Here is a 72,089-nt window from a genome sequence, read left to right on the forward strand (position 1 = left end):
AGGGTATAATGTCGTCATTTTAGTTAAACAGAGGGTATAATTTCGTCATTTTAGTTAAACAGAGAGTATGAACTCGACATTTTTGAAAACCGAAGGTTAAACTCGACATTTCACTAAAACACAGGGTATAAATGTGTTATTTTCCCATTAATATATTCTAAAGTGAGAAGTGAATAAATATCAAATATGAAATGTATATGTTATTTATTAAACTATCTACAAGATATTTGATTTGTTCAATTAATAGAATAAATATATCACATTAATTAGAATAAGACAAAAGGAAATCAAGAAAGTGCATAATATATTTTGGGTAAACTAGAAAACAATAAATAAAGGGCTTGTGGTAGTGCAAAAATTGCCCAACAAAGTGTCTTCTACTCTTGGAATTCACTCATACCCCATCCTTCTTGGCTTGAACATTTTTTCTTCTCTCCCGGAGTTGGAAAATTTGTTCATACCAATTCCCAAAGAAAGAAAGAATTATTCCGACACCTTGTCAGAGTAATTGGTGATAAAATAGTTGGCCCACACCTTGATCTCTTTCTTTCCGGAGATTGCACATTGGAAGACCACGGTATCGATCAACCCGAGCGTGAAAATCTGAATATCCAAGAAGCAAGGAACTGCCGAGGAATCTGAAGGCTTGAATATCCGAAGATCCAAAGAGCAAGGAGCTGCCTACGAGACAAAGATATTGGAGATCCGAAGATCCAAAGAGCAAGAACCCGCCGAGGAATCCGAGAAGCAAGGAGATCCTAAAGCTAGGAGTGTGGATGATCTGTAGCTGAGTTAAAAGGTATGTATTACTAAATGCTCTTATGGTTTGTGTTGATTGTGCTTTTCTTAAATATTAGATCTGTTATTGTTGAATAAATTTGAGTATCCTAGTAATTATTTTTTACGTTAAAGATTAGCGAACGTTTGCGTTTTCTTCTATTCCGCACTTGTAAACATATTGTAAGGGTTAAAATATTGGCTACCCAATAAGGAGTATTGAAACGATTGTTCATGTTCAATACATGAGAACCGTAATCAACCCTAGGGAAGTATATACTCATCAAATGACAACAGAGTGATCGTTCGTGTTCAATACTAATAACTTTTACTTTCCCAACAATTGATATTAGAGCGATTGTTCGTGTCCGACACCAACTTGTGACTTTCCAGCAACATGTATTAGAGCGATATTCCGTGGTCTGATACCAACACTATTTCCCTACAAATATTGCCCTTCTTTGGCTTCCTACCCCATATGCCCATGGGCCTTTGATTTTTTATTTATTTTCAGCTTCCTTAAAGCCCAATTAAAAAAATCAATTAAATAATTACATCAACCACGAATAATTATTTACACTATAATTAATTCATCCAAAACTATTTTACGGATTAGAAACATTTTTACGATTAAATCGTAACTGTGAGAATGTAATCAACAATCTAATTATTACGGGTATTTGTTGAGGTCGGATTCGGTCCCTCAACAATTACAAAACTATATAATATATTAATATATCATATTTATTTGTATTTGCGCGGATCTCAAGAATTCGTCGTATAAGAATTGAAATAAAACTTGAAATTGAAAATGAAGACTGAAAATAAAGAATAAACGAAATAAAAGACTTTATTGCAAACTGGTCTGACTGATTACAACCGGGGCCAAGCTCAATCACAAACTGAAAGTTGACGAGCTCAACAATTTGAGAATAATACAATAATTTATAAGTAAGATTATGAGGAATCACGCGTGTGTGAAATCCTGTTCCTCGTGAATTTATAGCTGAGATCGTCGAAGCTCTATCGTCGATCTAGGGGACACATGGTCGGCCTGGAGTGAATTAAGATACCACGAGCTTGCTGACTTGTTCATGAATGGCGAAAAAGCTGGTTGAAGACCGCGTCTTCCGGGTTGCGTTAGTGATAAGTCTTGACTCCTTCTTGACAGAAGACTGGAGAGCTTTCTTGTCGGGTTGGGCCTAGGCCGTTTGGCGAAGTGGACGACCTAAGCTCGATTACCTTCTCTTGTCGAGCTCAAATTCGTGGGCTTGGGCCCATCTGAAAAATTTATGTGTTGAGTTTCTTGGAATAGATCTAGGATTATGAAAAGTTTAACGCTTCTTCAAGCGGCAGAATTTAAAAATTTCTTTAAAACAAGTAAAAACGATTTTTACTAACCTAGACAAAGAGCAAGCACATGTTATTTTAAATTAAAACTATCTAAAAGAAATTACTCATTTACTAACCTTTACGTAGTTTGATCGTTGAGAAGCTTGTGGAAGTTGAATCGCTCGTCTCCCCACGCAGCTCGCCTTTCTTCGTTCTTCGGGAATTTGAGTAACCACGAAAGTTTCTATCACATAAATCACTCGAGGTAAGAAGAATTAGTATGTGGGCACTTTTAAACACAACGACTCAAGAACAAGTCTTAGAGTGGAAGAGCTAAAACAAAATGCTAGGTCAAATGTGGACCTAGATGCCAAAACAAAAACGAAAAGGGAAGAGAGAGAGAGAGAGAGAGAGAGAGAGAGAGAGAGAGAGAGAGAGAGAGAGAGAAATGGGCGACCATACTTAGAGAGAGAAGCTCTCAATCTCTAAAAATTTGGGATGCGAAACAATGAGAATGAGGGCTCTATTTCTAGGAGAAGGATTACCTTTGAAAGGTAGTTTTCTCTTTTCCATACAATATTACATATTCATGAGCAAATATTTGCTCTCCTTCCTCATTCTACACGTCCAAGGCAAGCTTCTAGAAGCCCTTGGATTAGTTTCCTCTTTTGCTCTCTCCTTGGTTGGCCGTCCATGTTGACTCCTTGTAGAGGAAATTTGTTTCCTCTTTATCTTTTGGCAAGTATCTTCATACATCAATGCACAAAATAATTCCTCTTTTTCTCTATGGTATGGACGAAATGAGTCTTCTAGAAGGAGCTTCTAGATGTTTCTTCATTTGTTCATGACAACATAAGAAAAGCCCATTAAGAATTTTCAAGTAAAATTCCATGAAATGAAATTAATCCCCAATGCCCAATCAAGACATTATGGCCGAGTGATCCAATCTCATTGTCATCATATGACAATGTTAAAAAACTTATTTATTGACATTCATACCTCCTATGTCTAAAAAGACAAAATTATCCTTTAGACAATTTTCGTAAAACTTGTCTAGTCCCTGTTTTGACTTAGCTTCTAGTTTAACTAATCCTACTCGAAATGACTTGTGACAGTGACCTCATGTATCCAAATGAACAAAGCTTGAGCTAACATACTTGGACTCAAAAGTTCACAAACCTTTTCCAAGTTTAGCTTAATGTCAACTGACTCCACTAAAGAGTTGACACTGAGAATCTCTCGGTTCAAATGAATTTATTTTCTACTCAAGAATTCAATTTAATTGTGATGAGTGGATCCACCAAATATTATCTATGTTTACCCTTCATGAATATCATCAGCTAGATGAGATTTACAAAATTACTATTTTACCCTTCTAGCTGTTACTTTCTCAACTCCTTTGTTGCTTGTGATTAAGTTAGAAACAATGTATTGAAGAGGAGCTAACAAGTCACATTGATTCATCCAAAAGAGTCATGACTCGATTTGGACACTGGCCAGTTCATTTATTCACATTCCAAGGAACAAAGCATGAGGTGATATACATTGCATTTCAACAATCTTGTACATGAATTCCATATCTATGAGATCTTCACAAAGTTGTTCATGACATCTTCATAACTTAGTACTTCATCAATAGGTCTTCTCTATATCACATAGTGAATCTAGAACTCTGACTTTCTCAAATGAGAATACGTAAGCTATGAAATGACATGCCTCAATTCAGGATTGGGGTAAGCATGATGCAATTCATACGTAGTGATTTCGAGACATAAGAGGTTATATGGTTTGTTCTTATTATGTCTCTAGAAGTGGACTAGTCAATTCAGTACCTTCAAAAGATACCTAGAAGAACTATAGAGTTTCCAACTCTTTATACCCCATAACCAGACATCATAGATTCTCCTAACAATCGTACTGAGATCAATAGTCCTTTGATCCTTAGATTACGAATATATTGTTTTAAGTAAACCATGAAGCGTTTGTTCATGCAAATCTACATTTGTCTCTTCATATGTTGTTAGGTTTGTTTAAGGACTAAAGACTATAGTTTATCATAAAGCTTCAAACAGACAAGGAAGAATGAATGAACGTTTAAACTTTTATTAATAATTAAGCAGTTACAAGCAAGAGTGTTCGTGAGACTTTATTACATTAAATGTACATAAGTAAATACTACTACTCTTCTTGTGGGCACCATTGACAACAAACTCCCACTTGACTCAAAGAAGATGTGAGTAATCCTTCATCCCTAATCCCTCCCGATGCTGGTCGAAGACCTTGTTCGCTAGGGCCTTGGTGATTGGATCTGCTAGGTTGTCCACCCTTGAGATCTTCTTCACCTCCACGTCTCCGCGCTGCACGATCTCTCGAATCAAATGGTATTTCCTCTCAATATGTTTAGAGCGCTTATGGCTTCGAGGTTCCTTTGAGTTACCGACAGCCCCACTGTTATCACAATAAAGGGTCATGGGCTCGTCGACGTTTGGAACGACTTCCAAATACTTAAGGAATTTTCTAAGCCACACAGCCTCTTTGGATGCTTCACAAGCAGCCACTTATTCTGCTTCCATTGTGGAGTTAACAATGTAAGATTCCTTAATGCTCCTCCACACAACAGCTCCACCATTAAGGATGAACACAGATCTCGAAGTGGATTTCTGGAATCCTTATCCGCTTGAAAATCGATGTCGGTATATCCCATCATAGTCAGGTCAGTACCTGAATATGTAAGCATCGAGTTCCTAGTTCTCCGAAGATACTTAAGAACATGCTTAACAGCAATCCAGTGCTCGGGTACAGGGTTGGATTGAAAACAGCTAACTACGCCAACTGCGAAGCAGATATCCGGCCTAGTGCAAAGCATAGCATACATGAGACTTCCTACGACTGAGGCGTAAGGAATGTTTCTCATGTCCTCAATCTCTTGTGCAGTCTTGGGAGACTGGTCCTTAGAGAGTGAGACTCCATGCCTAAAGGGTGTTTGGCCCTTCTTGGAGTCTTGCATCGAGAAGTGATCCATCACCTTATCAATATAAGATGCTTGAGAGAACGACAAAGTTCGGTTCTTCCGATTTCGAAAGATTTGGATCCCCAGAATGTACGCGGCTTCTCCTAGATCCTTCATATCAAATTGCTTTGCTAGCCAGATCTTAACCTCAAATAACTTACCCACATCATTATCTATGAGTAATATATCATCGATGTACAGTACAAAAAACACAACTTTGCCTTCGTGTATTAACTTGTAAACACATGGCTCATCTATTGACTTCTCAAAACCGAAGCTCTTCACAGTTTCATCGAATCTAATATTCCATGACCTAGATGCTTGCTTTAATCCATAAATGAACTTAAGCAACTCATAATCCTTGGTCTCTTGACCTTCTTCCACGAAACCGTCTGGTTGAGCCATATAAATGCGCTCGTCAAGATTGTCATTCAGGAAGGTAGTCTTGACATCCATTTGCCAGATCTTGTTGTCAATGGTGCCCACAAGAAGAGTAGTAGTGTCTATTTATGTACATTTGATGTCATATAGTCTTACGAAGACTCTTGCTTGTAATTGCTTATTCATTAATAAAAAGTTGAAACGTTCATTCAATCTTCCTTGTCTGAAGCTTTATGATAAAACCCTGGTCTTTTAGTCCATAAACAAACCTAACAACTTACGAAGAGACAAATGTAGATTTGCATGAACAAACTCTTCGTAGTTTGCTTAAAACGATATATTCGCAATCTTAGGGTCAAAGGACTATTGACCTCAGTATGATTGTTAGAAGAATCTATGATGTCTGATTATGAGGCATTGAGAGTTGGGGACTCTATAGTTCTTCTAGGTATCTTCCGAAGGTACTGAATTGACCAGTGCACTTCTAGAGACAATATAAGAACAAACCATTTAACCTCTTATGTCTCGAAGTCACTATGTATGAATTGCATCATGCTTACCTTAATCCTGAAATGAGACATGCCATTTCACACCTTAGTATTCTCATTTGAGAAAGTCAGAGTTCGGACTCACTATGTCATTCCGAACAGGGCCTATTGGTGAAATACTAAGTTGTGAGTATGTCATGAGTAACTTTGTGAAGTTCTCATAGATATGGAATTCATGTACAAGATTGCTGAAATGCAATGTATGTCACCTCATGCTTTGTTCCTTGGAGTGTGAATAAATGAACTGGCCAGTGTCCAAATTGAGTCCTGACTCTTTTGGATGAAACAATGTGACTTGTTAGCTCCTCGTCAATACATTGTTTCTAACTTATTCACAAGCGACAAAGGAGTTGAGGAAATAACAGCTAGAAGGGTAAAATGGTAATTTAGTAAATCCCGACTAGCTGATGACATTCATGAAGGGTAGCATAGATAATATTCAGTGGATCCGCTCATCATAATTAGGTCGAATTCTTGAGTAGAAAATAAATTCATTTGAACCGAGAGATTTTCAGTGTCAGCTCTTTAGTGGAGTCAGTTGGCATTAAGCTAAACTTGGAAAAGGTTTGTGAACTTTTGAGTCCAAGTGTTTAGCTCAAGCTTTGTTCATTTGGGTCCATGAGGTCACTGTCACGAATCACATCGATAGGATGAAATGAATGTCAATAAATTTTTTGACAAGTTCATTTGATGACTTAATGTCTCTCGGCCATGACTTGATCATTGGGCCTTGTGAATTAATTTCATTTCATAAGAATTTTATTAAAAATTCTTAATGGGCCTTTTTCATGTTGTCATGAACAAATGGAAAAGCTTCTAGAAGGCCTTTCTAAAGCATAATAGGCGCCCACTACCCAAAGAGAAAGAGAGTTCCTTTTGTGCATTAATGTATGAAGATACTTGCCAAAAGAAAAAGAGGAAACAAATTTCCTATTCAAGGCAATGGGAATTTCGACCAAGACAAGTCAAGGGAGAAGAAAAATAAAAGAGGAAACACATCCAAGGTGTCATGAAGGCTTATGTGGCCGTGTGACTTGGATAGGAATGGGAAATAAAGGGTTGCTCATAAAGGCTTGGAAAATAAGAGGAAACTACTTCTTTCCAAGGCCAACCCTTCTCCTATAAATAGGACCCTCATTCCCCTCATTTTATTCATTCCACATAAGTTAGAGATTGAGAGCTTCTCTCTCTAGACCTTGTGGTGGCCGAAATCCTTTCTCTCTCTCTTTCTATTTTATTTTCGATTTTTCTTGTTTTGGCACCTAGGTCCTCACTCGACCTAGCGTTTAGCTCTGCGACTTCGAGACTCGTTCTTAAGTCGTAGTGTTTAAAAGTGCCCACTCACTGATTCCTTCTTTTCGAGTGATTTAGTGATAGAAACTTTCGTGGTTGCTCGAGGTGCCGAGGAAAGAAAGAGAGACGTGCTGCGAGGGGAGACGAGCGTTGCAACTTTCCAAAAGCTTCTACAAGGTTCAAGCTTCAAGAAAGGTTAGTAACTTTAATAGCTCATATTAGTTTTTATTTACATGCACATGCTCTTGTCTAGGTTAGTAAAAACTAGTTTTACTTTAAAAGAAAATTTTTAAAATTCCGCCGCTTAACGAAGCGTTAAACTTTTTCTCAAACCCTAGATCGATTCGAACAGATCTCATAATCGAGAGCTACAGCTACGGATAGAAGTATGCGGATGGATTTAAGTATCGCACTGGCGAGAAGGTTTCTTCATAGTCAATCCCTTCTTTTTGGGTATAACCCTTAGCCACTAGTCGTGCTTTGAACATCTCGACGTTCCCATCCGGACCCCTTTTCTTCTTGTATATCTACTTACACCATACGGGTTTGATTCCTTCGGGAAGGTCTACAAGTTTCCAGACTTTGTTGAGATACATCGAGTGCATTTCAACTTTCATGGCGTCAAGCCAAAGGTTTGATTCAGAATTAGCCATTGCATGGCTATAGGAAGCAGGGTCATCTATGTCAGAGACGGCTATGAGAGTATCTCCGTAAGACATGTACCTGTCAGGCTTTTGAGTAGCCCTCCCACTACGTCGAAGTACTACTTGACGAGGTTCTGATGAGTTAGGTTATGTTTTAGTTGGGGTCAGAACAGTTCTTACAAATGAGGTAGAAGCATCCTCACCCAACTTTTCTTCAAGCACAATTTTGCTTCTAGGTTTTACATCTTTCATGAAGTCCTCCTCAAGGAAACGAGCGTTCGTGCTAACAAAAGTCTTGTCGTCATCAGGAATGTAGAATGTGAAACATTTGGTTTCCTTTGGATATCCAACGAACAGACACAATTCTGACCTACTAGCCAACTTACTAGTCTTTTGCCTTAGCACATGTGCAGGGCAACCCCAAATTCGGATGTGGCCTAGATTTACTTTACAGCCAGTCCATCGTTCATAAGGAGTACCAGGAACCGATTTAGATGGAACTTGGTTTAGAATGTAGGCTACTGTTTCGAGGGCATATCCCCAAAAGGAAAAAGGAGTGATGAGTAACTCATCATTGATCTAACCATCTCCCTTAGAGTTGGGTTCCTTCTCTCTGACACTCCGTTTTGTTGAAGTATGCCAGGTGCTGTAAGATGAGAAGCGATACCTTCTTCTTTAAGAAAGTCATCGAACTCTCCAGACATATACTCACCACCTCGATCAGATCGAAGGGTTTTGATCTGTTTGCGAGTTTGCTTTTCCACTAAAGCCTGAAAGACCTTAAATACGTTAAAGGTCTCAGATTTGTGTTTGAGCAAATAGACAAAACCGTATCTTGAGTAATCATCGGTGAAGGTAACGAAGTATTCGTATCCTCCCCGTGCCTATGTACTGAGCGGACAACATACATCAGAATGTACTAGTTCTGGCAACTTAGTGGCTCTTCGACCTTTAGCTGAGAAAGGTCACTTAGTCATTTTTCCTTCTATGCAAGATTCACAAGTAGGTAGTGAACCTATTGCAGAGGCGTGGAGTAGACCGTCCCTCACAAGTTTCTTAATCTTGTCTAGACTGATATGACCAAGTCTTAAGTGCCAGAGATATGTTGATTTTATTAGATCGGAGGATTCAGAAAGTTTGATCCTCTTTGGCTCCCTAACTAGATCATTATCTATTTCAGTGTCTAAAAGAGAAGGTTGCGTGGGATAAATGTAGAAAAGAGCATTCTTCATACATGCATTAGTGACAAAAGAATTTGAAAAACAAATACGAATTCCGTTCTTTATAAACTTTAAACAATAATCTTGCTCAAAATGTCGAGCAATAGATATTAATTTTTTCCCAAAGGAAGGAACATAATAAAATTATTCAAATTTAAAGTGTGGTCTTCAAAAGACAGCGTCACGGATCCCACACCCTTCGCAGACACTAAGCTCCCATCACCCCACTTGAAGCAGAATTCGCCTTCCTTTAAGCTTTTCCTTTTCCTAAAACCAGTCAAGGAGCAGCAAATATGGTTAGTAGCAGCGGAGTCAAGAATCCACGTTGATACATTATCAGCTACTAAGCAAGCCTCAGTAATAAGTACAATATATTTTTCCTTAGTCTTGAGGTAGGCATGACAGTTCCTACGTCAGTGATCAGGTTCGTTGCAATGGTGACAGTTGTCTTTCGACTTGTCTACCCTTGGCGTCTTCTTCTTCTTTTGAACCTTAGGTTGGTTCTTCTTCTCGGCCTTACGAGGTCTCTTCTTTGATCCAGAGGTGGAGGCAGTAGCATGTACCTCTCCTCGAGTCCTCTTTTTCTTAGTGAGACCCTCGGCGGTGTGAAGCTCTTTCATAAGCTCGGTAACAGTGTACTCTAGCTTGTTCATGGAGTAGTTCAGCTTGAAGGTATCAAAAGACTCGGGGAGAGTTTCCAAGATCATATCTATTTTGGTCTCCCCATCAATCTCAGATCCAAAGATCTCCATCTCGTTTAGATAACTAATGATCGGCATCATATGGTCTCTAACGGGAAACCCAGCCTTCATGCGACAGTTCCTAAACTGTTGGATCGCTTGTTGCCTTGCTTGATGCCCTTGCCCTCCAAACATCTCATGGAGATTGTACAACATGTCGGCGGCAGTCTCGATGTCACGATGTTGTTGTTGCAACACATTGTTCATTGATGCCAAGACATAGCACCTCGCAATCTCATCGGATCGGAGCCAAGCCGTCAAGGCGTCTTTTTCCTCTTGTGTCGAATCATCATTCGTTTGAGGACAGGGGGTGGTGAGTACCCATTTGTGCTTGTCCACGGTAAGGACTATGTCGAGGTTACGTTTCCAGTCAACGTAATTTTCCCCTTCGAGTTTGTTCAAGGAAAGGATGATTGAAAGAGGGTTGAGAGACATTATGTTGAAAAGTTGAAACAAGTTTATGATTAGTATTTTGGTTTATGATTTAAGTTTGTTTAAGTTTTTAGGATGAACAAGATAGGAAAAATCCAAAGGTGTTATGAATGAAATGACACTTTACTCCTTCGAGGGAAGGCCGCAACGAGTCTCCTTTCATAAGTATATGACTCATCATTAATGCATAGCCAAGATGTCAATACATCATATTTGACTAGCCACCTTATAAAAAATGTTTGATCACTCACATCATTTCGCATGGCCTCGATGAAGGATTACTAGGGATGGAGTCTAAGTGTGTAACCAACCATTTAGTCCAAGAGATCAACTTTGAAAAAACAATCCACCGAGGGGAGGCCTTGTCTCATTGTCTCACTCTCGGACGTAGCTCATTGAGCAATGATCAGAGCAAAGCGCCGTTGAGTACTCTCATTTAAGAGAGGGCCACGAGGGTGACTCTAAGTCTGGCGACAATTACACTTTTCATTAGTGTTGGGGATCGTGGGTTGTAAACAACAAGTATAACCCCCCCCCCCCCTTTAGTTTTTACAGTTGGCACATCGTCTCTTATAAGTTTGGAAACACATTTCCTAGTTATAGAGCGATAGAGTGGAATTCTAGAAAGGAATCTTAGATCTTCATGTTCAAGGAAGAGCAGTGTTAGTACATAAAGGCACAAGGTACATACTCGGACATTTTCCTATTTTCTATTCGGAAAAGTTCATGAGGCAAGTGTGAACTTCAACTCACTCGAACACTTGAAAGTTTGAGATTACACATCTTTATTTTTTCGGCTTGTCTTCGAGGAGACCTCCCACTCAAATTTTCAAGAGCATATAGATTTTAAACATATGTGATATAGATATAGTTTTGAAAAAACATATATGATTTGGATGACAAAACATTTTCAAGTTTGAAAGTCAAAACGATTTTCAACAATCAAACTAGTTTTTAAAGAAATTCAATTCAAGTAAATTTTTCAAAAATTAAAACATTTTAATATTTCACATTATGTTTACTATCTTATGAAAAACATTTTGCTCAAGGAAATTTTCTCATTAGAGTTCTATAACTCATGGAGTGGGGTCCGAAATCCGGAATTCAAAAAATTCAAAAAAACTGAACTTTCGGAGCAGCCGCGCACCTCGGAGTAAAATCAGCTGGTGGCTCCGACATCCTTTTGACCTATAACCAACGGAATTGGAAAGAGAACAAAAAGACCTTTGATTTGGTTCAAGAATCATTAAATTTCGAATTCTGAGAAGGGAGTTATGCCACTTTTACCGTAGGTTTTTCTCGAGCTCGAAGAAAACTGGAAATAATTAAAGTCCGGATTTGAGTGCAAAAGAATCGAGTGTAACAAAATGTTTTAGAGATTTGTTAAACCTTTTATATGTTTTATTAACATGGTAATAACATAGTATAAAATTAAATAACAACAAACGTAAAATGAAACGAGTAAACAAACAAAACTAGCAAGACAATATAACTAGTCATGAAATTACCCGAAATATCTCAAACTTAATAAAACACGTTTTTCATTATGAAAAAATTAAAAAATTTTAGAACTGATTCTAATGTGTTTTAATAACATCCCAAGGTCATAGAAAATTAACATGATTTTTAATTTAAAGACATTAGCAATAAATTAAAAAAAAAACTAAGAAAACAATTCTAACTTGTCAAAAAACGAGTAATCTTTCGAAGACGATTTTCAAGCTCATAGTTTTAATCATATGTACATGCTTAACTTTCTCCATATCTCTGATACCATTTTTTGGAATAGATCTAGGATTAAGAAAAGTTTAACGCTTCTTCAAGCGGCGGAATTTAAACATTTCTTTAAAACAAGTAAAAACGATTTTTACTAACCTAGAGAAAGAGCAAGCACATGTTATTTTAAATTAAAACTATCTAAAAGCAATTACTCATTTACTAACCTTTATGTAGCTTGATCGTTGAGAAGCTTGTGGAGGTTGAATCTCTCGTCTTCCCACGCAGCTCGCCTTTCTTCGTTCTTCGGGAATTCGAGTAACCACGAAAGTTTCTATCACATAAATCACTCGAGGTAAGAAGGAATTAGTATTTGGGCACTTTTAAACACAACGACTCAAGAACAAGTCTTAGAGTCAAAGAGCTAAAACAAAACGCTAGGTCAAATGTGGACCTAGGTGCCAAAACAAAAACGAAAAGGGAAGAGAGAGAGAGAGAGAAGTGGGCTGCCAAAATTAGAGAGAGAAACTCTCAATCTAAAAAATTTTGGGATGAAAAACAATGAGAATGATGGCTCTATTTATAGGAGAAGGATTACCTTCAAAAGGTAGTTTCCTCTTTTCCATAGAATATCACATATTCATGAGCAAATATTTACTCCCCTTCCTCATTCCACACGTCCAAGGCAAGCTTCTAGAAGCCCTTGGATTTGTTTCCTCTTTTGCTCTCTCCTTGGTTGGCCGTCAATGTTGATTCCTTGTAGAGAAAATTTGTTTCCTCTTTATCTTTTGGCAAGTATCTTCATACATCAATGCACAAAATAATTCCTCTTTCTCTCTATGGTATGAACGAAATGGGTCTTCTAGAAGGAGCTTCTAGATGTTTCTTCATTTGTTCATAACAACATAAGAAAAACCCATTAAGAATTTTCAAGTAAAATTCCATGAAATGAAATTAATCCTCAAGGCCCAATCAAGACCATTATGGCTGAGTGATCCAATCTCATTGTCATCATATGACAATGTCAAAAAATTTATTTATTGACATCCATACCATCCTATGTCTAAAAAGATAAAATTACCCTTTAGACAATTACCCTTTATTGTCATCCTATGAAATCTCTTGTTTTGACTTAGCTTATAGTTTAACTAATCCTACTCGAAATGACTTACGACAATGACCTCATGGATCCAAATAAACAAAGCTTGAGCTAACATACTTGGACTCAAAAGTTCACAAACCTTTTCCAAGTTTAGCTTAATGTCAACTGACTCCACTAAAGAGTTGACACTGAGAATCTCTTGGTTCAAATGAATTTATTTTCTACTCAAGAATTCAACTTAATTGTGATGAGTGGATCCACTGAATATGATCTATGTTTACCTTTCATGAATATCATTAGCTAGATGGGATTTACAAAATTACCATTTTACCATTCTAGCTATTACTTTCTCAACTCCTTTGTCGCTTATGAATAAGTTAAAAACAATGTATTGACGAGGAGCTAACAAGTCACATTGATTCACCCAAAAGAGTCATGACTAGATTTGGACACTGGCCAGTTCATTTATTCACATTCCAAGGAACAAAGCATGAGGTGATATACATTGCATTTCGACAATCATGTACATGAATTCCATATCTATGAGATCTTCACAAAGTTACTCATGACATCTTCATAACTTAGTACTTCACCAATTGGTCCTGTTCCGAATCACATAGTGAATCCGAACTCTGACTTTTTCAAATGAGAATACGTAAGCTATGAAATGACATGTCTCATTTCAGGATTGAGGTAAGCATGATGCAATTCATACGTAGTGACTTCGAGACATAAGAGGTTAAATGGTTTGTTCTTATTTTGTCTCTAGAAGTGCACTGGTCATTTCAGTACCTTCAGAAGATACCTAGAAGAACTATAGAGTCTCCAACGCTCTATGCCCTATAACCAGACATCATACATTCTCTTAACAATCGTACTGAGATCAATAGTCCTTTGATCCTTAGATTGCGAATATATTGTTTTAAGTAAACCATGAAGGGTTTGTTCATGCAAATCTACATTTGTCTCTTCATATGTTGTTAGGTTTTTTTAAGGACTAAAGACTATAGTTTATCATAAAGCTTCAAACAGACAAGGAAGAATGAATGAACGTTTCAACTTTTATTAATAATTCAGCAGTTACAAGCAAGAGTCTTTGTGAGACTTTATTACATCAAATGTACATAAGTAAAGACTACTACTCTTCTTGTGGGCACCATTGACAACAGAGTTCATTTCCTACTTCCACAATTAGTCCCCTATTATATTTAATAAAGGTATTTATTAAATAAACTAAAGTAAATTGCTGTCAGTTCTCAAAAACTGATATTTGGAGGCAGAATTTGTCTTTAAATTTGATTTGAAATTCGCATTAGGCGCTCGAGTAGCATAGGAAGCGTGTCGCGTGGAGCTTGTGCTGAGGGATAGCTCTAGCCCGTCTCTTCGGCTTCTTCAATAGAATCTGTTGGGATTCCTAATCGAGTGGGCAGTTTGAACTGATTGACGTGATTGGCTCTTCAATCGATGCCAATAAATAGAAGGATTGAGGAATTTTATTCTTTTCATCCTCCTATTTTTTATACGGCTTCAGAGAAAATCTTCAGGTGAGTTCTCCATTTTTTTACTTCTCTTTCTAGGAATTTCTTTCCCTTGAATTTCTTCGAAATTTTCTTAGTTCGTCCTTAAATTTTTCAAGCTCGGCCCAGTTTTTCCCAGATTTTTCTAAGTTCAGCTCTGGTTTCTGGTGAGATTCCTGGGTTTGATTTCAACCGAGAATTAAAATGTCGACTCTTGAGAAGTTAGACGAGGTCCCTAGGGATCTGAGATCTCCAACAACTGTTGCCGGTAAGGATTTAGAAGCATAATGCGAAGAGTTTGATATTCCAGAGGAGGTTAGTCTCGCTTTGCCGAGTGATAATTTCAACGCGGGGACTATTCAAGAGGTGTATTGTTGTGTTTATGAAATCTTTTTTAGGGAATGTGGACTTAGATTCCCGATTTCTCTTCTTCAATAAGAATACTTAGATTCCTTTAGGATTTCTATCCCACAAATGTGTCCCAACTTACTTAGGACGATTTCTGTGTTGATAACTCTGACCAAAGAGAGCGAGGTTAATCTGACTGTTATAGATTTAGCTCGGCTCGGTTATGTGAAACGTAACTCAAAACATTCTCCGTCCACCTTTTATCTCACTAAGGCCCCAGGTCGCAACTGTTGGAATCGATCTAGGGTTTAAGAAAATAATTAACGCTTCGGTAAGCGGCGGAATTTTAAAAATTTTCTTTTACAAGTAAAAACGGTTTTTACTAACCTAGACAAAGTGCAAGTACATGTAATTAAAACTAATATGAGCTAAGAAGTTTACTAACCTTTCTTGAAGCTTGAACTTTGAGAAGCTTTTGGAAAGTTTGCAACGCTCGTCTCCCCTCGCAGCACGTCTCTCTTTCTTTCCTCGGCACCTCGAGCAACCACGAAAGTTTCTATCACTAAATCACTCGAAATAAAGGAATTAGTGAGTGGGCACTTTTAAACACTACGACTTAAGAACGAGTCTTGAAGTCGCAGAGCTAAACACTAGGTCGAGTGAGGACCTAGGTGCCAAAACAAGAAAAATCGAAAATAAACTAGAGAGAGAGAGAAGAGGGGCGGCAACCACAAGTTCTAGAGAGAGAAGCTCTCAATCTCTAACTTATGTGGAATGAGAAAACAATGAGAATGAGGGCCCTATTTATAGGAGAGGGGTTAGCCTTAGAAAATAGGAGTTTCCTCTTTTTCCAAGCATTCATGAGCAATCTCTTATTTCCCATTCTCTCCATATGCGCCCAACACATTCATTCCCTTAAGGGATTTGTTTCCTAATTTGTTTCCTCTTCTTTGCTTGTCCTTGCCGCCCATATCCTTTCCTCTTAGAGGAAATTTGTTTCCTCTTTTTCTTTTGGCAAGTATCTTCATACATTTATGCACAAAAATATTCTCTCTTTCCCTTGGGTAGTAGGCGCCCATTTCTCATCTAGAAGGAGCTTCTAGAAGCTTCTTCATTTGTTCATGACAACATGAGAAAGGCCCATTAAGAATTTTCAATAAAATTCTCATGAAATGAAATTAATCCACAAGGCCCAATTAATCATATTATGGCCGAGTGATATTAAGTCATCAAATGAACTTGTCAAAATTTATTGACATCCATTTCATCCTATGTCTCAAAAGACAAGAATACCCTTTTGACAATTTTCGTTCTCGTTTTGACTTAGCTTCCAGTTTAACTATTCCTATCGATGTGATTCGTGACAGTGACCTCATGGACCCAAATGAACAAAGCTTGAGCTAAACACTTGGACTCAAAAGTTCACAAACCTTTTCCAAGTTTAGCTTAATGCCAACTGACTCCACTAAAGAGTTGACACTGAAAATCTTTCGGTTCAAATGAATTTATTTTCTACTCAAGAATTAGACCTAATTATGATGAGCGGATCCACTGAATATTATCTATGTTTACCCTTCATGAATGTCATCAGCTAGTCGGGATTTAGTAAATTACCATTTTACCCTTCTAGTTGTTATTTCCTCAACTCCTTTGTCGCTTGTGAATAAGTTAGAAACAATGTATATGACGAGGAGCTAACAAGTCACATTGTTTCATCCAAAAGAGTCAGGACTCAATTTGGACACTGGCCAGTTCATTTATTCACACTCCAAGGAACAAAGCATGAGGTGACATACATTGCATTTCAGCAATCTTGTACATGAATTCCATATCTATGAGAACTTCACAAAGTTACTCATGACATACTCACAACTTAGTACTTCACCAATAGGCCCTGTTCGGAATCACATAGTGAGTCCGAACTCTGACTTTCTCAAATGAGAATACTAAGGTGTGAAATGGCATGTCTCATTTCAGGATTAAGGTAAGCATGATGCAATTCATACGTAGGGAACTTCGAGACATAAGAGGTTAAATGGTTTGTTCTTATCTTGTCTCTAGAAGTGCACTGGTCAATTCAGTACCTTCGGAAGATACCTAGAAGAACTATAGAGTCTCCAACTCTCAATGCCTCATAACTAGACATCATAGATTCTTCTAACAATCGTACTGAGGTCAATAGTCCTTTGACCCTAAGATTGCGAATATATCGTTTTAAGCAAACTACGAAGAGTTTGTTCATGCAAATCTACATTTGTCTCTTCGTAAGTTGTTAGGTTTGTTTATGGACTAAAAGACTAGGGTTTTATCATAAAGCTTCAGACAAGGAAGATTGAATGAACGTTTCAACTTTTTTATTAATGAATAAGCAATTACAAGCAAGAGTCTTCGTAAGACTATATTACATCAAATGTACACAAATACACACTACTACTCTTCTTGTGGGCACCATTGACAACAAACTCCCACTTGACTCAAAGAAGATGTGAGTAGTCCTTTATGCCTAATCCCTCTCGATGTTGCTCGAAGACCATGTTCGCTAGGGCCTTGGTGAATGGATCTGCCAGAGATCTACTTCACCTCCACGTCTCCGCGTTGCGCGATCTCTCGAATCAAATGGTATTTCCTCGCAATATGCTTAGAGCGCTTATGGCTTCTAGGTTCCTTTGAGCTAGCGACAGCCCCACTATTATCACAATAAAGGGTCATGGGCTCGTCGACGTTTGGAACAACTTCCAAATACTTAAGGAATTTTCTAAGCCATACAGCCTCTTTGGATGCTTCACAAGCAGCCACATATTCTGCTTCCATTGTGGAGTCAGCAATGCAAGATTGCTTCATATTCCTCCACACAACAGCTCCACCATTAAGGATGAACACAGATCCCGAAGTGGATTTCCTGGAATCCTTATCCGCTTGAAAATCGGAGCCGGTATATCCCGTCATAGTCAGGTCAGTACCTGAGTATGTAAGCATCAAGTTCCCAGTTCTTCAAAGATACTTAAGAACATGCTTAACAGCAATCCAGTGCTCGGGTCCAGGGTTGGATTGGAAACGGCTAACTACGCCAACGGCGAAACAGATGTCAGGTCTAGTGCAAAGCATAGCATACATGAGGCTTCCTATGGCAGAGGCGTAAGGAATTTTCCTCATATCTTCAATCTCTTGTGCAGTCTTGGGAGACTGGTCCTTAGAGAGTGAAACTCCATGCCTAAAGGGTGTTTGGCCCTTCTTGGAGTCTTGCATCGAGAAGCGATCCATTACCTTATCAATATAAGATGCTTGAGAGAGCGATAGGGTCCGGTTTTTCCTGTCTCGAAAGATTTGGATCCCCAGAATGTACGCGGCTTCTCTTAGATCCTTCATGTCGAATTGCTTTGCAAGCCAGACCTTAACCTCAGATAACTTACCCATATCATTACCAATGAGTAGTATATCATCGACATATAGTACCAGAAACACAACTTTACCTTTGTGTATTAACTTGTAAACACAAGGCTCATCTATTGACTGTTCAAAGCCAAAGCTCTTTACAGTTTCATCGAATCTAATATTCCATGACCTAGATGCTTGCTTTAATCCATAAATGGACTTAAGCAACTCACAAACCTTGGTCTCTTGACATTCTCCCACGAAACCGTCTGGTTGAGCCATGTAAATGCGCTCGTCAAGATTGCCATTCGGAAAGGCTGTCTTGACATCCATTTGCCAGATCTCATAGTCGAGAGCTGCAGCTATGGATAGGAGTATGCGGATGGATTTAAGCATCGCGACTGGCGAGAAGGTTTCTTCATAGTCAATCCCTTCTTGTTGGGTATAACCCTTCGCCACAAGTCGTGCTTTGAAAGTCTCGACGTTCCCATCAGGACCCCTTTTCTTCTTGTATATCCACTTACACCCTACGGGTTTAATCCCTTCAGGAAGGTCTACAAGTTTCCAGACATTGTTGACATACATCGAGTGCATTTCAACTTTCATGGCATCAAGCCAAAGGTTTGATTCAGAACAAGCCATCGCTTGGCTATAGGAAACATGATCATCCATGTCAGAGACGGCTACAAGAGAGTCTCCATAAGACATGTACCTGTCAGGCTTTTGAGTAGCCCTCCCACTACGTCGAAGTACTACTTGACGAGATTCTGATGAGTTAGGTTGTGTTTCAGTTGGGGTAAGAACAGTTCTTACAGATGAGGTAGAAGCTTCCTCACCCAACTTTTCTTCAAGCACAATTTTGCTTCTAGGTTTTGCATCCTTCATAAAGTCCTCCTCAAGGAAACGAGCATTCGTGCTTACGAAAGTCTTATCGTCCTCGGGACTATAGAAAGTAAAACCTTTGGTTTCCTTTGGATATCCCACAAACAGGCACAATTCTGACCTACTAGCCAACTTGCTAGTCTTTTGCCTCAGCACGTGTGCAGGGCAACCCCAAATTCGGATGCGGCCAAGATTCACTTTACGGCCAGTCCATCGTTCGTAAGGAGTACCAGGAACCGTTTTGGACGGAACTTGGTTCAGAATATAGGCGGCTGTTTCAAGGGCATATCCCCAAAAGGAAAGCGGGAGTGATGAGTAACTCATCATTGATCTAACCATCTCCATAAGAGTTCGGTTTCTTCTATCTGACACTCCATTTTGTTGAGGTGTGCCAGGTCCGGTAAGCTGAGAAGCGATACCTTCTTCTTTAAGAAAGTCATCGAACTCTCCAGACATATACTCACCACCTCGATCAGATCGAAGGGTTTTGATCACTTTGCCAGTTTGCTTTTCCACTAAAGCCCTAAAGACCTTAAATACGTTAAAAGTCTCGGATTTGTGTTTAAGCAAATAGATAAACCCATATCGCGAGTAATCATCGGTGAAGGTAACGAAGTATTCGTATCCTCCACGTGCCTGTTGGCTGAGCGGACCACATACATCAGAATGTATTAGTTCCAGCAACTCAGTGGCTCTTCGACCCTTATCGGAGAAAGGTCGCTTAGTCATTTTTCCTTCTATGTAGGATTCACAAGTAGGTAGTGAACCTATTGCAGAGGCTTGGAGTGGACCGTCCCTCACAAGTCTCTTAATCCTATCTAGACTGATATGACCAAGTCTCAAGTGCCATAGGTGTGTTGATTTTGTTAGATCGGAGGATTCAGAAAGTTTGATCCTCTTTGGCTCCCCAATTAGATCATTATCTATTTCGGTGTCTAAAAGAGAAGGTTTAGTGGGATAGATGTAGAAAAGAGCATTCTTCATACATGCATCAGTGACAAAAGAATTATCGAAATACGAATTCCATTCTTTATGAACTTTAAACAATAATCTTGCTCACGAAGACGAGCAACGGATATTATGTTCTTCCCAAAGGTAGGAACAAAATAAACATTATTCAAGTTTAAAATGCGGTCTTCAAAAGACAGCGTCACGGATCCCACAGCCTTCGCAGACACCAGGCTCTCATCACCCCATTTGAAACAGAACTCGCCTTCCTCTAAGCTTTTGGTTTTCTTGAAACCATTCAAGGAACAACAAATATGGTTAGTAGCAGCGGAGTCAAGAATCCACGTTGATACATTATCAGCTACTAAGCATGCTTCGGTAACTAGTACAATACTATGTTCCTTTGCTTTGAGATAGGCAGGACAGTTCTTTTTATCGGCTTTGTAAGGTCTGTTCTTAGTTCCAGAGGCGGAGGCTTTTTGCTCAGTAGCATGTGCCTCTCCTTGATTCCTCTTTCTCTTAGTGAGACCTATAGCAGTGTGAAGTTCCTCCATAAGCTTGGTAACAGTGTACTCTAGCTTGTTAATGGAGTAGTTCATCTTGGAGGTATCAAGAGATGCGGGGAGAGTTTCTAAGATCACATCTATGACATTCTTCCCATCAATCTCAGATCCTAGGATTTCCATTTTACTCAGATGACTAATGATCAATATCATAAAGTCTCCAATAGGAGTCCTAGCCTTCATGTGACAGTTCATAAATTGTCGAACTGCTTTTTGCCTTGCTTGACTCCTTTGCCCTCCAAACATCTTATGGAGATTGGTGAGCATGTCGGCGGCAGTCTCGATGTCACGATGTTGTTGTTGCAACACATTGTTCATTGATGCTAAGATATAGCACCTTACAATCTCATCGGAGCAGAGCCAGGCCGCTAAGCCGTCATTGTCCTCTTGAGTTGAATCATCATTCGTCAGAGGAGGACACGGGGTGATGAGTACCCATTTGTGCTTGTTAACGGTAGGTATTATGTCGAGGTTACGTTTCGAATCTACGTAGTTTTCGTTTTCGAGTTTGTTCGAGGAAAGAAAGATAGAGAGATGGTTGAGAGACATATTGCCTATAAAAGTTGAAACAAGTTTATGATTAGTCTTTGGTTTAGGATTTAAGTTTTATTAAGACTTTTATAAATTCCAAAGGTGTTATAAACCAAACGATAATTTACTCCCTCAAGAGAAGGCCGCAAAAAATCTCCATTTATAAGTAAATGACACATCATTAATGCTAAGCCAAGATGTCAATACATCTATTTTGACTAGCCACCTTTTAAATTGGTTTGATCACTCACATCCTTTCGCAGAGCCTCAAGGGAGGATTACTAGGGATTGAGCCTAAGTGTGCAACCAACCACTTAGTCCAAAAGTTCAACTTTGAAAAACAATCCCCCAAGGGGAGGCCTTGCCATCATCGTCTCATTCTCGGACGTAGCTCATTGAGCAATGATCGAAGCAATAACGCCTTGGAGTACTCCCATTTAAGTGAGGGTCGCAAGAGCGGCTCTTAGTCCCACGTTAATTGCTTCTTTCATTAGTGTTGGGGATCGTGGATTACAAACAACAAGTATAACCCTCCCACTTAGTTTTTGGAATTGGTTCATCGACTCTTATAAGTTCGGAAACAGATTTCCTAGTTAGAGAGCGACAGAGCGGACAACTAGAAGAGAATCCTAGATCGACATGTTCAGAGTAGTATTAGTGCATAAAGGCACAAGGTACATACTCGATCTTTTCCTATTTTCTATTTCGGGAAAGTGCGTGAGGGAAGTGTGAACCTCAACTCACTCGAACACTTGAAAGTTTGAGATTACACATCTTTTTATTTTTCGGCTTGTCTACATGGAGACCTCCCACTCAAATTTTCAAGAGCATATAGATTTTGAACATATGTGATATAGATATAGTTTTGAAAAAATTTTGAAAACTTATTTGATTTGGATGACAAAATATTTTCAAGTTTGAAAGTGAAAACGGTTTTTCAAATTTCAAACTAGTTTTGTAAAAACTCAATTTCAATTAAACTTTCAAAAATCAAAACATTTTAATCTTACACATCATGTTTATAATCATATGAAAAACATTTTTGCTCAAGAAAATTTTCTCATTAGAGTTCTATAACTCATGGTAGTGGGGTTTGAAAATCCGGATTTCTAAAAAACTGGAGTTTCAGACAGCCGCGCACCTCGGAGTAAAATAGCCATATCTGGCGGCTCCGATGTCCTTTTGAGCCGAAACCGGTGGCATTGGACAGAGGACAGACAGAGCTTTAATTTGATTCAAGAATCATTAAATTTCGATTTCTGAGCAGAGAGTTATTCCACTTTTAATCCGGGTTTACTTCAGCTCGAAGAAAAAGAAATAATTAAAGCTTGGTCCTTTTTAGGTGCGAAAAAGAATCGAGTGTAACGGAACGTTTTATGAAGGTTGTTAAAGCTTTTATTTGTGTTTTATTAGCAAGGTAATAACATGATATAAAAGAAATAACAACAAGCATAAAACGAATACGGTAAATAAAAGAAACTAGAAAGACAAGGTAACTAGTCACAAAATTTACCGAAATTTCTCAAACCTTTAAAACACGTTTTTCAATATAAAAAAATAAAAAACTTTTAGAACTGATTCTAATGTGTTTTAAAAACATCCCAAACTCATAGAAAATCAACATGCTTTTTAATTTAAAGGCAAGAGCAATAAATTAAGAAAAAAATCTAAGATTACAATTCTAACTTGTCACAAAATTAGTAAACTTTCGAAAACAATTTTCAAGCTCATAATTTTAAATACATGTACATGCTAATCTTTGACCATAGCTCTGATACAATTTGTTGGAATCGATCTAGGGTTTAAGAAAATAATTAACGCTTCGGTAAGCGGCGGAATTTTAAAAATTTTCTTTTACAAGTAAAAACGGTTTTTACTAACCTAGACAAAGTGCAAGTACATGTAATTAAAACTAATATGAGCTAAGAAGTTTACGAACCTTTCTTGAAGCTTGAACTTTGAGAAGCTTTTGGAAAGTTTGCAACGCTCGTCTCCCCTCGCAGCACGTCTCTCTTTCTTTCCTCGGCACCTCGAGCAACCACGAAAGTTTCTATCACTAAATCACTCGAAATAAAGGAATTAGTGAGTGGGCACTTTTAAACACTACGACTTAAGAACGAGTCTTGAAGTCGCAGAGCTAAACACTAGGTCGAGTGAGGACCTAGGTGCCAAAACAAGAAAAATCGAAAATAAACTAGAGAGAGAGAGAAGAGGGGCGGCAACCACAAGTTCTAGAGAGAGAAGCTCTCAATCTCTAACTTATGTGGAATGAGAAAACAATGAGAATGAGGGCCCTATTTATAGGAGAGGGGTTAGCCTTAGAAAATAGGAGTTTCCTCTTTTTCCAAGCATTCATGAGCAATCTCTTATTTCCCATTCTCTCCATATGCGCCCAACACATTCATTCCCTTAAGGGATTTGTTTCCTAATTTGTTTCCTCTTCTTTGCTTGTCCTTGCCGCCCATATCCTTTCCTCTTAGAGGAAATTTGTTTCCTCTTTTTCTTTTGGCAAGTATCTTCATACATTTATGCACAAAAATATTCTCTCTTTCCCTTGGGTAGTAGGCGCCCATTTCTCATCTAGAAGGAGCTTCTAGAAGCTTCTTCATTTGTTCATGACAACATGAGAAAGGCCCATTAAGAATTTTCGATAAAATTCTCATGAAATGAAATTAATCCACAAGGCCCAATTAATCATATTATGGCCGAGTGATATTAAGTCATCAAATGAACTTGTCAAAATTTATTGACATCCATTTCATCCTATGTCTCAAAAGACAAGAATACCCTTTTGACAATTTTCGTTCTCGTTTTGACTTAGCTTCCAGTTTAACTATTCCTATCGATGTGATTCGTGACAGTGACCTCATGGACCCAAATGAACAAAGCTTGAGCTAAACACTTGGACTCAAAAGTTCACAAACCTTTTCCAAGTTTAGCTTAATGCCAACTGACTCCACTAAAGAGTTGACACTGAAAATCTCTCGGTTCAAATGAATTTATTTTCTACTCAAGAATTAGACCTAATTATGATGAGCGGATCCACTGAATATTATCTATGTTTACCCTTCATGAATGTCATCAGCTAGTCGGGATTTAGTAAATTACCATTTTACCCTTCTAGCTGTTATTTCCTCAACTCCTTTGTCGCTTGTGAATAAGTTAGAAACAATGTATATGACGAGGAGCTAACAAGTCACATTGTTTCATCCAAAAGAGTCAGGACTCAATTTGGACACTGGCCAGTTCATTTATTCACACTCCAAGGAACAAAGCATGTGGTGACATACATTGCATTTCAGCAATCTTGTACATGAATTCCATATCTATGAGAACTTCACAAAGTTACTCATGACATACTCACAACTTAGTACTTCACCAATAGGCCCTGTTCGGAATCACATAGTGAGTCCGAACTCTGACTTTCTCAAATGCGAATACTAAGGTGTGAAATGGCATGTCTCATTTCAGGATTAAGGTAAGCATGATGCAATTCATACGTAGTGACTTCGAGACATAAGAGGTTAAATGGTTTGTTCTTATCTTGTCTCTAGAAGTGCACTGGTCAATTCAGTACCTTCAGAAGATACCTAGAAGAACTATAGAGTCTCCAACTCTCAATGCCTCATAACCAGACATCATAGATTCTTCTAACAATCGTACTAAGGTCAATAGTCCTTTGACCCTAAGATTGCGAATATATCGTTTTAAGCTAACTACGAAGAGTTTGTTCATGCAAATCTACATTTGTCTCTTCGTAAGTTGTTAGGTTTGTTTATGGACTAAAAGACTAGGGTTTTATCATAAAGCTTCAGACAAGGAAGATTGAATGAACGTTTCAACTTTTTATTAATGAATAAGCAATTACAAGCAAGAGTCTTCGTAAGACTATATTACATCAAATGTACACAAATAGACACTACTACTCTTCTTGTGGGCACCCTTGACAACAGCAACGTTATAGAAGGTCTCCCCGGAAAAAATCTTTACTAGAGAATGAGATATTTTTTATTTCGAGCTTAACGAGCACTCGGTCGGTTCATTTCACCTTCATCTTCGGACGGAGTGGGTATCATCACCCAGAAATTTCAACTGAGTTGAGCTTACTTTGCAAGAATCAGATGTACTTTTCTTTATATTTACTTAGTCTTTCGTCCTTGCAGCTAAGCTTGGAGCACCAAAGCCGAACAAAAGAATTCGAGGACAAGCTTGTCGCGCTGCGAGTTGGTAATTGTGAATGGAAGCATTTCAGATCATCTCGATTCTTTACCGCGGGTTATTGGCCGAGGTCGAGCTTGGTCCCAATATCATACCTTGGTAGGTATCGTATTTTTGCTACTTTGTTTAATTTCATTATTATGATTGTTTGGTTAATCATGAAGCGGATTCCTAGTGACTGGTAAGGATAGTGCGAGCACCTCAATGGATGACGACATCGATTACGTCGATGAGAATAAGAGGTTTAGGCAAGTCAAGAAAGAGGCTCAGAAGAGTTTGACTCCCAAAGCTAGCGAGGGCTCAACTGCCAGCTCGTCGACACCGGCTGTGGAGGAGATTGGAGAAGTCTGGCGGGCTTCGAGCTCGTCTATTATGGTGGGCAACGATCGGTTTGATGATGGTGCCAAGGTGACCAGGGCCGAGAAGATTGCTAGAGGAGAAGGAAAGGAAAGAAGATAAAAGATTGAAGATGGAAGAGAAAAAGAAAGAGGAGAAGAAGTAGTATGGCGAGGAGAAAAGGAAGAAAGAGGTCGAGAGGGAGGAAGATAAGGAGCGAGCCGAGAAAGAGCATGATAGAAAGGTAAAGGCAAAGTTGCCGAGGTCGAGCACGATGAGGCCGCCCTTCCGGCGGATGCTTTCGGGAAGTAGGCTGCGCCTAAAAGTGGCTCTCTGACATCGTCAGGGCCCTTTTCCACAGGTTCGGATTTGGTTTCGAATTTGAAACCGAACAAAGTGGTGATCCACTTCGAACGTGATCATGGAATCTATGAGGATGCGAGCTCGTCGCCGTTCTTACTTCGGCATATTCAGTATCCTACTACGCCTTTGGGCAATGTGAGGTCTCTGAAGGGCGCGAATATCTACAGGGGGATGTCGCTCGCGAGGTATTGTACTTTGCTTGTTTCCTTTTGGTGTGAGCTGCCTCTTTTTCGATGTGTGCCTACTTTGACATGTGTATTTTTGTAGTATCAAGCCTAGATCAACAAAGGGGTTTACGTATACGAATATAAGATCCTTCAGGCTTAGAAGAAGATTCGTGAGATGTCCAAATTGCATGATAGAACTGACGGGCTTGTGGCTAAATTCGCCTCCCTGGGTGAAAAGCTCGAAGAGTGCAAGGCCGAACTGGCCTATAAGGATGCCGAGCTCAAAGAAGCTGTTGTCAATCATCCATCTTTCAAGGACATGACTCTGGGGGTTAAGATGTCTCACGCCGAGCTGGAGGGTAAGTTCCATGAACTTAGCATTTCTACAACTCAAGTCAAGGAGCTAGACTGGTTGCCTCCTTGGAAAAGTGAATGCTCATGTGGCCTAGCTTCATCGCGGCGCGCAGGTGATCAAGGCTAAGGCTACTAGGTCGGGGAGAAAGGTAGCTGTTGTCGCACGAAAATGAACAACTATTTAAAACCTCGGGCGGTTCGATCCAAGGCCGGACCAAGTGATCGCACCCGGGCCAAGAGTGTGAACTCGATAGTCTCGAGCTAGGGTTTTCTCCGATCAACCCGCCTCTCGGGAGAGGTAGGGGGCGAGGAGGAGGAGTGACCGTGCCTTGGTTGTCGGCTGCCTACGTACCCGTGCGTGGGATCAGGTCAGAACGTAGTTCAAGCGTGTGAGACGCAGTATGAGGCGCGGAGCCTTGGTGGAGAGGCGTGCTCGACGAAGGAGACGAGGCGCGGAGGAGTCCTCGGCGACGTCTCAGAACTTCGGAGATCGCGTATGCGAGAGAGAATGTGTGTTTTCTCTCTTTTGGAGACGTGGAAGACTCTAAGTCAAGAGTTCCTTGTTGTGGCGGAGATTCCGGACGCGTAGGCGATTCCTAGTTGGAAATGCCGGACGCGTAGGCGATTTCTTGTCAGAAATGGCGGACGCGTCTAGGGTGCTAGACGCGTAGGCGATTTTCGGTCGAAAACCTTTAGAGCGCTCGTGGGCTCAAGATTAATCGTTCGATCAAGAGAGGCGGCACTCGGGAGTCCCCGGAAAGTGCTTCAGAATCTCTGAGAACGAGAAATCGAGGAGAATTCGCTTCAGGCCAAGGATGGCATCCAGAGAAGCGGAGAGAAGTCTCAAGTTCCTTGAGAATGAATGGGATGGGATTTCCCCTCAATGAGAGAGGGTATTTGTAGGTGTTTGGGGGCCTTAGAAGGCTTCTTTTTCGTCCATGTGGGACTAGGAACGCGCGTGCCATCAAATGGAGGCGCACGGCGCGCGCGGCGCACAAAGAGCGGCGCACAACGCGCGGCGCGCGGGTCATCTAGCGCGGCGCGCGGGTCACTGGACGCGGCGCGCACCTGCATGGCGCGGCGCGCACCTGCATGGCGCGGCGCGCTGACCTGATGGTGCGGCGCGCTGCTTGCTGCGCGGCTGGCCGGCGCAGCGTGCTGTGCGCGCGGCGAATGGCTCGTCTTGCCGGACTCTTGCGGGCCTTTAGGGGTCTTCGAATACCATTCTCCCCACGCGAAATATGAAGGTTTCCACTTGACGAGAGTGACTCGACTCGAGGAGCGAAGCTCGACTCGAGGAGACTGACTCAAGGCTCGACTCGAGGAGACTGACTCAAGGCTCAACTCGAGGAGCGAAGCTCGACTCGAGGAGACTGACTCAAGGCTCGACTCGAGGAGCGAAGCTCGACTCGAGGAGACTGACTCAAGGCTCAACTCAAGGAGCGAAGCTCGACTCGAGGAGACTGAATCAAGGCTCAACTCGAGGAGCGAAGCTCGACTCGAGGAGACTGAATGAAGTCTCAACTCGAGGAGCGAGGCTCAACTCGGGGAGCCGACTCAAGTCTCGACTCGAGGGGCTAGGCTCGACTCAAGGGGTCAAGAGTTTGGGCGAGGGCTTGAAGACTTGCCGCTCTTCAGGACCTCCGGCCTGACCATCGGCCCTTTGAGCGACGTGCCTTCTTGGCGTCTCGGGTTTTCCGAAAACGACCGACAACAGTAGCCTTTGCGAAGTACAAGAGCATCATTGCCAAATATCGCGATCATCTCGCTGCTTGGGACAAAAAGGCCAAGATCTAGCGAAAGCTAGACCAGTGTCGTGCTGCGGTCGGAGTGCTTAAGGACGTGGTACAGAATGAGCTCGAAGACGCTCCTGGCGACTTGCAAGAGGCCAAGGATGACATCGACAAATTCACCTCGGCTATTTCTGTTGAGCCTCTTCCTTCTCTTACGGATGTTGAAGACGTTATCTTCACTCGGTATTCTGAGAGGGTGTTTCCTGATTACCTTCCTGAGGATGTGTCCGTAGGGATGGAGATCGATCAGTATGGATCAAATTTGGCGTGACAGAGCTCGGCTCTTGCGGGCATTGCTGAGGAGCCCGAGGCTTGCTTGTATCCGATTGAGGCGGAGGCGGATGTGACCCTGTCTAACGGGCCAGTTGTGGGTGCGCAGTGATCAGGGTCAAATTTCACCAGCTCTTTCCAATTCTCTTGAACAATTTTTTTCGTTTCTTCTTGAGCACTTTGTCTTTGGGAGAAACTGCTTTATTATTGTATGTTTGTAATAATAATTTTTGGGTAAGGCGAGTACGGCCATGAGGTCATACTTTGGAACCTTTACTCGGTCGTCCAACCGGCTGAATTTATCTATCTCTCTTTTTTTTGGATATATTTTGTCAAGTATTTCAGTTCGACTTTATTGCTTTTCCGACTTGAAATGCTTGTTTTTTTAAAGGGAAATTTGTTAAGTATTTCAACTCGATTTTCTCACATCATCGATCTGCAATGCTTTATTTTCAAAATAAAATTGGTTAAGTATTTCAGCTCGACTTTTTCACTTCGTCGATCTGAAATGCTTTATTTTCAAAATGAAATTGGTTAAGTATTTCCGCTCGACTTTCTCACATCGTCGATCTGAAATCCTTTCTTTTCAAAATGAAATTTGTTAAGTATTTCAGTTTGACTTTCTCTCTTCGTCGATCTGAAATTCTTTATTTTCAAAATGAAATTGGTTAAGTATTTCAGCTCGACTTTCTTACTTTGTCGATCTGAAATGCTTTATTTTCAAAATGAAATTGGTTAAGTATTTCAGCTCAACTTTCTCACTTCGTCAATCTCAAATGCTTTATTTTCAAAATGAAATTGGTTAAGTATTTCAACTCGACTTTCTCACTTCGTCGATCTGAAATGCTTTATTTTCAAAATGAAATTTGTTAAGTATTTCAGCTCGACGTTCTTCGTCGATCTGAATTTTTTTTTCAAAATGAAATTGGTTAAGTATTTTAGCTCGACTTTTCACTTCGTTGATCTAAAATGCTTTAATTTCAAATTGAAATCTGCTAAGTATTTCAGCTCGACTTTCTCACTTCGTCGATCTGAAATGCTTTATTTTTTAAATGAAATTGGTTAAGAATTTTAGCTTGACTTTCTTACTTTGTCGATCTGAATTTTTTTTTTGTTTAAAACAAAATTGGTTAAGTATTTAGGTCCGATTTTATCAGTGCCAGCCCGAAAATTCTTGTATATATTGCCGTGTTTGTTTTGATACGCTGGAACTTACAAAGTATCCGAACGACCTCGTTTCTTGGTGGTGATCCGAATATTTTACGGCCTCAGCGCCTACGGGTGTTGGGAATATTGCCCACTTGAAGATAATGAATAAATGATTACTAAATTCGATAATAAGATTACTTTATTAGCATTATATGATTAGTGGGTTGAGTTCTAAACAATTAGAATCAATAACAACTATCTTCCATAGCCTCCGTATTAAACTGAGTCACGTGCTAGGCACCTGAGTTCGGGCGGTGTGCTAAAACGAGGTCGATGACTGATATACGCCTGGAAAGCTATATCTAAAGACATATATGTGGAACATATAGGTGAGGCTGATCACTATGTGGGAGCATTCTACACTTGTGGTAAGTGTACGACTTGGATAGGTCTTGGTTGTAGATGTGTCATTTAAGGACCGTTACGACACACTAACCGATGCCGCTTTGATGGTCACAGTGAGACTTGATCTAAATCCTGAAGTGATCATGGACACTGGGTTATGTTACTGAGCTCTTTGACTCATTCGCTAAAAGGCTATTCATGCTAATCACAGCTTATGTCTTGGGAGTTTTCTCAGAGCATAATCCGAGTGGGAAGTGATTTACAGATACGAAATCCAGCCTTCCTGAAAGAAGGTTAATGTTCACTCACCTAAGGGTTGATTCCAGAACCGATAGATTGCTAGCACTTTCGAAGTAAGTAACGTTCGAAAGAATCTTTCGCTGGGGAAGCAACAATGCTTAGGGCTGATATGTATCAAGAGAAGTATAACGGAAAAATTGACTTCTCTTGACACGGGTCGAACCTGGAGGATCTTGATCACGAACTGACTATATCAGTGGACACTCGTCACGGTGAGTAAATATAATTCTAGTATAAAGGAGAGTTCAGTCTTGGCTTACAAGGTGGAGTATTTGACCAAGATTAAACGAATCGATGGAAAAAGAGAAAGAACTATTACTAGGTCCATAGTCCCCGATTCGGCTCTGATAAAGGCGGATAAGAACTTTCGTATAATAATGTTTATCATTATTAATCTCACTTGCTGTAATTGTGATTGACAGCATTAATTCTGGAAAACGGGTATTCGCATAATTAAATAAATATTTATGGTAGAATTGTTTATTTATTGTTTGATCAAGTAAATAAAAAATTATTAATTATTTGTTTGTTGTTGGACCAAGTAAATAAATGATTAATTGAGTTTTACGCAATTGGGCCTTGCACAAAATATGAAAATCGGATTTTGGAATTTTGGCACTAGGGTTTGCGCAAATCCCCCCTTGGCCGTGTGCCTAAAATTCGAATTTTATAATATTGGTATATACCAATATTTTCTCTTTAGTTGTTTAAATAAAGGAGAGAGAAAAATATAAGATATTGTCATATATTTTCTCCTTATTTACAGGAAAGTATTTAGGAGAATATATGAGAATATATTATTCTCCTTTATTCTCTCACTAAATAAAATATTCTCTATTTAAATAGAGAATAATATCCCATAGATATTGATCTGATGAATGAGAGAAAAAGTAGGATTCACTTGTTGAGATCCAAGGGCCTAGATTTAATCCACTAGTGTGAACACAATAAAAGGAAATAAAATATTCTGGAAAATTCTATGAATATCTCCTTTTTATAACTATAATAGGGGTTCATGAGAAGGCAAAAACAAGCAATTTTTTTGTGAAAATTTTGTGCATCCTAGCCTCTCTTTGGCCGTGCATTTGCCTCTCCCTCCCCTCGGAAATTCGTTTCCATTCTTAGTAAAATAAGAGAGAGATCTCGAAACACCTAGTTTCGTGATATAGTGAGATAAAGACTGTGCCCACTCATCTTTCTTATTCGTCTCGGAGATTACGTTTCGGAAGACTAAGATGTCATCCTCGAGTCCTTCATCAAGACGACGCAAGGAGTACGCGATTGGTTTAGGAGCGTTCTGTAGCTGAACCGAAAATCAATGTAAGTATTCGTTTTTCGCTCAAATCGGTTGCTTGATAAATATGCTCTCGTGAATTAAATTAATTAAACATAACTAGATCTTGTTAATTATAACCATAATTTAATTAGCTTATGATCAGCGTAATTAATTATTTTTCCGCATTAATATGTTTATATGGTGGAATCATCTCAAACGAGTCGCATCAGAACTATTGTTCGTGTCTGATGCGCACTCGATTCCACAACAACGGGAATCCAGTTGCGGTTCGATGTTCCTGTGTCATTTTACAATGCATATCGAAGCAGTGTCGCTTCTTATGGACGTTCTTTGATTGCATTGAGAGCCTCGATGCTCGTAGGAATTAAAGGTTATGTCTCTGTCCCTTGCATAGATTTATAATCCGGTAAGGTATTTTTGGTGACAGCACCTTGGTGGGATCAAGAGTTTGTTACTCGGCGCAGATGAAGTCGATGCTATTTAGGGCGATTTGGGGGGCTAGACCTTGTGGACAAAGTTGCCTACATACCCAATGAATGTGATCAAGCCGTGACGTAATTCGAGTATGGGGTCTACATTATCAAACGTAGTATTTTTTAGGTTTATGATGTTCCAAGACCTTAAAAAGGGGTTCCCGCTTAGGGTCTCAAGTTCATAAACTCTTGGGTGGACCACTTTTGTTACACGATATGGTCCTTCCAAATTTGCTCCTAATTTTCTGGCATTGGATTCCGCGGTGTTCTTGAAGACTTTCCAGAGATCTACGTCTCCAATATCAAATTACGAGGACATAAGTTCTTGTTGTAGTACCTAGAAATATCTTACCGATAAAGTGACATTCTAATTAAAGCCTGCTCTCTCATTTCTTCAACTAAGTCGAGGGAGTCAAAGAGTGCTAGGTTGTTGGCATCTTCATTTTCGTGGGCGTACATTGTCCTGATAGTTTGGACTTCATGCTCCATGGGTATCACCGATTCGACACCATATACCAGTGAGAAGGGTGTCTCTCCGATAGGACACCTTCGACTGGAGCGATAGGCCCAAAGTGTTCCTGGGAGTTTGTCGGCCCATCGACCTTTCTTAGCGTCAAGTCTCTTCTTGAAAGAGCTTACTATTGTTTTGTTGCCGGCTTTGGTGTGGCCATTGCCTTGAGGATATCTTGGTGCTGACATTCTAAGTACAATTCCTTGGTTGAAGCAGAATTGTCTAAACCTTTTAGATATAAATTGAGCGCCGTTGTCGGCGACAATCTCCTGTAGCGCTCCGTACCAACATACGATATTTTTTCAGATGAAAACCTGAACATCACTGTCCTTAATTAAGGGAAAAGCTTCTGTTTCTATCCATTTCGAAAATAGTCAGTTCAGTACTAGAAGGAACTTTAGTCCTCCCGGGGTAGTAGGCATTGGCCCTACTATATCCATTGACCATTTCATGAATGAATATGGTGCCGAGATCGAAGATAGTTCTTCGGCTGGATGTTTGATGTTAGGGGCATGTTTATGGCATCTTTCGCAGCGTCGAGAGTGCTTTTTGCAATCTTCGACCATTGTGGGCCAGAAATACCATTGCCTCTTAATTTTGATAGCTAAAGCTCTTTCTCTGGGATGGTTTCCGCATTCTCGTTTATGAACTTCAGAGAGGATGCATGTCGATTCGTTTTTCTAAATGCATTGAAGAGAGGAGCCGACAAAACTTCTTTTAAAAAGACTGCCATCGAATATGCAAAATCTGCTTCAAAAATTTGTTTTAGCTTGTGTCTTTTTTGCTTTTGTTAGGGGCGTCCCCATTGGTGATGTATTTCAAAATCTCTTCTCTCTAGTCCCCCGCTTCTATTGTCATTATTGAATCAATGTTAATGGCTATAGAAGGTTGTTTGATTGCCTCGACTGCGATGATCCTAGCGAGTCCTGGGTCTGACGTTAAAGCTAATGCTGTCAATACGTCAGCAAATGTGTTATCTCCCCTAGGGATACTTGTGAGTTCGAAGATTTTGAAGTTCTTTGCCAGATCTCATACTCTTTTCACATAGGTTTCCATGCATTCATCTCGCGTTTTGAACTCTCTGCTAAACTGATTGGCGACGAGCTGCAAGTCGCAGTATGCATTCACTTTCTTGGCTCCATATATAGGCTTAAGCCAGTTGCCTTCCTGCGATAAGGGCTTCATGCTCGGCTTCATTATTTGAGGCAGTGAAGTGAGTCAAAATGATTGCTCGATTACCTCACCGTGGGGTGATAATGTGTATTCCTACTCCGGAACCTTGTTTCGAAGAGGCACCATCCACATTCAAAGTCCAAACACCATCGTCGAGTTTGGCTTTGGGTTCATCTCTTGGCAATTTTATAAGAAAGTCGGCCAAGACTTGTGACTTGGAACATGTTCTTGCCCGAAATTCATGTCATACTCGCTGAGTTCTATTGCCTACTTTGTCAATCGTCCGAATTGGATTGGGTTGTGAAAGAACATCCTTAGTGGCTGGGTTTTCATTACGATGATCTTATGTGACTGGAAATATGGTCTCAGTTTCCTATCGGCAGTGACTACGGCTAGAGCCAGTTTTTCCATGGCTGGGTATCTTGTTTCGGCGTCGACTAGGGATTTACTTATATAAAATACCAAATTTTGGTCTCCTCGATCCTCTCATACCAATACGCCACTTACGACCGCATGGGATACTGTGACGTATAGGTAAATGGGTTCTCCGTTTATAGGCTTAGCCAAAATTGGAGGGGTTGCCAGATATTCCTTGAGCTGAGAAAATGCTTCTTCCCATTTTTTGTTCCACTCGGATTTTTTTATTACCTTTGACTAAGCTATAAAAAGGCAAGCACTTATCGGTTGAACGTGATATGAATCGGTTCATGTTGCGATCCTCCCGGTTAACCTTTGCACTTCTCGGCGATTATGAGGCAACATCATACTTCTCAATGCATTAAGCTGGTCGGCGTTAGCCTCGATTCCTCATTGTGTGACTAAGTAACCGAGAAATTTTCCCGAAGAAACCCTAAATGAGCACTTAGTGGGGTTTAACTTCATTTGATACTTGTTTAGTATCTCGAAGCATTATTCTAAGTGTGCGACGTGATCAATTTTTTGGAGCGATTTGACTAACATATCATCGATGTAAACTTCCATGTTTTTTCCGATCATTTCGGTAAACATTTTCTTTACAAGTCGTTGGTATGTGGCGTTGGCTTTATTTAGACCGAAGGGCATTACTTTGTAACAGTAGATCCCTTGGTTGCTGATGAAAGCTGTTTTCTCTTGGTCGTCGGGGTGCATTAGGATTTGGTTGTATCCTGATAATGCGTCCATGAATGAGAGCATTTTGTGCCCCGCCGTGGCTTCGACGAGCTGATCGATGTGTGGTAGAGGGAAGCTATCCTTAGTACAAGCTTTGTTCAAATCGGTGAAGTCGATGCAAATGCGCCACTTACCGTTATTTTTCTTTACCACGACCGTATTGGCTAGCCAGTCCGAATATTTCATCTCCCGGATTGATCCTGCCTTTAGTAGTCGTTCCACTTGATTGTTGATAACTTTGGCCTTGTCTGGACCTAGTTTTCTTCTTTTTAGTTTTACGGGCTTAAAGCTTAGGTCGACGTTGAGTTGATGAGACGCGACCTTGATGCTTATGCTTTGCATGTCTTCTTTCGTCCATGCGAACATGCTTTTGTTTCTTTTTAAGAAGGTTATGATTTCCTTTCTAAGGCTCCCTTTTAGCTCGGCTCCGATTCCTATGCAATGGTCGGGATTGGTGCCATCGAGCTAAACTTGGGTGGTTAATTCGAGGCGGGGAGAATCATGTTCTTCCAAACATTCTTTTTCCGTCTCTCCATTTTGAGGAGGGACAGTGTCGGCGATGGTCATTAATTGCTGTTACCGGTCCATTCCGGCCCGGTACGGCAACGACAACATATGGCGGCTTCCCCGAGTCTTGCCCGGCGCACGGCCACCTCAGAGCCGGCCATGGCCCCCACGGCCGAGTCAGAGCCGGCCATGGCCGAGTCAGAGCCGGCCATGGCCTCCATGGCCGAGTCAGAGCCATCCATGGCCGGGTCAGAGCCGGCCATGGCCCCCACGGCCGAGTCAGAGCCGGCCATGGCCGAGTCAGGGCCGGCCATGGCCTCCACGGGGCCTTGGGTCTGACCGTCTGCGACTCCTAAATCGTTGTCCGAAAAACTGCGACAACATTTTGGCGCTAGAAGGAGGGGATCTCTCGACCTTGACGACGCATTTCCTCTACCAGTTTTCTCCCTTTGTTCTCACGACTCTCGAGAGATGAGTCACATTCCCACCACCTCCGCGGGTACCCGAGCGACGAGCTCGAGGTACGGCCTTCGACGCCTCGCACATCGTCTTGAAGGGCAACCTCGCGATAGCGAGAGCCAGCCCCAAGACCCGATGAATGACCCCGAGGCCGAGCTCCGAGAGGACACGGCCCGGCGGCTCGCGGAGCTCCTTGACCGCCCCGGCGTCGACGGTACGCTCATAGCTAACCTCCTCGGCTATGACATTGAGGATAGGTCCGCCCAAGACGACTCTGACCCCGACTATGTGGGGGAGTCAAGGACCAATGAGGCAACGCCCAGCCTTGCCCCTTCACGGCCCGAGAGGTCTAACGATGCTTTGGCCGGGCCGTCGCACCTGGCACGACAGCAGGCGCGGTCACATTCCCGAGGACTCGCCCACTCGGTTTCAAGAGGCGGCCGGACACGGCCCCTCGCCGAGGAGAGAGCGACTCTGGTGGATGATGGGGCCGATAGCCGGAGCGCTCGCCGGACGGTCCGACCAAGGGCGACCTCGCCCCGCCACGCGCCGAGTGTGGACCTTAGAGAGCGCCTGACGGCGCAGAGAAACTCCCGAGGGAAGGATCTCCGCCAAAGGCTAAACTCTCGAAGGGACGCGCTCCCCGCCGTAACTCTCGGCCGGCCTCAGGCCAATGTCGTGGACCAAGCGTCCAACGAACGCCAATCGGTGACTCCCGTGGCCCCGACGGTCGGCCCTGCTAACGGGCTTGACATGGTCACGATGATTCAGAGCCTCCAAAATCAAATCATCGAGATGAGGGAGTCAGGGAGGCAAAGGCCGTACGGAGGGATCGAGGAATCATACTCTCCCTTCGCCGCACAAGTCCTCGCGCAACCATGCGTGGGAAACTTCAAGTTACCGTCCATTCCCCCCTACGATGGACGTACGGACCTCCACTTCCACGTCCAACACTATGAGATGTGGATGACGATGCAAGGGCAGACAAACGCCACCCTCTGCCAAGCCTCAGCCTGACCCTCACAGGGTCGGGGTTTGAGTGGTTCCGAAGTTTGAGGCCGGGGAGCATCTCGTCTTTCCGGGCCTTACGAGAGGCGTTCCTTGCCCGATTCGCCACCCTCGTGGCACAAAAGAAACCAAAGACCCACCTCCTCTCTGTCCGACAAGGAAGAGACGAGACGCTGAGACAATACCTCGCTCGCTTCACTGAGGAGTCTCACAAGGTCGAAGGGTTCGACGACAGAGACGCCATCACGGCGATCACTGAGGGAGTCCGCACGAGCGACTTCCTCAAATCTATTGTTGGCAAAGTTCCACGGGACATGGCGGAGCTAATGGCGAGAGCCCGCACATACATGGGAATCGAGGACTATCTCGACGGCCGAGATGGCCGAAAGTCAGGAGGATAGGGGAGTCGCCGCCGCGACGATCAAGACGGAGATCGCCCCGACCCTCGAAAGAGGAGGAATAAGGGAAGCCAGGCCCCTAACGGCCGTTCCCTCCCTGGGCCGAGGCCGCCACATGTCGATAGCTTCCGAAAGTTCTCGACATTCACTCCTCTGAACACTTCGCCGGAGCGGATCCTGGCTCTGCACCGTGACAAGATGGGGAGTCCAACCCCTCTCACGAAGGATCCCGCCAAGAGGGATCAAAGTAAGTACTGTGACTACCATCAGGATCATGGGCATCTGACATCCGAATGCTACCAACTCAAGCGTTAGATTGAGGCCCTGATTCAAGATGGGAAACTGAAAGAATACGTCCTTAGAACTATCGGGACGGCCGCGGCACACGGAGGCCACCCGCGGCAAGAAAAGAAAGGTCCGGCGACGGTGACAGTCACGGACCGCGCGGCAAACGAAGAACCGGAGAGCTCACAACTTCACATCGTGGGTGCGATCTTGGGCGGCCCGGAGTTCGGAGACTCGGCCACGGAGAGGAAGAAGTACGTGCGCGAAGTTTCCCAAGGGAAAATAGCACACTACATCAACCACACGTACGAGGCCCCTCCTCCGACCCCGTTCGAATCCATGTTCTTCACCGGCCAAGAAGCGGCACGAGTGCTCCATCCACACAACGACGCGATAGTCGTCTCTGCCCCCGTCGCCAACAACCTCGTCCGGAGAATCCTAATCGACAATGGGAGCTCCGCCGACATAATCTTCAAGTCGGCATTGGACAGGATGAAGCTATCCGGGATGAGATCGACCCCGATCTCGACCCCGCTCTTCGGCTTCTCCGGGGAGAGGGTCATGACGGAGGGAACTATCGACCTCCCGGATACCTTCGGTACCCCGGGGGGGCTCGAGGTTACCCACATCGTGTCGTTCCTAGTCGTGGATCAGCCATCGGCATACAATATCATCGTCGGCCGCTCGACTCTCAATCGGTTGAAGGCCATAACGTCCACGTACCATCTAATGATGAAATTCCCGACTGAGAAGGGGATCGCCGTGATGCTGGGAGACCAGTCAATGGCGAGGATGTGCTACATCCAGGGCGTGGACGGAAAAGGGAAGGGAATGATGGTAAGCACCGTCTTCCAGCTCGGGGACAAAGTCCCCTGCAAGATAGAGGAGGGAGGCACGTTCGGAGAGCTAGACCAAAGGGACGATGTCGAGCGTCGAAAGGTGGAGACACCGGATGACCTCGTTCCCGTCGTGTTGGACGACGCCAAGCCTGACCAAGTAGTCAAGGTAGGCGCCCAACTCCCATCTGAAGTCCGAACCGAGCTCGCCGCTTTCCTCCGAGAGCACAAAGATGTCTTCGCGTGGACGCACGCCGACATGCCGGGAATTGACCCCGAAATAATGGTTCATCGTCTTAACGACGACAAGAGAGTAACTGAGCGCGTTCAACCGCGGCGGGCATTCAGCGGTGAGAGGTACCAGGCCATTGGTGAAGAAGTTGACAAACTTCTCGCCGCCGACTTCATCAGGGAGGCGGAGCACCCCAAGTGGGTGTCCAAGGTGGTGATGGTCAAGAAGCCAAACAGGAAGTGGCGGATCTGCATTGATTATAAAGATCTTAACAAAGCCTGCCCGAAAGACAGCTTCCCTCTCCCGAGGATCGAGCAGCTCGTGGACGCCACGGCGGGCCACGAGTTGCTAAGCTTCATGGACGCCTACTCAGGCTACAATCAGATCCGCATGCACGAGCCGGATCAGATCAAGACCACCTTTGTTACGAACCGCGGACTTTATTGTTACAAGGTCATGCCCTTTGGCCTCAAAAACGCGGGGGCGACGTATCAAAGGTTGGTGAACCGCATGTTCGCCAATCAAATTGGCAAAACCATGGAGGTCTACGTGGACGACATGCTTGTCAAAAGCCTCAAAGCCCACGACCACGTTCGAGACCTTAGGGAGATGTTCACGATCCTGCGACGCTACAAGATGAAGCTCAACCCCAACAAGTGCGCTTTCGGGGTCGAGTCTGGAAAGTTTCTGGGCTACATGGTGAGCCACCGCGGGATCGAGGCCGATCCTGAGAAGATTAAGGCGATCTTAGAGATGAGGTCGCCACAAAAAGTCAAAGAAGTTCAAAGCTTGACGGGAAGGATCGCCGCCCTGACGCGATTCGTTTCCAAAGCCACTGATAGGTGCCAACCGTTCTTCAAGGCACTGAAGAAGACCGACGGGTTCGTATGGACGGAGGAGTGCGAGGAAGCATTCCGCGATATGAAAGCCTATTTCACCTCCCCCCCGTTCCTCGCGAAGCCGAAGAATGGCGAAACCTTGTACCTCTACCTCGCGGTTTCCGATAGGGCCGTGAGCGCGGTCCTCATACGCGAAGAAGACAAGGTACAATGGCCGGTCTACTACGTTAGCAAGGCGCTCCTCGACGCCGAAACCCGATACCCGGAGATCGAGAGACTATCCCTCGCCCTCGTCATGGGCGCAAGAAAGCTGCGGCCCTACTTCCAAGCGCACCCCATTGTGGTCCGCACGGGACATCCCATCGAGAAGGCCCTTCAAAAAGGGACCTCCTCTCGAATGGCGATATGGTCCCAAGAGCTGGGCGAGTACGGGGTCGAGTTCCAACCAAGGACCGCCATCAAGGGTCAAGCCCTCGCCGACTTCGTAGCCGAGTTCACAAGCACGCCCTCAACTGACGAGGGAGACAAAGGAGACAAGGAGGATGACCACAGCGAGTCGTCGAAGAAGAGAACCAACGACCCGATAGGGCCGGTCTGGGACTTGCACGTGGATGGCGCGTCAAACGCCCGGGGGGCTGGCGCCGGCGTTGTGCTCACAAATCCCGATAGGGAAAAACTGAGATACGCCCTGTGGTTCGAGTTCAAGGCTTCCAACAACGAGGCAGAGTATGAGGCTCTGATCGTTGGCTTGGAACTAGCGAACAAGCTAGGCGCCCAAAACCTGCGCATCCACTGCGACTCGCAGTTGATTGTGAACCAGGTTAAGGGCAACTACGCCGCAAAAGAGCCAAACATAGTCGCATACTTGTCCAAGGCCCAAAAGAATCTAGAGGCCCTGTCGTGGTTCGAGATCGTCCAAGTTCCTCGAGAGGCGAACATTGATGCTGACGCCCTGGCTCGCCTCGCGTCTGGGATAGACGAGGAGGGTGAAGGCAGCGTCCCGATCGAAGTATTGACCCGACCCTACGTCTCGAGAGGCGACGTAGGGGTAGTTGACGAGACTCCGCCTCCCTCATGGATGACTCCGCTCGTGGAATTCCTTAAGCGAGGAGTCGTCCCCGAAGACAAAGAAGAGGCCAGAAAGCTGAGAAGCTTGGCGCCGAAGTACACAATGAGGGAGGACAACTTGTTCGAGAGAGGCTACTCTATGCCCCTTCTCCACTGCCTGACCGAAGTCGAGGCGAGGAAGGTGCTCCACGAGGTGCACGAGGGGGTGTGCGGAAACCACGCCGCCGGACAATCTTTGGCATTAAAGCTGCTAAGACTTGGATATTTTTGGCCGACCTTGAAAAAGGACTCCCACGAGTGGGCCAAAAAATGTGATAAGTGCCAAAGGTTCGCCCACATCCCGCGTCAAGCACCGGCCCCATTGTGTCCAATCAGTGTGCCGCGACCCTTCGCGAAGTGGGGAATCGACCTCATCGGTGAGCTACCTACGGCCCCGAGGCAATACAAGCACGCGATCGTGGCCATCGATTACTTCACAAAGTGGGTAGAGGCTGAGCCGCTAGCGAAGATCACCGAGGCGAACACGACAAGCTTCATTTGGAAAAGCATCGTCTGCCGCTTCGGGATCCCCGCGTCAATTGTAACCGACAACGGGAAACAATTCGACAATGCGCGCCTCCGAGAAATGTGCGAGCAACTAGGCATTAGCAAAACTTTCTCCTCCCCCCGCCATCCTCAAGCCAATGGTCATGTCGAAGCGGTTAACAAGACAATCAAAGAGAACTTGAAGAAGAAGCTGGAGGAAAGAAAGGGGGCTTGGGCCGACGAGCTCCCTATGGTCTTATGGGCATACCGCACCACCGCTCGAAACGCGACCGGCGAAACCCCTTTCGCTCTCGCGTTCGGCGTCGAGGCCGTGGTACCCGTCGAGACCAAGCTACCGACCTTGCGCATCGAGGAGTACGAAGAAGCCACCAACGACGACGCAATCAGGCTCGAGTTAGACCTCATAGACGAGAGGAGAGCGGACGCACTCACCCGGCTTGCTGCACAAAAGAGGAAGGTCGAGAAGTACTACAATTCCAAGATCAAGCTGCGGAAGTTCGCCGACGGGAGCCTCGTCCTTCGAAGGGTGTTCCAAAACACCAAGGTGCAAGGTGCGGGAGTTCTAGGCCCCACCTGGGAAGGCCCGTACCGTGTGCGCCGAGCCATCCACGACGGCACATACGAGCTCGAGAACCTGTAGGGACTCGTGTTCACGCACCCGTGGAACGCAGAGCATCTTCGGCAATACTACCAATAGATGTTCATTCGTCCGCTTTACGTTTTGTTGTTTTCATGCCGTTTTCAATTTTAGCAAAGACAATTTTAAATTTCGAGTTCGGCCAACGGCCTGGGATGTAATTTTTAAACCATTTCAACATTATAATGAATTACATTTCGCTTCAAAGCATTGTGTTATAATTTCTAGTCTCCTCTACGAGCACCCAAGAAACTCGGGGGGCTAAGGAGGATAGAATGAGGGTAACAAGCTCATTTACTCCATTTTTCACGCTCCACCTTTCACGCACCGAGAGGTAGCGAAACGTCCACAAATCGGATCCGCGCACCGGACCTCCGACCCCGCGCTGAGAGATAGCAAAACGTCGACAAGTTGGATCCACGCACCGGACCTCCAACCTCGCACGTCTTTCGTTGCGACACTCTCGCGCAACGTTGCGCCTTGCACACCGATAGGCAGTAAGGCGTCGACGGATCACGTCCGCGCACCGGATCGTCGATCTCGGCAGTCAAAACCCAAAACGTGACACGCGTACCAACAAGTACCACGCTCACTGGGAACTGCAAGCTCGTCCCGATATGTACGCCGATAGGTAGCGTACTCGCCGGAGGATGAGCGCGACGGCCACCCGGCTCACACACGCCGATAGGCAGCGAGTCACGAAGGGATGGCCGAGAATCGCACCCGCCGGATGAAACTGGTCTAGCCAGCGCCCGCGGAAAACTTCGCCGCCAAATGCGGCAGTAAGCCGTGCAAACCGATTACGCTAGACATAGTAAACCGGGTTCGTGAGACACGCATCGTTCAAATCACGCAAATCGATTACACTAAGCACAGCAAATCGAGAAAATAAGACGCGTAGCGAATCAAAAAGCTTCAATCAAAACAGGACAATGTTGCACAATCAACCCAACAAGAAAAACACGAGAATGTGATACATGTCAAACAAACGAAAATCCGAAAGTAAACACTACGTAAGCGCTAAACAAGTGCGCAAAAAACCAAGGAGAAGTTGACTACTCCGAGCCGAAGTCAATTTGCTCTTCATCTCCCTCGGGGCCAGGAGCGCCAAACCCGCCAACGGCTTCTCCGTCAGGCTGGCGGGTCGTCGACTGTGCAGCCTCGGCGGGGATTTGTGGATGCAGGTCGTCCTCCGGCGGCTCGTCATCAAAAGGAGGGAACATGGCGTTAAAGAAGGAAAACGTGGTCCCACGAGACGCGTTCTCCTTCGCGGTCGCATCTCGGACTCCAACACCAAGTCCCAGTCGTCCTCCAAGTCCGTCTTGGATCGCACGGCATCTTCCTTCTCCTCGACTAGGGTCTGCATCTCCGTCCGTAAGGTGTCCCTCTCCCTCTCGACCTTGACCCGAGCGATCTCGCTCGCCGATAGCCGAGCATGGACGATGCTCAGCTCTGCATCCCGGCTCGAGAGTGCCGCTTGGAGTTTCTTCGTTTCCCCCAGAAAGGTGTCAGCCGCTTGCTCCGCCTTCTCACGAAGTGCTTTCTCGGCGGCCGATTCCCCGCGAGCTCGCTCCAGCTCCCCCTCGAGCGCCTCAAACTCTTGGGCGGTGCGAGCCCCCGCTAGGGCGGCAGCATGCGCGGCCGTCATACTCGTCTTCTCCTTCTCCATGATCTGCATGCGTCGTAGCATATCTCGGAGAATGCGATCGCTCCGCTCTTGGCGCGCGAGCATCTGTGGAAACAGATGAAACGCGGATAATCACGATTAGCACGATAATCATACATAACACAAGCGAACAAGTCATACCTTTCGGGCATCGCCGATCCCGTTCTGGAAATGCTAAAGATCGCTCGTCGTCAGCAGACCCTTGAAATCCCGCAAGGAGGTCTCAAGGATCCCTCGGGAGCACTGGTCCCTCAGCTCTGCCGCCTCCGCTAGGAGCATAGAGTCTAAGCTGTCTGACACCATCGATGTATGAGCGCGTTTGTGGCCGGACGGTGACCTGAGGGAAGCCGACGACGATGGTCGCTTGTTGGAGGAGACCGCCTCATTCCTCGCCCGCGATGGCGACCCCCCGCGACGGGCCTCGGCTGAAGGACGAACCACGATCGTAGCATCATCGATGGGCGTTACTCTCGGCATTTGTGTGCGCGGTCGATGACGTCGAGCCATGGTACCTACAGAGAAGAAAAGAGCGTCTGTCAGTTAAAACATAACGATAAGCATAAATAATGGAAAACAACGATAGCGCGATAACGCGAAAGTATATGCGCGGCCAGTACCCCCCGCGTCGGGGGAAGGAGCTGACGAACCCCCCGCCTCGGACTCGGGATCCTCTGTAGCCCCCGCGTCGAGGCCAGGGCACGAAGGAACATCGTCGCTAGGCACGAACCACCCGGTCTTCGCCATTAGGTCTGGGGACTCGAAGAGCGTTTCTTGTCGCCTCGATTCCGGGACCGCTCTAATCACCGCGTCGAGCTCGGATCCTTCGATGTCACCCATGGGTGGGAAGTCGGCCACAGGACCGAAGACGAGAGGCGCGACCCCGAAAGCCGATTCGGACACCCACACCCAGGGGTATCTGTGCTTCGAGTTCACCTTGGTAAGAATGGCTAGGCGCTTGCGATGAGACGCCAGGTAGAAGCCCGGCTTCCCGGGCACCCCTCGCACCATCATGAGGTCCTGAATATCGTCGGCAATGACGGCCCTTTTCTTCGCCCGATAAAACATCATGTGGCACGCCGCAACCACCCGATAGAAGGATGGGGACATCTGCGAGGCATGTACCCCTAATCAAACCAACAACTCTTGGATAACCGGCTGGAAAGGCAGTCTTAGTCCTCCACGGAGACTCGCCTCGTGGACCGCGGCGTACCCCTTTCGCGGGCGAGTTGGAAGATCATCGGGTAGTGGTCTCAGGATCGACACGGACTCTGGGATGCTGTAACGCCTTCTCAGACTCATGAAGCTGATAATCGAGAGTGAACTCGGGACGTCGACGCCCGAGCAATCGAGCTTGCCTCGTATGACCGACTCTCAAATCGGGAAGGCCGAGGCCCGCGTTTCCTCTCGCACGGTTGAGGAAAGTGGCACGGCAGGTACGTCGTGATGGTTGGGCGAATCGCTCGAACGGTCGGCGTCAGGAGCCACGCTTGGACAGGGCGGGGCCCCGTCATGGCCACCCTCACAAGCTGGCTGGTTCCCCTCGGCCCCGGCGTGGTTGCACGAGAGGGCGTCCGATTGCCGTCCGGTCGGTCCGCCTCCGTCGGGCCGGCTCGGCTCCCGGCTGGCCGTGCTCCCTCCGGCGTGCGCGTGCAGCCCAAGGACCCGGCCCGTCTCTTGGCTGGGCGACTCCTCCATGCGCGGGCCCGGCGCGAGCGACCCGGTGCTTCCAGCGCACGCATCTGGCCCGCCGGTCCGGCCCGGCTCCCGGCTAGCCAGACCTTCGGCCCGTGGGCTCTGCCCGGGCGCCACAACGCTCGCCCCATGTGCGCCCGGCCCGGCGGTCTGGCCCGACTCCCGGCTGGTTGGGTTTCCCTCGCGCGCGCGCGGCCCATTGGCCCAGTTCAGCCCCTGCCCGGCCGGGCCCTCTTCCCGCGCGCCTAACCCAACACCCCGGCCCAATTCCCGGCCGGCTGGGTTCTCGCCACACAAGCCCGGCCCATTCGGGCCTAGGGTTTCCCCAGGGGCCAAGCAAGCCGCCACCTCCTGCCCGGCGCCGCCAGGCCGGGCCGCCCCCTGCCCGGCGTCGGCTCCTCCATGGGTGACGTCCCCCGGGGCCGGCGACTCCCCGGCGGTGCTCGTCTTCACCGGCGCGGCTGGGCTCGAGGGGCTCTCCCCCTGGGCACGGTCTCCAGGCCACTCGGTGACCTTCCCCGCGTCGGGACCGACCCAGAAGACACCGACGCCGGCCGGCGCGTCCCCCCCGGCGCTGGTTTTGCCGTGCGCGGCTTTCCCGGGGCCGATCGCTCCGCCCGGGCGACTTTCCCCGCCAACGCGACAGGTTGGCGTCCTGTCGGCCTCGCCCGGCCGGGTGAGGATTCCCTCGGGGTCGGGGTCGACCCAGGTCATGCCCCCCGAGGCCGAGGCGCCATCCCGCGGCCGTCCTCCTCCGGCGCGCCTCTTCCAGCGCCGGCCGCTCCAGGCGCGACTGCCTCCGGCACGCGCGTGCCATCCAGGCCACCAGTGGGCGCCAGGGCGCTGTCCCTCGGCCTGGGTGGGTCTTCCTCGACATCTCCTGTGCCGCTATGAGCCCAGCCACCTCCTCCGGCGCGCGCGCTGTCTCCGGCGTCCACCTTCCGGCGCTGGCCGTCTCCGGCACGAGCGCCCTCTCCATCACCGGTCAACCACGCCTCAAACAAGGCAAGATCTTCCCCGGCCATCGTAACGACGCTGCTCGTGCCCGATGAGTGAGGCACGTTAGTAACGCTTGGGAGAGATGAGAATTGAGTCCAAAAAGTTTCCAAGTCCACGTGTTGATCCCCAAGCAAGTGAAACAAATCGTCTTCAATGGTCCCACACCCCGATAGGCGGTCAATGGGGTCCATGAGCGCGAATAACAAGACGAGGGTGACCGACAAAAAATAAAATAATAATATTAAAGGGCGTCGGAACATACCTCTTGGCGATGGGCTACTCCGGTGGGCCAATAACGGCAGAGGCTTCGAGTTTATCACACGAGTTACACTCGATAATAAACTCGGGGGGCTAATGTTACCGGTCCATTCCGGGCCGGTACGACAACGACAACATATGGCGGCTTCCCCGAGTCTTGCCCGGCGCACGGCCACCTCAGAGCCGGCCATGGCCCCCACGGCCGAGTCAGAGCCGGCCATGGCCGAGTCAGAGCCGGCCATGGCCTCCATGGCCGAGTCAGAGCCATCCATGGCCGAGTCAGAGCCGGTCATGGCCCCCACGGCCGAGTCAGAGCCGGCCATGGCCTCCACGGCCGAGTCAGAGCCATCCATGGCCGGGTTTGAGCCGGCCATGGCCCCCACGGCCGAGTCAGAGCCGACCATGGCCGAGTCAGAACCGGCCATGGCCGAGTCAGAGCCGTCCATGGCCGAGTCAGAGCCGTCCATGGCCGGGTCAGAGGCAGCCCTCGGCCAAGGGGTTGTTCATGACGCTCCTTGGTCGCCTATAAATATAGGGGTCTCTCCCCTAGTCCAGGTAATCCGAAATTTGAGTACTGAAACGCTGCCGAACTCGTACCTCGCTCGTTTCTCTCAAGTCTCGACCCCTAAACACTAAACCCTCTACAAACCACCTCAATCCTACTAATGTTGAGCGTCGGAGAGGTAAACAGGGGCAACCCCCCTATTTTCCCTTTGTAGTTCACACCTTTCTTGCTTGCTTTTCAGGTGCCTGGACGAGACAGATACCACAGATAGCTAAGGGACGACTTGGGATACCAAGTCCGACACGCTCGATTCGAGACGAGACCACTTGGTCCGGCCTTGGGTCTGACCGTCTGCGACTTCTAAATCGTTGTCCGAAAAACTGCGACAACAATTGCTATTGGATGCCATCGTCTTTTTCTATTTTCATCTTGTAGTTGCTCATGTAGCATATCCTTGATGGCTCGTGGCTTCCACGGATTTTCTTGACCCCTTCTGGAGTTGGGAAACGTACGCACTGGTGGTAAGTGGATGGTACTGCTTTCATGCCGTGGATCCATGGTCGTCCCAATATTATGTTAAACGGGGACGGGCAGCCGAGAACCACAAACTCAATAATCCTATTAATCTTGCTATACTGATGGGGAATTTAATCACCCCCATGGACGGTGTGACCACTCCGTTAAAACTAGTCAGCTCCGTGGGTTCCCTCTCGATGTTGGATTCATCGATGTTCATTTTCTTCAGAGTGTTTTTGAAGATAACGTCTACCAAACTTCTTCCATCGACTAGGATTCATGCCACGATGGAGTTAGATACCTCCAACTCGATTATCAGGGCGACGTCGTGTGGTGTGGCTAACCTCCTCGTTTCACTGTCTTTGAAGGAGATCAAGGCCTCGTCCCGATCTCCTAAATCATGCGCTTGAGGAGTATTTTTTAGCTTGCGCTGATGTGCTTTAATGGAGTTGATCGACTCTCTACAAAGCTTTGAGCCTCCTATGATGCAGTCGATTCTTTGCTTTGTTTGAGAGTTGATCTGAGTATTCTCATCATCGTTCCTACTCCTTTTTCTAGGAGAAGGATTTCCTGTGGGTTGTGAGGTAAAATTCTTCTTCTTAGGATGACGTCTTAAGTCGATTCCTTTCAGCTCGCCCTTGGTGAATTTTTCGGCTAATACCTTCCTCATTGTTTCACAATTATTGGTGGCATGTCCATTGCTCTTGTGGAAGTCACAATAAGCGTCGGGATCTCGGTTCTTTTTTTGTTGGAAATTCCGGCGCGGTCTCCTTCGTTTACATTGAACGGAAAATCGGTTGGTGCATCTGCCTTCTTGGGGGTTTCGTTTCATTTCTTGTTTTGTCCTCTTCCTTGGGATTTAGATCCTTAGGAATTGGGATTCACATGATGGATTCTTCTGACATTGTGTTTCTTGGCTAGAAATGCTAATTTCTTCTTCAGCCCTTGCAAAATTTGATGCGTTGTGAATTGCATCTTCAATAGTTGATGGTCTGTTGACCATCATTTCCTCACGGAAATGAGTGTCGTGCCACAGACCATTTTTCAGGGTGGTCAAAGCCGAATCGATGTTCGGGATCTTTGCCATGATGCTTTTGAAGCAAGCCATGTAGCTCTTGAGGGTCTCGGAATCGGTCTGCTGTGTTTTCCACAGATCAGCCATGGTGGCCTCATCTTCGATGAGCATAGAATAATGCTAGAGGAATTCAGTGGATAACTATTGAAAATTTCCAATTGAACCATATTCGAGCCTTGAGAACTAATCTAGCGCGGCTCCGATCAGGTTTTCGGCGAACAACTGACAGTAGCCCGCTTCCAGCTCGTGCTGGTGGAGATGAGCTCAACCCATAGAAATGCGGAAAGCTGTCATATGAGATTTTGGATTGGTTGTCTCGGAATATATCAGAAGTCTAACCTTCCCGATGTCTCTAATTTTTACCCTACTTATGTTTGGAGCAAAGGGATCCCGACCCGTCTTTGCTACCAAACAGTCAATCTTAGGGGCAGAACTAGTAGCCGAATGCATCTTGGAATGAACAGCTCAGAACTTATCATCAATCATTCTGCGAAATGCCTCCATTTCGGTCACCTCGGACTTATTGGTCGCAGGCTCAACTCCTCTCGAGGTAACCGTGATTATAGCCATACTTCCGTCATTGACGGGTTGATTCCATATTGGGATACCCAACGAGTTCGCACAAGGGCGGTGGACACCGAGGGTCGCTCAGAGCTAGCTGACATTCCTGCAGTGCCCATCGAACTCAGTTCACCAGGAATTCCAATCCCTGATAGAAATTGTTCCACCCCAAGTCAAGTTGCCGGTTCTCCTGGAGGATGAGGTGGGAGTCTGTCAAGTTTGGTAGTGAGGTCGGAGTGATGAGCCCAGATTACAAATACATCCCGGGCTGGAACACTAGATAGGATGATCCTGCTCCGGACGGGGTGATCGGGATTCTAGAGAAATCCAAACTGATCACAATTGGGAGAGTTTGTTCCTCACCTCTCTCTCCGATCGGACGAACTGACGAGCCCGTAGCAGTGGCCGCGGCCTTGTCAGCATCGTACGCGGCCTGTTCGTTAGTCAAAGGTTCCAAGGTAGTCCGTGTGGACTGTTGAAATTCACGATTTTTTGTCGATCCAACGACCAGAGTTTCTGGAAGATCTTTGATCACGGAGGTGACCCCTAGATTCAGCTCGATCTGTTGATTTTCGTTTGCCATTCTTTTTGAAATCAAGCTTAACTCAATTCTCCGAAGTTAGAATTCTTGATAGAATTTCCCACAAACGGCGTCAAATTGTTGATGTTGGATTTGGTCCCTCAACAATCAAGAAACTATATAATATATTAGTGTGTCGTATTTATTTGTATTTCTGTGGATCTCAAGAATTCGTCGTATAAGAATTGAAATAAAACTTGAAATTGAAAATGAAAGACTGAAAATAAAGAATAAATGGAATAAAAGACTTTATTACAAGCTGGTCGGACTGATTACAACTGGGGCCGAACTCAATAACAAATTGGGAGTTGATGATCTCAACAATATGAGAATAATACAATAATTTAAAAGTAAGACTATGAGGAATCGCGTATATGTGAAGTCTTGTTCGTTGTCTATTTATATCTGAGATCGTCGAAGCTCTATCATCGATCTGGGGGAGACGTGGTCGGTCTGGAGTGAATTGAGATACCATGAGCGTGCTTACTTGTTTAGGAATGGCAAAAAAGTTGGTTGAAGACCGCATCTTCCGGGCTGCATGAGTGATAAGTCTTTACTCCTTCCTGACAGAAGACTGGAGAACTTTCCTGTCATGCTGGGTCTGGGTGCCGTTTGGCATAGTAGACGAGCTGAGCTCGATTACGTTCTCTTGTCGAGCTCAAATTCGTGGGCTTAGGCCCATCTGAAGAATTTATGTGGTGATGTCGTTTCCTACATCCACAGTATCTGTATCCATCTTACAAGAGTTACATTTGGGAGTATGTACCTAGTGACTAAAGCTCATACGAATTCAAACAACTAAAATAAATCTTTATTTTTTCTCATTCATTCGATTCATCAATCTTGATGTCACACCACGATATGAACTGATGCTGCAGTCATCTTACTACTAGAATTATATTTTACTCGATATTTATGAGCTTCTATTGATATAGTCACTACATGATCTCAATCCTCTAGGTCCAACCCATAACGAGAAAGGTCAATTATTACCTTTATACCCTTATCGCTACTTATAAGCCCTAAGGACCGTGTTTCTCCAACAAAAGATTCTTTCATACGTACTTACTATAAAAGTATCGAGAATCTATCGAATTTGGAATCAACACTTGGGTGAGTGAACATTGACCCTCTTTAAAAAAGGATGGATTCCTTATCTATGAATCTCATTTCACTCATATCATATCCCGAGTTCTTAAGACATAAGTATTTAGGCGTCTGTGTAGCCATGAACGAATGAGTCAATAAACTATGTAATACAACGTATAAGTCTATGACTACTTCTGAATATAGATCAATTATCATATGACCATTTGTCAACCTAGATTTGTGCGTCGTAACAATTATTTAAACGAGCACCCAATCTAGATATGTCCTGGTTGTTTACAGACCAACTGTGTTGAATTCTCCAACTAAGTGATAAGCCATTCACCAGTGTTTCACATATGTGATTTTCAATCCAGCTACCCAAGCTTACATTATTCACCTGCCATATTTTAGCTCACCGCCCGAACTTAGATGTCCATCGTATAATTTAGTTTAATACGGAGGCTATGTATGGTAGGTTATTGATTCTAACTAGAAACAACCCACTACTCAATAATAAAGTAAACTTTCTATTATATTCAACAATCATTTCTCTTTATTTTATTATCTTTAGCTGACATTATTCCTAACATAGAAAACATTTGGGGCTCATAATTATTGATGTCGGAAACCGAGCTCTCAACAATCTCGAAGAAAACTATATAATAAAGTATTTATTCAATTTATATTTAAATGGATCTCAAAAGACGTCGTAAATCAAACTCGCTAAACATAAATAATAAGAAGAAATGGAATCAATGTATTGATTGAACTTTTGTTTTGAACGAGGTCGTTGGGCAAGAAAATAACCAGCGAACTCAGGATTACAAACTTGATTGCAGAGTAAATACAAAGGTTTAGCGTCAGAAAAATCGTGCGATTCTCTTTAGAAGGATAGAATTTATAGACTAGGCTAGATACGAAATCCTCAGAGACACGTGGTGATGATGTCATCTACTGTTTGACACATCCCCTAATTATTTGAATGAGCCCTGGTTGAAGTCGTCTTTGATCTAATATTCGTGGCGAGATTTGTATGTGGACTACAACTTCATCTGGAGTTGGTTAAAATCGAAGTGAGCTCGTCGAGGTGAAGTAGACATACTTGGGCCGATCCCATATGATGTGTTAATATATGTTGGGTCGAAGAATTGAGAGCGGCTTTTCACAACTATTGGGGTTCGAGAGGCCCAATAAATATTTTAATAAAAGGGTAATTTTTGACCCCCACAATTAGCCCCCAGTATATTTAATATTTGTTAAAAGATTAAAAATACTTTAAGCGGGGATAAGGGTTTAGGTTCGCTGAGATTTTGGAGGGATTTGTTGAAAACGAAGAGGCGAGAATATGTGATAAGACGTGCTTAATACGTATCTTCACTGCGCGCTACAACATCATTAGGAATGACGTTATGAAGGCCATGTTACTGGTCGTTTTCGGGACACCAGAAATTCAAAAAAGATTCAAGGCCGGCCGGAAGCCCAACGGGCCCCGACCCACCGGGCCCGAGCGCCTTGACGCACCCACAGCCCGGCACGGCCGGCACGCGCGCATATGCGCCCCCGGCCCTGGGGCCCCCGGCCCCATGGGCCTCGGCGCGCCCTAGCGCGCCTGGCTCGCGCGCACCCTGCGCCCCGGCCGTCCCGGCCCTTGCGCGCACCCTGCGCCCCGGCCGTCCCGGCCCTTGCGCGCCCCCGCGCCCCGGCCGTCCCGGCCCTTGCGCGCTCCCGCGCCCTGGCCTCTCGGCCCGCGCCCCGGCCTCCCGGCCCGCGTGCGCCCCGGCACCCCGGCCGAGCGCCCCTGCTGCCTCGGTCGGGCGCTCCTGCTGCCCCGGCCGAGCGCCCCTGCTGCCTCGGCCGGGTGTCCCTGCCGCCTCGGCCGGGTGCCCCTGCTGCCCCGGCCGAGCATCCCTGCTGCCCCGGCCGAGCGCCCCTGCCGCCTCGGCCGGGTGCCCCTACTGCCCCGACCGAGCATCCCTGCTGCCCCGGCCGAGTGCCCCTGCTGCCTCGGCCGGGTGTCCCTGCCGCCTCGGCCAGGTGGTCCTGCTGCCCCGGCCGAGCGTCCTTGCTGCCCCGGCCGAGCAATCCCAACGCCTCGGCCCGAGGTATCTAATCGTTGTTCTTTTTCGTGCGACAATATTTTGGCGCTAGAAGGAGGGGACTTCCCAACTTACACAGCCCGAAATCCCTTCTCCGGCTCGACCCCTTTTCTTCTCGACTCGAGAAAGACATGAGTGGTCAACCACCCGTTCGTTCTGAGGGCGTGAACAACCCCAAAAACGCAACCGCGGTGAAGAAATACTTCTTGCGCTCCCGAGCACAAGGCGACGAGAAGTCTCTCAACGACGAGAGTCACACTCCCTCGCCCCCTCCACTTCAGGACAGTCGGGACGACCGCATCCTTGAGATGGAGGAGAAAATCCGCCAACTAAAGATAGCTAACGCAAGGTACCACCGCCAACTGGCAGGCAAGGCGCCTGCGCAAGGCACCCCCACGGGGAATCCGAGGACCTCATGGACGAGGGACATGACTATGACCCCGACTATGAAGGCTTGGAAATTTCGGCGGACGTCGAAACTTCTCTCACCAAAGACGGGGAACTCCCTATTGAGATCGAAGCCGGTCCGTCGAAAACAAAGGCAATACTGATCTCCTCTCAGGAAGAGACCTCCCGACGTTCAGCCTATGACTGACTCGGTCAAAGAGGCAATGTTAGGGAAGGTCTAACGACTCGACGAGTGAGGCGTGTGGCTCGAAGCTCACGCCCCCATACCGCCGGGCCGGATCTTAGAGATCGACTTACCGCCCAACAGAACGACCGTGGCGAAGACCTCCGGGAGAGGCTAAGTGCTCGCAAGGGTCACAACCCTGCGGCCCCAATCAATGGGGACCCTCGCACGGCTCAAGGGTCGAATGAAAGGCGACAGGTGACTCCTCCTGAACGAGGAGTGACCCCCAACACTGGCCTCGACGTCATCACCATGATTCACAATCTTCGTAATGAGGTGCGTGACCTGCGTGACGGGGGCTTGGCCGGTGATACATACGGGGTCGTAGAAGAACATTCATCTCCCTTCACCTCCCAAATCCTTGCTGAGGTATGCACGGGAAACTTCAAACTCCCGAATCTCCCTCCATACAATGGGAAAACTGATCCCACGTATCACATCCAACATTACGAAACTTGGATGATGATGCAGGGCGTTTCACCTGGGGCTCTATGCCAAGCTTTTAGTCTTACCCTCACCGGACCCGGTTTTGAGTGGTTTAAGAATTTAAGACCAGGGAGCGTCCAATCATTCAAAGACCCGAAGGACATGTTCCTAGCACGATTTGCTACATCCATGGTCCAAAAGAAGACCAAGATGTACTTATGGTCAATCAGGCAAGAGAATAACGAGTCCTTGAGACAGTATCTCACCCGATTCACCGCAGAATCAACTAAGGTTGACCGCTTTGACGACAGTGACACAATTACAGCCATCATCGAGGGCTTGCGCACCGGAGACTTCTTAAAGTCCGTCGTCGGCAGAGTCCCCTCTACGATGGCCGAGTTAAGGAACCGAGCCAAAACCTTCATGGGGGTAGAGGATTACCTCGACGGCCACAGGAGCAGCAACCAAAGCTCCCGCCGTCGGGATGAGTCCGGCAACGAGCCTGGCAACCCCCGTAAGAGGATAAACAATGGAGGTCAAGCTTCCGATAGCCGACCCCCTACGTCTCAAAAGCCGCGTCTTGCGAGCAGTTTTAGAGACTACTCGAGTTACACTCCCCTGAACGCCCCAGTAGAGCAAATCTACGCTGTGGCGCGTGACAAGTTCGTCGCTCTGGCTCCAATAAGGGGCAGCTTCGCATCTCGCGACCGGTCCCGTTATTGTGAGTTCCACCGGGATTACGGTCACACGACCACTCAATGCTTCCATCTTAGGAAACAAATTGAGACATTAATCCAGAAGGGAGAGCTCAAGGAGTTTGTCCTTCGCTTGGTAGGAGCGGCAGCCCCCGCCGACAACAGGCCACAGCCTGAGAAAGGTGGAGGGACCAACGCTAACACCGACCGCACAGCGGTCACGGCTACAGCTAATGCGTAACTCCACGTCGTCACCACCAAAACTCAACTCGCGTCATTCCTTCGGGAGTTTAAGGATGTCTTTGCGTGGACACATGCAAACATGCCCGGTATAGACCCCGATGTGATTGTGCACTGGTTGAATGACGATAAAACTATCGCTGAAAAGGTACAAGCTAGACGTGTGTTCAACCCCGAGCGATACCTAGCGGTAAACGAGGAAGTCGAAAAGCTTCCCTCCGCTGGTTTCATCCGAGAAGCCAAGTACCCCAAGTGGGTGGCCAATGTGGTCATGGTAAAAAAGCCTAATGGGAAGTGGCGCATTTGTATAGATTACAAAGATCTTAACAAAGCCTGCCCAAAAGATTGCTTTCCACTCTCACGCATCGAACAACTGGTCGACGCCACAGCAGGACATGAACTGCTAAGTTTCATGAACGCCTACTCGAGCTATAACCAGATACGAATGCACGAGCCCGATCAGATCAAGACGACCTTCGTCACTGATCGCGGTCTCTACTGCTATAAGGTCATGCCTTTCGGCCTTCAAAATGCAGGAGCTACTCACCAACGATTGATAAACCGGATCTTCGCCGACGTAATCGGCAAGACCATGGAAGTATACGTGGATGACATGCTCGTTAAAAGCCTGCTGGGTACCAACCACGTAGACAACCTGAGGGAGATGTTCTTAATCCTCCGCCGGTACAAAATGAAGCTCAACCCCAACAAATGTGTATTCGGGGTCGAATCCGGGAAGTTCCTAGGCTACATAGTTAGCCGTCGAGGTATCGAAGCGAACCCCGAGAAAATCAAGGCACTCCTTGACATGAAGTCTCCGCGACGTGTCAAGGAAGTCCAAAGTCTGACCGGTCGGATTGCCGCCCTTTCACGTTTTGTGGCCAAAGCAACCGACAAGTGTCAACCGTTCTTCAAAGCAATAAAGAAGACGGACGGCTTTGAATGGACGGACAGTGCGAGAAGGCCTTCCAAGAAATGAAGGCCTACTTCGGGACACCTCTGTTCCTCTCCAAGCCAAAAGAGGGCGAGACGCTCTACATATACTTCGCCGTCTCCGAATGAGCTGTGAGCGCTGTGCTGATCCGTGAAGAAGATAGGGCTCAATGGCCCATCTTCTACGTAAGCAAAGCCCTACTTGACGCCGAAACGCGTTATACAGAAATAGAGAAGCTCTCTCTCGCTCTCCTCGTAGCCGCCAAAAAGCTACGCCCCTACTTCCAGGCTCACCCAATCGTTGTCCGAACCGGACACCCAATCGGTGAAGCTCTTCAAAAGGGAACATCGACTCGCATGGCAATCTGGTCCCAAGAATTGAGCGAGTATGGGATCGAGTTTCACCCGAGACCAGCAATAAAGGCTCAAGCCTTAGATGATTTCGTAGCAGAATTCTCCTACACTCCCGACATGGGAAGAGCAGAAGACGACTCGACCGACGACTTGTCGGCTCGAAAGAGAAAGGTCGACCCTACGGGTCCCATCTGGGAACTACACGTAGACGGAGCATCTAATGCCCAAGGAGTAGGCGCCGGCATGATTCTGACAAATCCCGACCGGGAAAAGTTACGCTACGCCCTCCACTACGGATTCCAGGCCTCCAACAATGAGGCCGAGTACGAAGCCCTCATCGTAGGGCTAGAGCTCGCTCACGATTCGAGAACTGGTTCACCCTAACTCGCGCAATGGGAAGAATGAGCAGTGTCAAAGGAAGACATTACAAGGGTTCGGAGTCCTTGTTTATGTTGTGGGGTGTTTGCAAACTGTATCAGCTCGAAATTCGAAGTTCGTCTGACGTACAGAATGCGAGCTCCGGAGCTCGTAATGGTTTGGAATTCTACATCAAGACCACGATTAGATTTGTTTTACGTTGGGGCTGCACCTATGAAGCAGGATGCTTATTTGTGCAGGGATCAAGCAAGTCATGGTTCTATTTTTACTGCTTTAACAGTAGTTATTTTGTAGGTTGATGACGTTCCATGATCTCAAAACATGAGTTCATCCCATGGTTTCGAGCTCATAGACTCCGGGTAGTACAACCTGGGTAACTCAATATGGGCCTTCCCAGTTCGCTCCAAGTTTTCCCGCGTTTAGTTCTTTGCGAAGGACCAAATTTCCAACTTTGAACTTACGTGCACTGATGTTTTTGTTGTAGAACTTAGCTATCGACTATCTGTATTGAGATAATCTGACCAATGCATGTTCTCGCTTTTCGTCGACGAGATCGAGTGCGTCACATAGCGATTGATCGTTCTCGCTTTCATTTTGGTGAGCTCGCATCATCCTTAGCGCTTGGACTTCATGCTCGATTGGTACTACGGACTCAACACCATGAACAAGAGAGAAATGAGTCTCTCCAGTAGGTCATCGCGGGCTTGTCCGATATGCCAAGAATACTCCGGGCAATTTTTCGGCCCATCGCCCTTTTCTGATCATAAGTGTTTTTTTATACTATTAACTATGGTCTTGTTAGCTGCTTCAGCATGTACATTTCCTTGAGGGTATCTCGGAGTAGACATCCTTAGTTTGACGTTATTGTTGAAGCAGAATTGTCTGAATTTTTTCGAGATGAACTGCGTCCCGTTGGCCGCTACGATTTCTCATGGTGCACCGTGACGACAGATAATGTTCTGCTAGACAGTCGTGACATCGGTATCTTTTACCAAAACAAAAGCACATGTCTCGTCCCATTTAGAGAAATAGTCTGTCAGGATCAGAAGGAACCTTAGTCCGCCGGGTGCGACGGGCATGGGTCGTACAATGTCCATGGACCATTTCATAAGCAGGTATGGGGTTGCTATGGAAGAGAGTTCTTCAGCGGGATGCTTGATGTTCGGGGCATGTCGCTGGCACTGATCACACTTCCTCGCATGCGCTTCGCAATCTGCGAGCAAAGTGGGCCGGAAGTAGCATTGTCTTTTTATTTTGATGGCGAGGGAATGTCCTCATGCGTGGCTTTTGTACTCCCCTTTCACCTTGCCTGCTTGTCACTTGGGACTTCGTCGGTAGAAATGTAATTGAAGATCTCCTATCCAATCCCCCCTTCTATAGTCATTACTGTGTTCAGCGTAATAGCTATAGAAGGTTTTTTTATTGTTTCTACCGGGATTATTCGCTTAAGGTCTGGGTCAGAGGTGGATGCTAGGGCTGCTAGTGCGTCTGCCAAGGTATTTTCACCTCGCGGAATGCGTGTGAGTTCAAAAAAGTCAAACTGAGTAGTTAAGCTCTTAACAACTTTCAAGTAGGCGTCCATTCGATCATCTTTTGCTTCTATTTTCCGGAAAATTGGTTTATGACGAGCTGGGAGTCGCAAAACGCGTAGACGCGCTTTGCTCCAGCTGCCTTAGCCAACTGTAATCCGGCTATTAGTGCCTCGTATTCGGCTTCATTGTTAGAGGTAGCGAAGTCGAGCCTAAAGGATTGTTCGATTATTTCATCGTTGAGGGAGGTTATGTGAATTACCACCCCGGCACCTTATTTAGATGAAGCACCGTCCACTTTTAAATTCCATATCCCATCGATCTCCATGATGGTGGGGTCTTCCCTAGGGAGCTCGACCAAGAAGTCCACCAAGACTTGTGATTTGGCACACGTCCTAGTCTTATACTGAATGTCGTATTCGCTAAGTTCGACTGCCACTTCGTCAATCTCCCGGATTGGTTAGGGCTTTGGAGAAAACTTCGAAGTGGTTGAGTCGTCATGACTACTATGGTATGAGATTGAAAGTAGGGTCTTAGCGTTCGAGCCGCCGAGACCAGTGCCAATGCCAGCTTTTCCATGGCGGGGTATCTTATTTCGGCGTCTACCAGCGATCTACTCATGTAGAAGACATGTCGCTGTTCTCCTCGATCTTGTCTGACTAAGACTCCGCTTACCCTCCACGGGCTTTAAATGCTTGTTCGCATTCTTCATTCCATTCTGATTTCTTTTTGCTTTAAGAAGTTTGTATAATGGAAGGCATTTATCCGTCGACCTAGAGATGAAGCGATTGAGCGCGGCTATTTGACTAGTCAGCCTTTGGACTTCGCGTATGTTTCTAGGGGATGGCATGTCTCGCAAGGCGTGTAATTGGTCTGGATTGGCTTCGATTCCTCTTTTCGTTACCATGTAACCGAGGAATTTTCCGGACAACACCATGCTTCGCTGGGTTCAATTTCATTTGATACTTATTGAGTATATCACTACTACAAATTAACATATTGGGTGCGGAATGGTATTAGGTGCGACATGTCGCACCTAAATGTCGCACCAGATAGTCCTCCAAGCGACTAAAAATTTCGCTGATGATTAGTGCTATCGGTGCGACTTTGTCGCACCTGATACTATTGGGTGCGACACCTGTCGCACCGGATACTATTGGGTGCGACACTTATCGCACCGGATACTATTGGGTGCGACACCTGTCGCACCTAATGAGTTTAAAAGTTGAAACGGTCAGAAATTCCCCCCGAGTATTTTTGGTTTCCTGAAAACATATTCGGTGCGACATCGGGTGCGACATGTCGCACCGAATATGTTTTCAGGTGCGATATTAGGTGCGACATTGTCGCACCTAATAGTTTTAGGGTATTTTAAATACTCGAGCATCTTCTTCCTCGCCCACAGCCTCTCTCTCTCTCTCTATATCTAACAGTCTCTCTCTCCAACGCTCGTTCATCTTCCTCCACCGTGATCTCCCCCGCCGCCGTGACCCACGTCCAGCCACCGCCGCCCGCTGCCACACGTCCAACCACCGCCGCCGTGACCCACGTCCAGCCCGTTGCCCCACGTCCAGCCACCGTCGTCCTCCTCCAAGGTATGTCTCTCTCTCTCCCCTTCTCTCTTTCAATCACTCATCTCTCTCCAGCAGCGAGATTAGACTTGATGGACTTGAAAATCAAGTCTTCTTTGCACTTGAGACAACAAAGGAATGGGTGGTACAAACCGCCAGCAGCGTACACATTAACGCTTGAGCAGAGACACCGTTTTACCGAGTTCCTCCAATCTGTTAAATTCCCAGACGGGCTCGCTGGAAATTTGAAGAAAAATGTAACTGCTGACGGGAAGCTCACAGGTTTGAAGTCGCAGGATTGTCACATGATCATGCAGAGGTTGTTGGCTGATGGTATTCGCCCTTTGTGCCAAAACCGATACAAGAGACGATCTCCGAGCTCTGCAACTTTTTCAAGTTGATCAGTTCTAGAACCCTGCGAGTGGACGATCTTGAAAAAAGCGCAAGATTCAATCATTGAGATATTGTGTAAGCTTGAGATGATATTTCCGCCAGCTTTTTTCACGATCATGGTTCACGTGGCAATTCATCTACCAGATGAAGCATTGTGTGGCGGTCCGGTGCATATGCGATGGATGTACCTAATTGAGAGATACCTTGGAACGTTAAAATAATTTGTCAGAAATAGAGCTAGACCCGAAGGCTCCATTGCGGAAGCGTACGTTGTAGAAGAGGCATTGACATTTGTTGCAAGGTATCTCGAAGATAAGTAAACTGTCGATGAAGTTCAAGTGCGGGAACTTAGTGTTTTTCGGTCTGAAAACTGTGTGCCTTACGGGATGATGAAGACAATAGTTTTAGATGACGACCAAAAAGAGAAGGCGGAGTGGTACATTTTTACCAATTGTCCAAAAATCGATCCGTATTTGATGTAAGGGAATCTTTTATTTAAATATGTACATTATCTAGCTCATTGATTTACAACTAATTATGTAATATTAACATTGAGCATTTGGAACTTATACAAAATAACTCTGAAGCGGGAACCGCAGATTCTGATATCGAAGCAATGCACAGACAAGAATTCAAAATTTGGTTTGCGAAAAAGGTAAACTGAAAGGATTCATTTTCTGAAAGCATACTAAAATTGCTAAAATGACATCATCTTAATTTGCATATTTCAGATTTTTTACATGAAAGTTAGTGGTTCCAACGTGTCTGAAGAGCTTTACGCATTGTCTACGGGATCTATGCAAAATGCTCATCAGTATCCGAGTTGCTTTGTGAATGGCGCGAAGTTCATCACTCGTCATCGTGATAACCAACGGATCACCCAGAATAGCGGTGTTTGTGTGCCCGTGAACGACTTCAGCTTTTACGGTCGAATGGAAGACGTAATCGTGCTGAACTATACACACAACTGTCGTGTCGTACTGTTCAAATGCATATGGTATGGTGACAAGTACACTGCAGGACGTATAGTGCACGTTGATAAGACCACCGGAGCAACGAGTTCGTATACCGCCAAAGAGTGGTTTACAGAAGAGCCGTTTATACTCGCGACTCAAGCGAAGCAAGTGTTTTACATCCAAGATCTCGTTAAGGGTCGCGAATGGGAAATCGTTCAGGAATGCAATCAACGGGGGATATGGGACATTCCTGAAGTTGATCCGACCACTTCAGCATCGATTCCATTTACAATAGAATTGTCAAATATCGACGTCTTAATCATCGACACGAAACCGCTATGGCCGAGCTTGTTACTGTTGTTGAAGATGATGAAGAAGTGGATGAAGAAGATGAGACGTACGCCGTTTTTGAGGAAGACGATGTTGATGTCGATACTAACATTACATCGAGTGACAACGATGAATGACTAACACCATGTAATAACCATAGTCATCGAATACTAATTACATAGTAATTAAAAATACTAACTACAATTCATTTTGCAGGATGTCTACTTCAGGTCAGAACCCATCAGGAGGAGAGCGTGACCCCCCGCAGATGCCGAGGAAGAAGCGGGGACCAACGACTGGCGTCGTTTCTGCGAGAGCTGGTTTTGGGACCCCTGGAGCGAACACAGTTCGCTACGATCAGACTACGCAGGCGTTCTACCAAGAAGTCAGGGAGCAAAATCCGTTGATCGGGATGTTCCAAAACCGATTAGGAAACCTGATCAAGAGTACCATTCCAGTCGACCTCCCAGACTGGAATCATGTGCCTGCGCAGAGTGTGGCGGCTCTTACGAACTCGATTCATAACGAGTATAACTTCGTTTATGAACATCCCGAGAGTGACGAGCTTGCGCCTGCAGATCCTATTCGCAACGAGATTGATATGGCTATCATTTGCGATGCGAAGAGGATGCGCCGTGGCCAGAAGTCGAGGTTGTCGCAGCTCTTCTTCAAGACATTTTGCGAGAGTAAGGATCTCGCTAAAAATGAAACTCTCGAAGGCTACAACAAGGAAGCCTGGTTGAAAGCAATAGAGACGTTCGACTCGCCGGAGCATAAGGTATGAGTTGAACTTCCGATGGTTATTCGAATTTCTTAAAATTAAACTAACGAATTTATGTCTTGCAGGCGAAATCTCTCCGCAACCGGGAAAATTCGAAGATGAAGAAGACGAAGGCGAGACAAGGGTCGCTTAGTTTTTTTGGTCATCGCTCGAGGAACGTAAGTCTCTTAATATTAATATGCAATATATATGTGATTCATATTTTAATGTTGAAAAATTACAGCGAATGGGAGATGGGAGTATAGGCTCGGCTTTAGCGATATGGTCAAAAAAACACCATGACGCTAAGGGATCGTGGACGACGGACTTCGCGAAGTCGCAATACGTAAGTTAATTTTTTTATTTACTATATTTAATTACTTTATTTCTTCTTATCTGGTAAGTTTTTTGTGGTTTTTTTTAAGGATCAAATCACCGCCCAAACGATAGATATTTTGTGGTAAGCGGCGGAGCAAAACGCCGTGATCTCCCAAAAAGATGCGGAGATGTACGCGATGCGCGATGTTTTAGGAGTACGCAGAGACTGGAAAGTCGGTTTAGGGCCTTCAATCCCAAGGTCATCGCTGGGTGTTGCCCAAACGCTAGATAGAAGGCTCGTCAAGTTCGTCATCTCAGACCGATCCATTGGTTGCCGAGATGCGAGCTCAGATGGATGCCCAACAAGCCGAGCTGCAGGAGATGCGGCAACAAATCGCCTTCCTCAGCCAGATGCACAACCAGCCTCCCACGACTCCCCAACCTCCGCATGCATCGCAACCAGGTGGGAATGATCAGCAGACGCCAGGTTCCACGCCGAGTTCTACGCCTGGTTCTATGGATTTCTTGCGAGATCGTCCTTACGGAAGCGGTGGAGCGAGCGGCAGCGCGTCAGGCAGCGGTGGACGAGGACGCGGAAGCGGTTCCCGAAGTTCTGGCAACTTATTCGGTAGAGGGAATTCTACTATCGATAAGTTTTATAGGAAAAAAAATTAGGAATTTATTTTTTTGCTTTTTTAGAATGAATTTGTATTTTTAATTAAGAATTCTATTTTCAGAATATTATTTCTAATTAATTTAGAATTTTGTTAACTAATTTTTATTTAATTCTAAATGAATTTTGTTAATTAATTTTTATTTAATTATGTAATTTTTTTTAATTAAAAAACATATTCGGTGCGACATTGTCGCACCGAATATAGTGGCGGGAACGGCATTGGGTTCGACAACGTCGCACCCGATATGAATTTACCCGTTAATTTTATTAAATTTGGCAGGAAAACGGCTTCTGTATTTGGTGCGACATGCCGCACCTGAAAGTGTCGCACCTAAAGGTACACTTATTAGGTGCGACATGTCGCACCTAATGACTTTAGCGACGGGTTATTCGGTGCGACGCTGTCGCACCTAAAGTCGCACCTAATAAACTTTTAGGTACGACTTATGAAATATTCGGTGCGACAATCGTCGCACCGGATGACGTTTTTTGTCCTAGTGTATTGAAACATTCCTCCAGTTGCCATATATATGTGGTCATTTTCCCTTAGAGATTTCATCAACATATCGTCGATATAAACCTCCATGGTTTTTCCTATATTTTCTGAGAACATCTCGTTCACCGGTCTTTGATAGGTTCCTCCGGCATTTTTCAGACCAAAGGACATTACCTTGTAACGGTAACTCATTCGGTCAGTCATAAATGCGGTCGTTTATTGATCGCCAAGGTGCATTAGGATCTGGTTATATCTTGAAAATGCGTCCATGAAGGATAGCATTTTATGTCCCGCGGTTGCCTTGATGAGCTAGTCGATGTGAGGTAAGGGGAAGCCGTCCTTCGGACAAGCCTTGTTAAGATCGGTGAAGTCAATGCAAACTTTATACTTTCCATTTTTTTCTTGACGACGATGGTGTTGGCCAGCCAATCCAGGTACTGAACTTCGCGGATTGAACCTGCATCTAACAACTTCTCGACTTCGTTATTTATGATTTTAGCTCGATCAGGGCCGAGCTTTCGTCTTTTTTGCTTTACGGGTTTGAAACTAGGATTGACATTCACCTGGTGAGATGCGATATCAATACTAATACCAGGCATATCTTCGGTTGTCTATGCGAAAGTTGATTTGTTTCTTTTCAGAAAACAAATTAACTCTCTTCGAAGATTTCCCTTGAGCTCGGCTCCTATTCCGACGCGCTTGTCGCGTCGGAGCCATCTAGCTGAACTTGAACCATCATTTCGATCCCGGGAGAGTCCTGCTCATTGAGGTTTTCGACTTCGTTGGACTCCGCAGAATTTGCTTCTTTTACCGGTTCGACGTTCAATAATTGCCATTGTTCGTCCTCTGGTTCGCTCTTTTTCAGCTTGTGGCTCGTCATGTAGCAATTTCTTGCTGCCTTCTGGCTTCCTCGAACTTCTCCGATCCCATTTGTGGTAGGGAAGCAGATACACTGATGAAGGGACGAAGGTACGGCCCTCATCGCATGTATCCATGGCTTACCGATGAGGATATTGTAGAGAGAAAGGCAGTCTAGGACTGTGAATTTTACAAGCTTCTTTAGTCCCGAGGCTTTTACCCAAAACGGGGTTACCCCCATGGACGGGGTGGTTACTTCGTTGAATCCGGTCAACTCGATCGTGCCTTTTTTGATCTCTGAAAATGAGGTCGGCCGAGCTTCCTGGGTCAATAAGGATTCTGGCGACCTCGTAGTTTGGTACATCGAGGGTTACCATGAGTGCGTTGTTGTGCGGTCCTTGATGCCGACCATATCGCTTTCCGAGAAAGTGATTGGAATATTGTTTCTCGGGTTAATGTCGTTTGCCCCGGTGTTGGCGCTTCGTTGATAGGTTTTGATCGAGTTGATTGAGTCATTGCAGAAAATTGATCCTCCAATGATGCAGTCCACTCGATGTTTTGTCCAGGCTGGAGGAGAGCTCGGTTCTCCGTCTCCATCCGACCTAGACCATTTCGGCGAAGGGTTACCTCTCCCTCTGGAGCTGAAATCTTTCTTCTTATAAGGAGATCCCAAGTTGACGTCTTTCAGTTCGCCGCTCGTATATTTTTCTGCCAGAATCTTCCATATGGTCTCGCAATTGATCGTCGCGTGACCATTCGCTTTATGGAAGTCGCAGTATGCGTCGGGATCTCGGGTCCATTTCTTTACCCGGGATCCGCTCTCCCTCGGTTCTTCGCTAATTGATAGCGCGAACCCCGGAGGCGCGCTCTGCTTCTTGGTTCGGGCTCCTATGGTATCCTGGTAGTTTCTCTTACTCGGGTTATTCCCTCCGTTTCCCTACCGGGTCCAGGTGTTAGCCTGGTTCGCTTGGGGTTTCTTAACAGCAACGTGCTTTTTAGCCAGCGAGCTGATTTCTTCCTCAGCCTTGGCGAAGTTAGAAGCTCGGTGGATTGTGTCTTCGATGGTCAGGGGACGATTAGCAGTCATTTCTAAACGAAATTTAGAATCGTGTCAGAGCCCATTCTTTAGCGCGATCAATGCCGAATTATTATTGATGTTTGGTATTTTGGCCAGCACTTCCTTGAAGCGGACCATGAAGTCCTTTAGGGATTCAGAGTCTGTATGCTCGACTCCCCATAGGTCAACCATGGTGGATTCATCCTCGACAAACATTGAATAATGTTTAAGAAAGGTTGTCGATAACTGCGTGAAGTTATCGATAGAATCAGCCTCCAACCTTGAGAACTACTCTAGGGCGGAGCCGTAAAGGCTCTCGGCGAACAATTGGCAGTCACCCGCCTTTCGTTCGAAGTTCCTCAGCTGAGCTCGCCATATCGCGATTATGAAGGACATCATGTAAGCCTATGGATTCGAAGTTCCATTGTAGCGAGGTAAGCGAACTTTCCTTGTATCTCCAATAAAGACTTCTGTGATTTTTTGTGTGAACGGAGTTCGCCCTATTTATGCGACCACTACAACAAATACAACAACTACCGACGATTTTTTTCGTCGGTAATAACCCAGTAATCGTCGCTAAATATATTTAGCGATGATTTTAGCGACGATTATTATCGTTGCTAAATGTCCGTGCCTAAATATATTTACCGATGATTTTGTCGTCGCTAAATATTTACCGACGAGATTAGCAACGATAATTTCATCCCTAAATGTTTAAACGAAAAGTTTTTTTTAATTTTGTGAAAGATAATTAGGGACGATTTTATCGTCGTTAATTCGCGCGGGAAAATTTCGCGAGCGAATTAGCGACGAAAAAGTCGTCGCTAATAAGTCCAGTTTTTTAATAATTAGCGACGACTTTATCGTCGCTAATTAATTATTTTTTTTCGTTTCTGAAATTATTAATTTTTTTCGTCGTTAATTATTTTTTTTTTGTTTATGAAATTCTAAAATGAAAAATCAAATAAAAACCAAATTATATTATCCAAATCTACTTATATATAAAATCCGGTTACGTTTTCGATTATCGACCGCCTGTCGGAGTGTGGACGTCGGGCGTCGGAGTGTGGACGCCGGCCGTCGGAGTCTGCTGGCCATGGGATGACGGAGCCTGCTGCGAACTCTGCGGAAATTGGGGCATAAACAAGCTAAGGTTGAGGCCGGGCACCTGACTCTGTATTGCCTCGGCGAACGAGGCGATGGTCGATGTGAACACCTCCTGCGAGATATATCCTGGTTGCAACGTCCCAGCCTCCGAACCGTAGACTTCGGCGACTTCAGCCGCCATCCGTGCTCCATGTGGCACCAAACGTCCGACGCCAGTCAAGTGATCAGTTCGCGAACCCATAATATCGTGGATCGCCTGCTGCTCTAGGACGGAAATATCAACGTCCGCTCCTTGTTGCTCAGCCTCCGCTCGCAACGTGTTGAACCTATCGACCAGTCGATCTTGATATAATTAACTAGCTAGTATATATTAATCGAAAAATAAGACAAAATAAATGTAAACTTACATAACGTGCGGAGGCTTCAGGAGTTAGCCATTCGGACTTGTCGGACTGATGTTGGCGCTTGTAGTTCGCAAACAAGCTCTCGAAAGCGCTTGTCTCGGCGCTTTTCTGCATGTAAACAAAATTTCAAGTGTTAGATAGTTTTAACGATTTGATGTATCATATAAACATAAAACTTATGTTCTTCATGCGGTGGGTCAAGAATCCAATCGTCCCCTGTCGACTCTTCGTCTTCTTCTTCGCGCGATTCGCCTTGTTCTTCGCTTGTATGGCCTGTAATATAAGTAAACGTACACATAAATAACAAATCGTATAATAAAAGGGTAAACACATATTTAACGTAAATGATTTGATTACCTTAAACTCATCGCTCGTATATCGTTGTATAAGCGTCTCCCATTCAGTGTCGAGCTAACGGTCCTCGGTTTCATAGATCGCGCCACCTGTACGCTGCTCTTGCAGTCGATGTTGAACCATGACCGCAAGGTATGCCTCCAATCGCGAAGACGAGTCTTCGCGTCTCAAATGATTGCCGCATCGATAATTGCCTTCTTCTTCCCGGTTGCGTCACCATCGACTCGAATGTCGTACTTGTCTCGAATCGCTGCTCGGATCTCGGCCTCCTTCGTCGGCCCCACGTTTGCATTCGTCCACCTTGGGACCGTAGGCGAGATCTTGTCTCGGACGACCAACCCGAGCATGTTCGCAAACGTCGCGAGATCCGGATCCATCTCTCGCTCTGGCTGCAAGAACGACTAAAACTCCTCGTTATAAATAATGACTTCCTTCACCCCGGGACGCCGTGCACGCTCAGATCAAATCCCGAGCGTCGACCCACGCACGGCCGGTTCGATATCCTCGTCTTCTTCTTCGACGCCATCGCGTACGGGCGTCGACTCGCAATAATTCGGGAGACGGGCTAAGTAGTCATCCCCGCCTCCGCTACCTCCAGCTCCTGTAGCCGTAGCCATCTGAAATCCAAAACAAACTTTATTTAGTTATGCATTCGTAATAATTTAAATAAGTTAATTTAGTAAGTAAATGAAAAACGTTATATACTATTCGTGTTGCTGATCGGATGAGACTTTTTCAATACTTTCAGTAGTTGATCAAATGACTTATTCGTCCACTTGTTCATCACTTTCAAATGGATCAACGTGACAACAAAGGAGAGTGACGAATACTCCGTACAACCCGGCCATAATTATGTGTTCAGGTCGCTGAAAAGGTCATCAAACTGTCGACTCTGGTATTCTGCATTCAGGTCAATATTGTCATCGTCACCGTCTACGTCGTTGTGATCTAAGATATCGTGTACAACATCAAACATCCCACCTCATCTTCCGTAATCCGTCTGATACTGCATTACGTCATCTTCTTCCTCTTCGTGAAAGATCCATCTCGTGTAATTCCTCTTAAATCCTCTGATAAAGAGATGATTCTCTATATCAGGAATTTTTTGCATCAACACGTTGTTACACCTCTTGCATGGACACTTAACTCTTCTTTCGATGTTTACGTGTTGTCGGGCCATTGCCATGAACTCTGTCATGCCAGTCGCAAACTCAACGCTTAGACGTTGGTCCTCGATTATCCAATTCCTATTTGGATAACTCATTTTACCTAAAGATTCAACATTTTAAAATTTAGTATTTTTCAGATTTTATTTTATAATTTCACGATCCTACCGAAATTTCGGCAGAACCTCCCCTACAACCTTAACAACCCGGCATCAAGCCTTCAACTTTAAAACCTGCATAGAAACATCCTAAAACTAACAATAAATCCAACCTCAGTGGTTCGATTATTAAAATACATAATCCATATCAACTAATTAATTTCACATTTTTAATCATTTGTAACATGAATTAAATACAATTCCATTTAATTTCACATAAACTACCTAATCGTTTTTACATGTTTTTACATAATTTTACCTAATATAAATATTTATAACTAATTTAAATATTTATACCTAATATAAAAATTTATAACTAATTTAAATATTTGTGTAAACAAAACTAATTTAAATATTTATAATATTTATAACAAATATATAACTATAAATTATGTAAATATAACTAATTAATTCATTTATATTTATAACTAATAATATATATATATATATATATATATATAAAAACAAAAAAACTTACCGTACGTGAGGGATGAGGAAGAGATTCCGGACCGGGGCGGACGAGGACGAGGACGGCGTCGGCGGCGGAGCGGCGGAGGAGCTGCACCGGTTGAGAGAGAGGTTAGGAGAGAGATGTGAGGAGAGAGAGACTTACCGGGGAGGACGAGGACGGCGTCGACGGCGTCGGCGGCACACGGCGGAGGAGGGCACACGGCGGACGGCGACGGCGGGAGAGGAGAAATGAGAGAAAATGGCAATTTAGGTCAAGGAAAACGAAATGGGGAAACTGGATCGCGATCTGGTATTTAAAGACATTTACCGACGATTTATTCATCGCTAAATGAATAAATTTCGTCGCTAAATGAACTTACGTTAACCAGGCATTTAGCGAAGACTTATTCGTCGCTAATAGTTTTCGTACATATTGGAGGGACTTTTCCCTCTTTAAAATTCGTTAAAATTTAAAATGAATTAGCGACGAAAATATCGTCGCTAAATCATTTCGTCTTAATTAAGTTGGAGGGATTTTTCCCTCTTTAAAATTCGTTAAAATTCTAAATTTGTTCGAAATTATTAGCGACGATAATATCGTCGCTAAAGAAATTCAAAATCCTTTAGCGACGATATTCTCGTTGCTAAATATATTCCCGCGAACTTAGCGACGAGAAGCAAGAATTAGCGACGATATTATCATCGCTAATTATCTTTGCCGCCAAACTTTAAGAATTTTCGCACCAAATTATTAGCGACAAAAAAGTCGTCGCTAAATGCATTATTAGCGACGATATATTTGCGACGATTAAATCGTCGCTAATAGTTTCGTAGCTAAATGTCATATTTCTTGTAGTTGACGAGGCGGTCTATTTCTGATGTGGAGCTGGTCGCGTCGTGAAATTTCAAGTGGATCGCTCGAAACTCCGCAACAATCGACTGCTTGTACCTCTCGAACTCATTCGTTTTAGGTTCAGTCTGGAAAGGCTGATACCCTCCACGGAACTGAGTTGTCGTGGTTTGCTCGATGGGCCATGCGTTCATCAAGGGCGATCTAAACGACTGGCAAAATGGGAAGTTTGACTGGTTCGCGGCAGCGTTTCCACCTACATCGCCCAACACGGGCTCGGATGGAGGTCCACCCGGAGGTGGCGGAGGCATGACATCAGAGCCGACCTGGGTTGCAGAAGTGGAAGTGACATTCGTCTGAAGAACTATCCCCGATCCGACGAAGTAACTGGGATTCCGTCAAAATTCAGGCGAATGCCTGAAAGCAGAGCCGGGTTAGCCTGGGTGGTCAAAACCGTGTTTTGGACTGAACCCTGCTCAGTGACTCCCAGCTCATAAGCCTGGAAGAGACGGAGGTGGAGTCACGATGCTGTCAATATGGGAGCAGAGGGTTTCATACCTCCGATCTCTGTACTTCGCATATTTTCCAGCATGTCTAGGAGCGCCTGAGATCGCGTCAAAGCCTTGATCTCAGCAGGAGTGCGATCTTCAGAAGTCGACATATTGCTGATGATATTTTTGTTTTGATCGAGCCTAGCTCATTTCTTATAGATGTTGGTCTTTTGATGTTTCCCACAGACGGCGCCAAATTGTTGATTTCGGAAACCGAGCTCTCAACAATCTCGAAGAAAACTATATAATGAAGTATTTATTCGATTTATATTTAAATGGATCTCAAAATATGTCGTAAATGAAACTCGCTAAACGTAAATAATAAGAAGAAATGGAATCACTGTATTGATTGAACTTTTGTTTCGAACGACGTCGCTGGGCAAAAAAAGCACCCAGCGAACTCAGGATTACAAACTTGATCGTAAATTGCGGAGTAAATACAAAGGTTTAACGTTAGAAAAATCTTGCGATTCTCTTTTGAATGAGAGAATTTATAGACTAGGCGAGATATGGAATCTTCGGAGACACGTGGTGAAGACTTCGTCTGCTGTTTGACACGTCGCCTAATTATTTGAATGAGCCCTGGTTGAAGTCGTCTTCGATCCGATATTCGTGTCGAGAGTTGTATGTTGACTACGACTTTGTCTGGAGTTGGTTGAAATCGAAGTGAGCTCGTCGAGGTGAAGTAGCTTTACTTAGGCCTTTACCAAATGATGTGTTAATATATGTTGGGTCGAAGAATTGAGAGCGGCTTTTCACAACTATTGGGCTTCGAGAGGCACAATAAATTATTTTTTTTAATAAAAGGGTAATTTTTAACCCCCACGAAAAAAATTTCGGCCCTCCGAGCCGTTAGGCCCTCAGAGTCGTATGAGGCTCTGAGCCGTATGGGGCCCCAGCCTTCAAAGTTGTTTGAGGCTCAGCCTTAAGAACCATTCGGTGCTCATCCTTCAGAGCTGCTTGAGCCTCTCAGCCTTCACAGCTGCTTGAACCTCTCAGCCTTCACAGCTGTTTATGGCCCTATAGAAACGTTTAGAAATCTGCCTCCATAGTCGTTTGGAGCTCAACCTTCAGAGTCGTTTGAGTCATTTTTCTTAAGCCTTTTACTTTTTCTTTTATTGGTTAGGAGTGTCGTTTTCATTACGACATAGCAAAAACCTTAAGCTCTTCGATGATAAACATACAAACGTAGACGGAAGTGTCCTAGTGAGTGGAGGAACACGACGCAAAGGTCTCTCCCAGCCTGACTTGAACAAGTCTGTAGGCCAGCTCCAGCGATGCC

This window comes from Urtica dioica, chromosome 7 (assembly GCF_054948205.1).
Source record: "Urtica dioica subsp. dioica isolate 48M chromosome 7, U.dioica_male_clone48M_v1_H2, whole genome shotgun sequence".
Lineage (NCBI taxonomy): Eukaryota > Viridiplantae > Streptophyta > Magnoliopsida > Rosales > Urticaceae > Urtica > Urtica dioica.